The sequence below is a fragment of the Lactuca serriola genome, chromosome 8 (genome assembly GCF_051521515.1).
Source record: "Lactuca serriola cultivar US96UC23 chromosome 8, Lser_US96UC23_V15, whole genome shotgun sequence".
Taxonomy (NCBI): domain Eukaryota; kingdom Viridiplantae; phylum Streptophyta; class Magnoliopsida; order Asterales; family Asteraceae; genus Lactuca; species Lactuca serriola.
Window position 1 is genome coordinate 298,802,628 of NC_136415.1, and position 72,089 is coordinate 298,874,716.

At 34.9% G+C, this 72,089-nt stretch overlaps 1 protein-coding gene across 4 annotated transcripts; it reads right to left on the reverse strand.

Moving 5' to 3' along the window:
- Window positions 1-14,867: 14,867 nt before the first annotated feature.
- On the reverse strand, window positions 14,868-20,014 carry LOC145070600 (ubiquitin-like-specific protease 1D). Of its 4 annotated transcripts, none has more exons than XM_079017548.1 (18): window positions 19,559-20,014; window positions 19,209-19,260; window positions 19,011-19,099; window positions 18,665-18,897; window positions 18,339-18,387; window positions 17,935-17,996; window positions 17,754-17,802; window positions 17,243-17,298; window positions 16,846-16,900; window positions 16,621-16,664; window positions 16,510-16,542; window positions 16,319-16,414; window positions 16,148-16,232; window positions 15,960-16,057; window positions 15,767-15,889; window positions 15,552-15,666; window positions 15,283-15,390; window positions 14,868-15,140 (listed from the first exon to the last, which is right to left on the reverse strand). In XM_079017548.1, exons 1-18 carry the CDS (start codon window positions 19,904-19,906, stop codon window positions 15,021-15,023), a joined length of 1,815 nt encoding a protein of 604 aa, XP_078873674.1. In that variant the 5' UTR covers window positions 19,907-20,014; the 3' UTR covers window positions 14,868-15,020. The 4 variants fall into 4 exon arrangements, with proteins under 4 accessions (XP_078873674.1, XP_078873672.1, XP_078873676.1 ...); XM_079017546.1 differs by having other exon boundaries at window positions 18,665-18,900; XM_079017550.1 differs by having other exon boundaries at window positions 19,011-19,118; window positions 19,559-19,640.
- Window positions 20,015-72,089: the final 52,075 nt, after the last annotated feature.

Below are 72,089 nucleotides of genomic sequence, written 5' to 3' on the forward strand. Positions count from 1 at the left end.
ATTTTTGTGAGTGTTCTTGTATTAATCATTTTTTTTCTTGTAGATTTGAAAAAATTTGTGGAAAATTTTGAAGATGCAAAAAAGTGATAAATTAAAGAAAATATGGAAATCTTGATATGAAGAAATGATAACATTGTGAATGTTTGAAGCTTTTTTTATTTTTTATATATTATTTTGTATCTAACAAAATACTTGTATCATTATGTTTATAGATTGATTAATAAAAATAAGATCTTTTATGATTTACTTACGAATATTACAGTATAAAAAAATTGCAGTTGTTTTATAAAAAATTGCAGGGTTTTTATTTTTAAATTGCAGTTTTTTAAAAAAAAATTGGAGTTTTTTTTTTTTTAAATTGCAGTTTTTTTGAAAAAAAAAATTTGTTTTTTTATAAAAAAATTTGCAGGTTTTTTTTTTGAAAACTTTGTAGTTTTTTTTAAAGCAGTTTTTTTTTTGAAAAAATTTGCAGTTTTTTTAAAAAATTAGATTTTTTCATTTTTTTTAAAAAAAATTGTTTTTGAAAAAAAAAATTTAAAAACTCCATTTAAAAAAATATTAAAATCCAAAATTTGATTTATTATGTTAATTTTGTCCAATAACACAAAAAAATAAACATTAAATGAGATCGATAAGATTACGATCATGCCCTTAATGAGTTAATTTTGATCGTTAAGAATGGCTTGACACGATTAGGTCGGTCCCCAGAATGGCTTGACACGGGTAGGTCGACACCCCAGAATGGTCGTACCGGGTAGGTCGGGCTCCCCAGAATTGTCCGACAATATGTATGCTTTGTGATTGTATAGTATGTGGTGTGATGGGGGAACTCACTAAGCTTCGTGCTTACGGTTTTCAGTTTTGGTTGCAGGTACTTCGTGTCTAAAGGAAAGGAGTCGGCTTAATCGTCGCGCATCACAATATGTTTTTACGCACATGAGATCTTTGGGGACTACACTCTGATATGGTTTTATGATAATATGTTTTTATTACTGACACTTTGGTTGACACGAGATATTATTATGAATGTTTTTATACTGATGGTTTTTTGTAATAACTTATTTAAAAATGAAAATTTTGGCATGGAATTTTGGGATGTTACAAAATCTGTTCCAGTGTGAGAGGTACAGGTTTGAATTGTCGTTAATTTTTTCATTCTTTTTAGGTTACTAAGAAATTATAATCATTCGGGTTTTTATAGTTATTGGTAGTTTATGAATGTGGTGTGGTGGATGTGAGTGAGCGGTGGGGTGGGATGGATGTGGTAGGTGTGATGTTTCTATCTATTTTGGAAACCAAAAGAGGATTATCTTGGAAATTTCTACAGAAGGAAACTAATAAATGAGCTGTAATTTCTTATAGGTGGTTCAAATGTTGAGACTCGAATTCGTACAACAGTCATTTACAAATCTTATACTTATTTTCTCTAAAAATTCTACTAGAACCCTTACTACCTCCAATTTTTTCACCACCCCTGCTCTTATTTTCTTAAAGATAACAGAATATTAACAAATTTTGGAATGACATTATAGTTATTTTGTTGTTTGATTTTATAGGATCAAAATCTTTTGGGTCAAAGCAATTACTTCTTTGTTATTATGTTAAGCTCTTCACACTTTAAAATTTTATATACAAATATCGTTCCATCTATAAAGTATAGTTATATCCCTTAATATTCTATTATTGTGAACAAGAAAAAAATTGAAAATAAAAACTCAACATCTTGTTAGAAAACGTATCTTTACCAAAATCATTTAAAAATAGCTTACTAACAAATTTATCAGGGCCGTGATTATCACGGCCATATAAGTTTCCTCGTGTATATATATATATATATATATATATATATATATATATATATATATATATATATATATATATATATATATAACCAAAGTTAATGTTCTTATAAATATAATATTTAAAATATAGCAATACATTAATCACCCATTTGACTTGCTACTTTAGTTAAATATTTTAATTTTATTATAAACCCAAATTGATCTCATGATTCAGAACTGCCATCCCTGAATAACGTGTCACGATGTCAATGTTTTATTTATTGATGCCTTATTTTTTACCATTTCAATTTGAATACAACTTAATGATTTAATTGATCACTTCACCTCCTAATCACACATTTTACTTTTATTGATGCCCTATTTCTTACCATTTCAATTTGTTTTTCAATTATAAAGTAAACAAATGAACAAAATTATGTTGTTACTTCTTGAGTTTACTTGTATCTTGAGTAGGAATGATAGTTTTCCATGTTTGATTAAATTTTAGAATTTATGAATTGTTTGTAGTTTTCAATTTTCATTATGTTTCAATCATGTACATAACCCAAAGGCCAACTTCTATTAGTTATTGGAAAAAGAAAAGATGAAGTTTATAGAAATATGAAAGAATTTTTCTTACAGTGAAGATAACAAAAGAAGAACCTAAGGTAACAAATGACTTACATTTATTATTGATGCAATTACTTGTTGTGTTTGTTTGATTTAAATTTAATTATAAGGTATGTATGTATTTTGTTGCAGGATGTGGCTTTTGTGATTGACGGATGGGCTCTTGAAATTGCACTCAATTATTATCGGAAAACATTCACATAGTTGGAAATATTATCACACACAACTATATGATGTTGGATTACACCATCCCAGAAGGCATAGGTACAACTAGCTACACTTTGTTTATTTTGTGATTGCAAATTACTGACCAAATATGTATGTCTAAAGTATCTTTACGTCTTTAACTATTAGCCATTTATGATTCAAAGCCAAAACGCAGGTAATTTTCAAGTTGACTAAAAAAATTTCATTTCTTAAAAAAGAATTAAAAAAGTTACTAAAAATCGTTCCTTTTTAATTGATTAATTATTGTTCTTGAATCACGTGTAATTCCTTTACAGTAACCTAGATAGTTAGTTACATTACATGTCTGATTGATGAAAATCACATGTAATTTACATATGAATTATATTGATTCACATATAAATCACATATGATTCACATATAAATCACATGTGATTTATTTATAAATCACATGTGATTCACGTATAAATAACATGTAATTCATATATGAATCACATGTAATTCACAAGCGAATCACATATGAAATATGAATGACATGTGATTCACATATAAATAACATGTAATTTACATATGAATCACATGTAATTTACATATGAATCACATGTAATTCACAAGTGAATCAAATATGAATTACATGTGATTCACATATAAATCACATGTGATTCACGTATAAATAACATGTAATTCACATATGAATCACATGTAATTCACAAGCAAAACACATATGAAATATGAATGACATGTGATTCACATATAAATCACATGTAATTTACATATGAATCACATGTAATTCACAAGTGAATCAAATATGAATTACATGTGATTCACATATAAATCACAAGTAATTTTGTTTGAGTGTTCTTCGTTTTTATTTTCTTATGAATTTCACATTTGGATTTTAAAAGATACAATCACATGTGAATATTACATTATATAATCGAATGTGAATCTTACATAATATATACATATGCATTTTTGTGAGTGTTCTTGTATTAATCATTTTTTTTTCTTGTAAATTTGAAAGAATTTATGGAAAATTTTGAAGGTGCAAAAAGTGATAAATTGAAGAAAATATGGAAATCTTGATATGAAGAAATGATAACATTGTGAATGTTTGAAGCTTTTTTTATTTTTTATATATTATTTTGTATCTAACAAAATACTTGTATCATTATGTTTATAGATTGATTAATAAAAATAAGATCTTTTATGATTTACTTATGAATATTACAGTATAAAAAAATTACAGGGGTTTTTTTTTTTAAATTGCAGTTTTTTTTTTGAAAAAAAAAATCAGTTTTTTAAAAAAAAATTGGAGTTTTTTTTTTTTTTTTAAATTGCAGTTTTTTTGAAAAAAAAAATAGTTTTTTTATAAAAAAATTTGCAGGTTTTTTTTTTTGAAAACTTTGTAGTTTTTTTTAAAGCAGTTTTTTTTTTGAAAAATTTTGCAGTTCTTTTAAAAAATTAGATTTTTTAAATTTTTTTACAAAAAAATTTGTTTCTGAAAAAAAAAATTTAAAAACTCCATTTAAAAAAATATTAAAATCCAAATTTTGATTTATTATGTTAATTTTGTCCAATAACACAAAAAAATAAACATTAAATGAGATCGGTAAGATTACGATCATGCCTTTAATGAGTTAATTTTGATCGGTAAGAATGGCTTGACACGAGTAGGTCGGCACCCCAGAATGGCTTGACACGGGTAGGTCGACACCCCAGAATGGTCGTACCGGGTTGGTCGGGCTCCCCAGAATTGTCCGACAATATGTATGCTTTGTGATTGTATAGTATGTGGTGTGATGGGGGGAACTCACTAAGCTTCGTGCTTACGGTTTTCAGTTTTGGTTGCAGGTACTTCGTGTCTAAAGGAAAGGAGTCGGCTTAATCGCCGCGCATCACACTATGTTTTTACGCACATGAGATCTTTGGGGACTACACTCTGATATGGTTTTATGATAATATGTTTTTATTACTGACACTTTGGTTGACATGAGATATTATTATGAATGTTTTTATACTGATGGTTTTTTGTAATAACTTATTTAAAAATGAAAATTTTGGCATGGAATTTTGGGATGTTACAAAATCTGTTCCAGTGTGAGAGGTACAGGTTTGAATTGTCGTTAATTTTTTCATTCTTTTTAGGTTACTAAGAAATTATAATCATTCAGGTTTTTATAGTTATTGGTAGTTTATGAATGTGGTGTGGTGGATGTAAGTGAGGGGTGGGGTGGGATGGATGTGGTAGGTGTGATGTTTCTATCTCTTTTGGAAACCAAAAGAGGATTATCTTGGAAATTTCTACAGAAGGAAACTAATAAATGAGCTGTTATTTCTTATAGGTGGTTCAAATGTTGAGACTCGAATTCGTACAACAGTCATTTACAAATCTTATACTTATTTTCTCTAAAAATTCTACTAGAACCCTTACTACCTCCAATTTTTTCACCACCCCTGCTCTTATTTTCTTAAAGACAACAGAATATTAACAAATTTTGGAATGACATTATAGTTATTTTGTTGTTTGATTTTATAGGATCAAAATCTTTTGGGTCAAAGCAATTACTTCTTTGTTATTATGTTAAGCTCTTCACACTTTAAAATTTTATATACAAATATCGTTCCATCTATAAAGTATAGTTATATCCCTTAATATTCTATTATTGTTAACAAGAAAAAAATTGAAAATAAAAACTCAACATCTTGTTAGAAAACGTATCTTTACCAAAATCATTTAAAAATAGCTTACTAACAAATTTATTAGGGTCGTGATTATCACGGCCATATAAGTTTCCTAGTATATATATATATATATATATATATATATATATATATATATATATATATATATATATATATATATATATATATGACCAAAGTTAATGTTCTTATAAATATAATATTTAAAATATAGCAATACATTAATCACCCATTTGATTTGCTACTTTGGTTAAATATTTTAATTTTATTATAAACCCAAATTGGTCTCATGATTCAGAACTGCCATCCCTGAATAACGTGTCACGATGTCAATGTTTTATTTATTGATGCCTTATTTTTTACCATTTCAATTTGAATACAACTTAATGATTTAATTGATCACTTCACCTCCTAATCACACATTTTACTTTTATTGATGCCCTATTTCTTACCATTTCAATTTGTTTTTCAATTATAAAGTAAACAAATGAACAAAATTATGTTGTTACTTCTTGAGTTTACTTGTATCTTGAGTAGGAATGATAGTTTTCCATGTTTGATTAAATTTTAGAATTTATGAATTGTTTGTAGTTTTCAATTTTCATTATGTTTCGATCATGCACATAACCCAAAGGCCAACTTCTATTAGTTAATGGAAAAAGAAAAGATGAAGTTTATAGAAATATGAAAGAATTTTTCTTACAGTGAAGATAACAAAAGAAAAACCTAAGGTAACAAATGACTTACATTTATTATTGATGCAATTACTTGTTGTGTTTGTTTGATTTAAATTTAATTATAAGGTATGTATGTATTTTGTTGCAGGATGTGGCTTTTGTGATTGACGGATGGGCTCTTGAAATTGCACTCAGTTATTATCGGAAAACATTCACATAGTTGGAAATATTATCACACACAACTATATGATGTTGGATTACACCATCCCAGAAGGCATAGGTACAACTAGCTACACTTTGTTTATTTTGTGATTGCAAATTACTGACCAAATATGTATGTCTAAAGTATCTTTACGTCTTTAACTATTAGCTATTTATGATTCAAAGCCAAAACGCAGGTAATTTTCAAGTTGACTAAAAAAATTTCATTTCTTAAAAAAGAATTAAAAAAGTTACTAAAAATCGTTCCTTTTTAATTGATTAATTATTGTTCTTGAATCACGTGTAATTCCTTTACAGTAACCTAGATAGTTAGTTACATTACATGTCTGATTGATGAAAATCACATGTAATTTACATATGAATTATATTGATTCACATATAAATCACATATGATTCACATATAAATCACATGTGATTCGAATATAAATCACATGTGATTTATTTATAAATCACATGTGATTTATTTATAAATCACATGTGATTTATTTATAAATCACATGTGATTCACGTATAAATAACATGTAATTTACATATGAATCACATGTAATTCACAAGCGAATCACATATGAAATATGAATGACATGTGATTCACATATAAATAACATGTAATTTACATATGAATCACATGTAATTTACATATGAATCACATGTAATTCACAAGTGAATCAAATATGAATTACATGTGATTCACATATAAATCACATGTGATTCACGCATAAATAACATGTAATTCACAAGCAAAACACATATGAAATATGAATGACATGTGATTCACATATAAATCACATGTAATTTACATATGAATCACATGTAATTCACAAGTGAATCAAATATGAATTACATGTGATTCACATATAAATCACAAGTAATTTTGTTTGAGTGTTCTTCGTTTTTATTTTCTTATGAATTTCACATTTGAATTTTAAAAGATACAATCACATGTGAATATTACATTATATAATCGAATGTGAATCTTACATGATATATACATATTCATTTTTGTGAGTGTTCTTGTATTAATCATTTTTTTTCTTGTAGATTTGAAAAAATTTGTGGAAAATTTTGAAGATGCAAAAAAGTGATAAATTAAAGAAAATATGGAAATCTTGATATGAAGATTTGATAACATTGTGAATGTTTGAAGCTTTTTTTATTTTTTATATATTATTTTGTATCTAACAAAATGCTTGTATCATTATGTTTATAGATTGATTAATAAAAATAAGATCTTTTATGATTTACTTACGAATATTACAGTATAAAAAAATTGCAGTTGTTTTATAAAAAATTGCAGGGTTTTTTTTTTTAAATTGCAGTTTTTTTTTGAAAAAAAAAATCAGTTTTTTAAAAAAAAAATTGGAGTTTTTTTTTTTTTTTAAATTGCAGTTTTTTTGAAAAAAAAATTAGTTTTTTTATAAAAAAATTTGCAGGTTTTTTTTTTTTGAAAACTTTGTAGTTTTTTTTAAAGCAGTTTTTTTTTTGAAAAATTTTGCAGTTTTTTTAAAAAATTAGATTTTTTCATTTTTTTAAAAAAAAATTTGTTTCTGAAAAAAAAATTTAAAAACTCCATTTAAAAAAATATTAAAATCCAAAATTTGATTTATTATGTTAATTTTGTCCAATAACACAAAAAAATAAACATTAAATGAGATCGGTAAGATTACGATCATGCCCTTAATGAGTTAATTTTGATCGGTAAGAATGACTTGACACGAGTAGGTCGGCACCCCAGAATGGCTTGACACGGGTAGGTCGACACCCCAGAATGGTCGTACCGGGTTGGTCGGGCTCCCCAGAATTGTCCGACAATATGTATGCTTTGTGATTGTATAGTATGTGGTGTGATGGGGGAACTCACTAAGCTTCGTGCTTACGGTTTTCAGTTTTGGTTGCAGGTACTTCGTGTCTAAAGGAAAGGAGTCGGCTTAATCGCCGCGCATCACACTATGTTTTTACGCATATGAGATCTTTGGGGACTACACTCTGATATGGTTTTATGATAATATGTTTTTGTTACTGACACTTTGGTTGACACGAGATATTATTATGAATGTTTTTATACTGATGGTTTTTTGTAATAACTTATTTAAAAATGAAAATTTTGGCATGGAATTTTGGGATGTTACAAAATCTGTTCCAGTGTAAGAGGTACAGGTTTGAATTGTCGTTAATTTTTTCATTCTTTTTAGGTTACTAAGAAATTATAATCATTCGGGTTTTTATAGTTATTGGTAGTTTATGAATGTGGTGTGGTGGATGTGAGTGAGGGGTGGGGTGGGATGGATGTGGTAGGTGTGATGTTTCTATCTCTTTTGGAAACCAAAAGAGGATTATCTTGGAAATTTCTACAGAAGGAAACTAATAAATGAGCTGTTATTTCTTATAAGTGGTTCAAATGTTGAGACTCGAATTCGTACAACAGTCATTTACAAATCTTATACTTATTTTCTCTAAAAATTCTACTAGAACCCTTACTACCTCCAATTTTTTCACCACCCCTGCTCTTATTTTCTTAAAGATAAAAGAATATTAACAAATTTTGCAATGACATTATAGTTATTTTGTTGTTTGATTTTATAGGATCAAAATCTTTTGGGTCAAAGCAATTACTTCTTTGTTATTATGTTAAGCTCTTCACACTTTAAAACTTTATATACAAATATCGTTCCATCTATAAAGTATAGTTATATCCCTTAATATTCTATTATTGTGAACAAGAAAAAAATTGAAAATAAAAACTCAACATCTTGTTAGAAAACGTATCTTTACCAAAATCATTTAAAAATAGCTTACTAACAAATTTATCAGGGCCGTGATTATCACGGCCATATAAGTGTCCTCGTATATATATATATATATATATATATATATATATATATATATATATATATATATATATATATATATATATATATATATATATATATATATATATATATGACCAAAGTTAATGTTCTTATAAATATAATATTTAAAATATAGCAATACATTAATCACCCATTTGACTTGCTACTTTGGTTAAATATTTTAATTTTATTATAAACCCAAATTGATCTCATGATTCAGAACTGCTATCCCTGAATAACGTGTCACGATGTCAATGTTTTATTTATTGATGCCTTATTTTTTACCATTTCAATTTGAATACAACTTAATGATTTAATTGATCACTTCACCTCCTAATCACACATTTTACTTTTATTGATGCCCTATTTCTTACCATTTCAATTTGTTTTTCAATTATAAAGTAAACAAATGAACAAAATTATGTTGTTACTTCTTGAGTTTACTTGTATCTTGAGTAGGAATGATAGTTTTCCATGTTTGATTAAATTTTAGAATTTATGAATTGTTTGTAGTTTTCAATTTTCATTATGTTTCGATCATGTACATAACCCAAAGGCCAACTTCTATTAGTTAATGGAAAAACAAAAGATGAAGTTTATAGAAATATGAAAGAATTTTTCTTACAGTGAAGATAACAAAAGAAGAACCTAAGGTAACAAATGACTTACATTTATTATTGATGCAATTACTTGTTGTGTTTGTTTGATTTAAATTTAATTATAAGGTATGTATGTATTTTGTTGCAGGATGTGGCTTTTGTGATTGACGGATGGGCTCTTGAAATTGCACTCAATTATTATCGGAAAACATTCACATAGTTGGAAATATTATCACACACAACTATATGATGTTGGATTACACCATCCCAGAAGGCATAGGTACAACTAGCTACACTTTATTTATTTTGTGATTGCAAATTACTGACCAAATATGTATGTCTAAAGTATCTTTACGTCTTTAACTATTAGCCATTTATGATTCAAAGCCAAAACGCAGGTAATTTTCAAGTTGACTAAAAAAATTTCATTTCTTAAAAAAGAATTAAAAAAGTTACTAAAAATCGTTCCTTTTTAATTGATTAATTATTGTTCTTGAATCACGTGTAATTCCTTTACAGTAACCTAGATAGTTAGTTACATTACATGTCTGATTGATGAAAATCACATGTAATTTACATATGAGTTATATTGATTCACATATAAATTACATATGATTCACATATAAATCACATGTGATTTATTTATAAATCACATGTGATTCACGTATAAATAACATGTAATTCATATATGAATCACATACAAGCGAATCACATATGAAATATGAATGACATGTGATTCACATATAAATAACATGTAATTAAATATGAATCACATGTAATTTACATATGAATCACATGTAATTCACAAGTGAATCAAATATGAATTACATGTGATTCACATATAAATCACATGTGATTCACATATAAATCATATGTAATTTTGTTTGAGTGTTCTTCGTTTTTATTTTCTTATGAATTTCACATTTGAATTTTAAAAGATACAATCACATGTGAATATTACATTATATAATCGAATGTGAATCTTACATGATATATACATATGCATTTTTGTGAGTGTTCTTGTATTAATAATTTTTTTTTCTTGTAGATTTGAAAGAATTTGTGGAAAATTTTGAAGGTGCAAAAAGTGATAAATTGAAGAAAATATGGAAATCTTGATATGAAGAAATGATAACATTGTGAATCTTTGAAGCTTTTTTTTATTTTTTATATATTATTTTGTATCTTACAAAATACTTGTATCATTATGTTTATAGATTGATTAATAAAAATAAGATCTTTTATGATTTACTTACGAATATTACAGTATAAAAAAATTGCAGTTGTTTTTATAAAAAATTGCAGGGGTTTTTTTTTTAATTGCGGTTTCTTTTTAAATTGCAGTTTTTTTGAAAAAAAAATGCGGTTTTTTATAAAAAAAAATGCAGTTTTTTTTTTAATTTTGTACTTTTTTTTAAATGCAGTTTTTTTAAAGCAGTTTTTCTTTTCTTTTTTGAATTTTGCAGTTTTTTTAAAAAATTAGATTTTTTTCATTTTTTTTTAAAAAAAATTGTTTTCTGAAAAAAAAATTAAAAAAACTCCATTTAAAAAATATTAAAATCCGAAATTTGATTTATTATGTTAATTTTGTCCAATAACACAAAAAAATAAACATTAAATGAGATCGGTAAGATTTTCATCATGTCCTTAATGAGTTAATTTTGATCTAACGTTCCACATTTAGTTCTCAGGTTCTCAGGAAACTATAAGTTCTCAACTGATCTCAACCTTTTATATATATATATATATATATATATATATATATATATATATATATATATATATATATATATATATATATATATATGACCAAAGTTAATGTTCTTATAAATATAATATTTAAAATATAGCAATACATTAATCACCCATTTGACTTGCTACTTTGTTTAAATATTTTAATTTTAATTTTATTATAAACCCAAATTGATCTCATAATTCATAACTGCCATCCCTGAATAACGTGTCACAATATCAATGTTTTATTTATTCAAGAATTATTCAAGTCGTCCTAAATGGGAAAAGTACATATGTAATACCGTTCTATAATTTTTTACAAATATGTACTTTTAATTAATCAATCATTGGACAAACTGAATGTAAAAAGAACATATCTTCATAGATTCCCCCAACTTAAAAACACTTTCGAAGTTGATATTTAAAGGTTTATGTTATAAGTTTACTAGGTTACAACCCGTGGGAACCACGGGTAAAATATTTATAAAACATTTAAATTATTTATAAGATTATTTTTTTTAAAACTTCATTGGTTTACTCTCACTTAACTTACACCAGTTGATTCGATTTTTTCATCTCATTCCTAGTTTATTGCTAAATAACTTAGACCCAATCTGAAACTAAGATTTGGTTAAACCTTAAACAAAAATCAGGATTGATGGTGTTTGGTGTTGGAACTTTATTTTTGTTTAAGATTTTTCAGAATATGCTTTGTTTCAGATTTTTTTATTATTAGATTATACATTGTTTCAGATATTTAGTATCGGAAAATAATGTTGTTTTTTCATTTCCATATTATGTCTTGTTTCAGATTATCATATATTTTAGATCATGCCTTGTTATCAAAATTTTCAAATTATTAGATTGTTATTAGAACATCTAATGGTGGTGAAGTTATGGCGGTAATAATATCAAATTGAATGTAAACGTTATCACTTGTTTATAACATAATGTTTTTTAAAATAAATCAAAGTAGAATGCTATTATTTGTAAAAAAATCATCACCATAATGTTTTTTAAAATAAATCAAAGACAGTAATATCAATTGAGAGTAAAATGTCATCTCTAAAATGTTGTTTAAAATAAATCAATGTATTACAAATCATGTTTTTTGTATTATCTCCTATTAGTTACAAATTTGTATAAATGGTCAGTCAAAACTCTAAACTACAAGATTATAATGATATTAACAGAAATGGTCCATGCAAGTGGTATATAGTAATTATAGAAATGGTCCTTACAAACTGTAATTTTACCAAAATAGTCATTGTACTCATCCTATTCAAATCAATTTAGCATGCTATTATTTATCAAAAAAGGAATGTACAAATCATGTTTTTGGTATGACCATTCTAACCATTTGTAAAAGTAGAATACCTTTTTCACCATTTAGGAAAGTACATTACCATTTTGACCATAACTTGAATATTTCTTGAAAGTATAGTGCTATTCATTAAAGACCATCTTTAAATAGGAATCATTTTTTAACATAACCTATTTTGGCATTTTATTTATTTTAATACTTGTTTGAAAACATATAAGTAAGATTCTATAATTGACATGGAAGGAGGAAAATGCCCTTTTACCCCTAGATAAAAGGATGAAGATGCCCATTTACCAGATTTCCCTTGTTCAAAATTATAATTGGATGCCAATATGAGTTCAAACATCCATACCATCTTTGAAAATTATTGATTCACCCTTGTGTATAAAATGAACATGATCAGGGCTTCACAACTTTGTAAAGAATTGTATAATGGAAAGAACTATAGAAAATTAGAAATGGCATACTATTTTTATCTTTTTTATGCAATATCATTGTACTTAGCTATATAGTATTACCTTTAATAAAAGGACCAACAATACCTTTTATCAAATTTCCATTGTTCATTTATATAGTAGTATGCGATTATGGGATCAAAATTCCATACCATCTTTTAACAACAACAACCCCACATGTGATCTCAACCTCAGCCGTGTATCAACCAACAACAAGGGCAAAACCGTCCAAAAGGAAAATAGACAAAAAAACCAATTTCGAATGTTTGTTTATATAGGTGCATAATCTTTTGAATGGATCGAGATGACTGCATGATGACACTCGAGAAGCATGCTAACATCAATCTAATTGTTATATTTAAAGGTTGGTAACTGATTAGACTTTACATTCACATATATTAAACCATACAATGAAGTGGAAGACATACAGATGGAGTAACATAACCAGAAGAAAAAGGCAGGGAATATGGTTTGATTCAAGTTATCGCTATAATAATTTTAAATAATCAATATATATATATATATATATATATATATATATATATTAATTTTAAATAATCATACAGATAAAGCAATTCACTTTTATTTTTTTTCAAATACAACTTTTTACGTTCAATCTTTTTCTTAATAAACATTATAAATTGAAAAATCTATCGAATCATAAAAGTGCAAAGTTATTTTTCTTACTCACTTTACTCTGTTATGGTACTTCTTATCTAATCGGGTATATTGCAGTTTTAGTATTTTGCATATGCTTTATATTTTAAATTAGTTTCATTACAGTTATTGCTATATCCTAACCAATTTTATTTTTACTTCCATGCAGGATAAGTCACACGATGCTAACATTATTATGTGAGAGTATTAGAAAAAGAATCGTAGGAACATGAAGTCGATGGAAAAAAAAAAGACGGAAGATCACGAACCAAGTATGCAAGTAAGCAGACAATGACATACACACATACACATATAGAATGAGATAGGAATAGAAGATTAATGAAGAAGCAAGTACACATATTTTCTGAATGAAAACAATTGAAAGGTTGAAATATTTTCATTTTCTACAAAGGATTATGAGATAAACAAATGTGTAAATGAAATATCACACATATATAGCTAGCTATACAATTGGATCGAAATCTACAGAGGATCTGTGAGATAAACAGTTCAAGTCATGATATCATAGGATTTTATTTAACAAATTTCTATAATGAATTACGAATTTTAAACATTTTAAATGTATTGATGATATTGTTGGTTTTGAATTGCTTTTAAAACTTACTATATTCCAACTTTTCTAAATGTAAATTAAAATTAAAATTAAAAAAGTCAAATGAATTTGTGAAAATTGATTTAAGATAGTAGGATATGCAATTAAGGAATAAGAAATTTAAAATAACCAAGGGTATTGAAGTAATTTAACAATGAATTGAAAATGAATTGTGAGAGTGACATGTCATCAAAAGGTTTCTTTTATTAAGATAAGAGAGGAGATATTCAAAAAGTTACTTAAAAAAAAAAAAAAAAAAAAAAAAAAAAAAAAAACAATCACTTAAAAAATTGAATAGACATTTGGTAACCAGACAACTTGTCGATCAAAAAATTATCACATAAACATAAACGCCAAATAGCCCTCTAAATAAAGCTTTTAACTTAAATACCTTCATCTTACTTACAATTAACCTTCAACAACCCTTTTAAAACTATGTATTAATTAATCAAAAATATAATAACCTCCAAAAACCAATGATCCTATCATCACTTCACTTCCCAATTCCCATTACTATTTATAGTATAGTAGTAGTAGTAGTGTCGTAACATATAAAACACCAAAAATTCACCTTTTTTAAGGCCTTCAAAAATCTATACAGAAGACGAGATGGTTTCCTTTTGTTTTGCAATTTTGAATTGTTGTACAAGTAGATTACTTATTCTTCTTCTTAAATTGGAAGCTTCTTGAGGCATGAACCATTGTTTCCCAAACTACATAAAAAAAAAATAATAACAAGCGATTCAAAAACAATAACATATAGGGTTTCCCTTTTATGTCCTAACCTTCTACAAATTCCCTTCATTTTTTTTTTCCATTTTGTCAAAATATCTTTTTATAAAAAAGCGAATTTACCATGGATAAATCTTTCTCCTTAAATCTCTCGGGAGCTTCTTTAATGAAACGTTCCATGTAATAAAGAACAAACAGCCCACAATCATACTCGTTTCTCTGCTGTGGAACCTAAATTGTAGATTTAAATTTAGAATATATTATTAAATTTCTAAAAATAATTAATTAACTTCATGGATCTTCTAGTAGTAATTCGCAAAAAGGTAAACTTCTATCTTGAATTACTCTTTTTTTTCTTTTATAAATAAAAACAATTAATAAAAAATGTTCACCGAAATTCTTCTGTCATCCATTCTACTATCAAGATTTTCCCAAATTTCATCTGTGATTTGAAGATTTAATTTCTCTTCTGAATTTTTTAGATATCTCCACTCTTCTTTCACAAACCTACAAAAACATTATACATACATACATACATACATATATATATATATATATATATATATATATATATATATATATATATATATATATATATATATAATACCTTTTAATGTTATTGAAAATTGATTTGCAATCATGAAGTCCAAGTGAATCCAAATGAAGCACAATTGGGCCTAATTCATTTTTCTTGGTTGGAAAACATATAATACACAAACTCCAATGAACCCTTCACAATAAATAAAAAAGTTAAATATTCATATAAAAAGTTATTATTTTTAATAAAAAAAAAAGCTTACTTGTCATGTATTGGAAGAAGTATATAAGGTTTATTAAATATGTTGACACCTTTCCACCATTTTCTGAACTTAAGAAATGAATCTTCCTTATAACTCAGCTGCAACCAAACACCACTAATTTAATAATACTTTACACATTAAAACAAATAATATAATTTATAGAAATATTTAAAAAAGTAGATAGATACCTTTTGGAGTTTGTTATAGAAATACGTATTAAAGAAATGAAAATTGTCCATCATGTTTTCTGATGATGTCATCTCCTGAAGATATCTACCCAAAAAAAAAGGCAGACATAATTTTGAAGGGTAAATCTGTAATTTGTAAAATACTTTTCTTTTAATTGTTAAAGATGATACCTTATATAAAAGTTCATAATAGTTGATGAAAGGTATGCTTGAGGAGCAAGACATGTCATATCTCTATAAATAACTTCAACGGAATTATGGTCATCCCTGAAAGCTCACAATCCAAGGGTAAAATGGTAAATAAATGGAAATATGTAAAGTGATAAATATGTAATTTTGATAGAGGAGATTGTGTAGTTTACCTTGAAGGGTAGTAGACTATAACATCTTGCATACTGAAAACAAAAAAAAAATTACATCAAATGTCTCAGATTATAAAATATATAAATAAATAAATAAATGGAAAAAATTACCAGTCATCTAATATTTCTACAACAGGCTCCTCATAAGCTGAATGCTAATAAAGGTGAAATGAAAAGAAATATATAAATATTATATAATGTTAGTTTTATATATAAAAGGATTAAAAACTTATAAGTGGTTTAATAATTCAGCAGGTTGGTTATCTATCAACCGTGTGTGCATAAACAGGGGTAAAAAGGTCATTTGATCATGAAAAGAGAATGGGAATGACTTACATGTTTAGGTCTTGATTTTCTTGAAGGTGGGCTGTGAGTGTGAGGAGCATGTGACCTATCAAAGAAAGATAAATCTTTAGAATAAATTACATTTTTGGTCCCTGGGTATAGTTGATTCTTTCAATTTTGGTCTTTAAAAGTTTTATCTTGAAATTTTGGTCCTTATTGAGGTTTTTGTAACATCTATGGTCAATGTTCCAAGTAAAATGCCTGTTTTTCGGACCAAAATTGCAAAAATCAGATATACTCAGGGACCAAAAAAGTCATTTTACTTGGAATAGGGATAAAAAGAATTTCAAATAAGGACCAAAATTGCAAAAATCAGAGGGTATAAATAACCTAATACAAGTTTTTGGAAAAAATATTTTTTTTTTTAAAATAAATGGAAAAAATATACCAGTCATCATCATTTTCTGAAAGAGGCTCCTCATCAACCAGACAATAAGCCGATACCTAATACACATTTGATAGAGTATAGAATTCAGCAATCTAAAAGTATATGAAATTGCAAAGTTTTTTTTTTTTTGTCATGTATGCTATCTTTAAAACCTTTCCATTTTGTTTACAATTAGAAGTAGAGTAAGAGTAATAGTAGCAGAAACTGAGGGCATTTATGTCTTTTTCACAGACAAGAAACTGTGGTTGAATCCATGTCCCACCTTTTTTTGGATGGGATAAAAGAAACTGCAAATTTAACAAATGGGGTGCTAAAATCTCCTCTAATTTTACTTCATTCATCGGACATATAATGATTCAGCATGTTACTACTCCCCTAGGTTATCAATTGTGTCCACATAAGCAGGGATAGAAACGTCATTTGATCCAAACAATAAGAACTACAATCAAAGCAACATATGGTGGAATTATGAAGCAATATGAAGTAAAATAAGCAATGGAAATGACTTTACATGTTTAGGCTTCAATTTTTTTGGAGGCAGGTTTTGAGGAGCATGTGCCCTATCAAAGAGAGAGAGAGAGAGAGAGAGAGAGAGAGAGAGAGAGAGAGAGAAATCAATGTTAAGAACAATTATAAAGAAGGCTTAAACATATATAAATATAAATAAATAAATGGAAGAATGAAAAGTATACCAGTCATCCATTTTTTCTTCAAGAGGCTCCTCCTCATCTACCAGATGATAAACTGATGATACCTAACAGAGACATAACAACATCATAAACAATTGACCAAAATGAAAAGTATAAGCAAAAAAAAGCACACATCCAAATCCTATACAAAGCTACAAACAACAGAGCCTAAAAGCTCCTTCATTGTTACTTAGAATCCCTTCAAAGACTCACCATGTTTCTCCCCTAACTGTTATCAACTGTGTTCTCGCATAAATAAACAGGGGTAAAAAAGTCATTTAATTTAATCTCATGACCATGTCTTGTCATCCATGGAGAGTCTACAGATTTGTGAACAAAATACAGGGGAATAATGGGGGGAAAAAGTATGAAGAAGTAATGAGAGAAAGACAGTGGAAATGACTTACATGTGTAAGTTTCACTTTTCTTGAAGGTTGGTTAATAGGAGCATGTGCCCTAAATAAAAGAAAGAGAAATCTTAGTATACATAAACAAGTAAACCGAATACAAGTTTTATTACATGAATGTAAATTGGCGCATTGCAAAATAGTTGGTCATTTTGTTAAGACGTTAAAAAGTGATCAATTTGTCAAATCGGATCACCATTTTTGGTCTTTTTGTGGTTATCCTTTAGATGATAATTCAAGAATTGCTGCAAGATTTTTAGCAGGATTCTATAAGAAATTATTGGTAATAAGAGTATAAGACTCAGATGAAGGTAAACATTTCATACTTGAGGGAAGAGCTTGACATATTTCTGGAAGAAGAAGAGGTAGCAGAATGACTAACTTTTTTATCAGCATTTGAGCTTCTCTGTTTCTCACTATCTATTTTGAAAGTAGTTGAGCATCTAAATTGTTTTGATCTTGAAGATAATTGCTGATAATTTTGCTTCATCTTTTTTCCTTGAAAGGGTTTAAAGAAAGACAATTCACATTGAAATGCATTCACAGTTCTTGATGACTTCTGCTAAACAAACAAATATATGTGAATACTCATTTTCTTTCTCAAGTATGAGATAAATAACCAGAGGGGAAACTTAAAACAACTAAAAATCAGGTAATGGTGGAGGATCATACATCTTCATCTAGCTTTTGAGAAAATAGTTTTGTAAAGTTTGGTGAAGCTGAAGATTTCTGATCACTTTTCTTTTTCCCACATGATACACCTACAAGAGAAAGCTCTGTCTGAGAGCATGCACATATGAATTGATATAAATTATAATATATATAAAGTTTAACTTTAATACAACTTGCTTGAAGCTATCAATATCTCACCATCATCGCTTTCATCAGAAAGTTGTAAAGTCTCCTTATATCTGGTATTACCCTGATCAAAAGAATATGATAACAAAGCATTGGTCAGATATCAAGCACCAGGTAAATACATCATCAAAGCAGTCATGTCATGTAATGATTTACTGCTTAAGATATCTCGATGATCTTCAACCTAGACATGAAACTTTACTCGTTTTCCAGAGCCTCAATCATGTATCCATATTACAAATTCCTGATGCTTTTCCCTAATTCCATTATTAGATTACAGGCCCTGATATAACTAGCCGATTCATGTGATCAAATTTAAGTACATTGCACATAAAATCTGTAAAGGGGATGCAGGTGAACACCTTGCACAAACGGTTTCTCTTTCTTCGTTCGACTTCCGCTTCGCATCTCCGTAGCGTTGCCTTGAGTTTCTCTCCCTTATCCGACAACTTAGGACCTAGCATCAAAATGTTACTCTTTGTCCTCACTCTCAAGTTTTCCAGTTCGCCATCCGTTTTCATTCGGTACTCCGGGTCTTCCTCTTCCATTTCAGGTTGTTGCAGGTCTCCACCGCGGCCCTTCGATTTCTCGGCAGGGGTGATGACGATGTCCGGTGGACGATCGTCGACAGAGTCATCTAAGAGCAATCCCCAGTTAATGTTCAAGGGCTTCTTACTATTGCTAGTGTTGAAATGATTCATTTCTGCCATATCATCAATCAATGCATTTGAAATCGGAGGTGAATTTGAATTCTGGAGGGTAGTTTGCAGAGAGTTGCAGAGACGGGGGATTGACTGAAGACCGAGTATGCAAGGTGATACTTCTAGGGTTAAAAGTTAAAACTGGTAACCAGCTATTTGTAATTTCTCGAAATGGTCACTAATTTTAGAGTAAATTACCGTTTTGGTCCATGTGGATTAGTCATATTTATACTTTTGGTCCAACCGTTAAAAACGTGACAAACTCATTCCTAAATTACATTGAACATCTCTAGTCCATATAAAAAGACCATTTTATCCTTTTTATTTTTTTTGTTTTTTCTATTTTTACTCATGTATATTAACTAATAGCATGCTTCTAAAAAGCGTGTTATGGCACGCACGAGATGTGGTGTAGCCGTTACGAAAATGTCTAAGGCGAGTTTGTTAAGTGTGACGTCCAAATAACGTGTCAAGGCGAGCCTTATCGAGTTATGACGCGAGTTCTTTTCAAGAGGCAAGATTTTTTTTATCGAGACTAAAGTAATTGAGTTTTTGTTAACTTTTTATATTAAATATTAATATAACACTTATAAAAACTTGATATATTTGATAAAAATTGATAATTATATGATTTGTATCTTTTGATGTATATAAAATAGTCACCCCTTGAAAAAAGAAATGGTTCGCCTGTGTTATAACTTAACTTTAACCTTACCGTCAAGTCACGCCTCATGCTATTTAGAACCTTGACTAATAACATAAAATAAAAAGGACAACAATAACACATGTATAATTCAGCAAATAAATTAAAATATGTTATTTTATATCTATCTTGATTTTGATCATTATGACATGATAAAATGTTATAAGTGATTATATATATATATATATATATATATATATATATATATATATATATATATTAAATTTCTCCTAAGTTAGCTACAGTTAATTTGATGGTTTTTTTGGCAAAAATCGTCATTGGTTTATTCCAAATTGACAATTCGGTCTATTTACTTTCCATTCTGTTATATTTTTGGCATTGGCTATTACCCTTCCAATTGTGTGTATGTCGGTCATCTTCCATGTTAGTCCCTGGTTTCTTCCCAACTAAATACGTGCCCACATGTTCGTTTCCTCTGGTATGGATTTTCCCATTTTGGACACGTTGTGCTCCTCCCATCGACTCACCGCCTCATCTTCTAATCAAACGTTGTCTATTTATCTTCCAATATTCCACCTCCTCCCTTCTTACTCCGATTTTCATCTGATCGTTTTTCTATCTACTCCGTTTTCCCAATGCTTTCCCTCCGGATTGCTCCAATATAGGGTGATCGAAAATTAGTGATGCCGACTTCCGATAAAAAAACAGACGAAACCGGTGTGGAGCACCAATTTCGTAAGCTGAAGCCACACGTATCCCCGTTCAGTATCTCAATCCCCCACCGCCATTATTCCATTTCCACTTGTTGTTCCCACCGCTTTTTTTCTCTTTCTATTTGTTCTGATCCCGGTTCAAACCTGCGATGTTCACACAGGTGGAGAAGAACCAGGTACCCGCTCCACTTCCGTCCTGATTGCTGGGTGCGACTACTCTACTCGATTAACTTCTTTCCCTTCCAATTATTACTCTATTTTTTCAAGCCATCGATCGATTGAATCGTTGAATTGAAGTTCTTCCTCATCTGTTTGTATGTTTAACTATATGTGTGTAATCTCCATCGGAAGTACTAGCATTACCCACCCACGTGTTCAATTCCAAGTAGCTTCAGCTGTAACGATTAAGGTATCATCCCGTGACCATGGTCAATCAATTCAAATTTTCAATTAAAGAATTTGATCTCCAATCAATAATCCTAGAGTTGTCTCTGTGTTGCCCTAATTTTCCCTGATTAGGGATTTTCAGTTCTATATTGCTTTCCTTACGATTAGGAAAAAAAAGCCATTGGTTTGATATAGTGGTTCACAAGGATTCACGGTAAGTTAACCTAATCAAACCTTCTAGAATTATACACATGAGAAGGTTGAACCTTGGTGCGATCTTTCATGGCTTTTCATAAAGTTGTTTTTCACTTAACGTTTATGTTTGAGATAATAGTTACTTCTTATGTTGTTTTCTGATTCTGATGACCCATTAATTTTGATTTTGGTAAATAAACATGACATTATTATGGGCTTATAGTTCAAGAAATTTCCAATTACTTCTCTGGAAGTTTATAATTTAACAATTGTGGCATGTTCGATGAAAGAATTCTCTTAATAATGTTTCAGAACTTCAGTTGATGTAGAATGAAAATTAAATTTTTTGATTTGAATTGATAGGGCTTCAAGTCCAACTGTGAACCCCAAAGTTCAGGTCAACAGGTATTTCCTTATTCGATATGTAAGCCCTCAATGTGTTTCTATGTAAAGTTTTCAGCTTCCTATCAATATGATGATATCTTGAAATATAGTGATAGCAAGATTGCAGGTTAAAACACGAGTAATGGGAAGTAGGGTGATTGGATAAACCTGCAAAGGAGGCGAAACACTCACCAAAAGAGACTCCAACTTCCCAGGTGAGTTTATTGATATTTTTCCATTTTAGGTGTACATACATGTTGTTGTACTTATTACATTCATTATATAAATTATACACATCTGTTATTGAACTGAGCGATATATTAATATATATTCAAGAGCAACTACCGAGAAATCAAAGCGAAATAAGTACAAAAATTGAAGTGGGTCGCTTTTGTTTGCTTCCGATCGTTGATGGTTTAACATGGAAACCTCCCGGTAAGAACCCTAAATTTGCAACAAGTGGTAGATTTCGTGATCAGACACCTCATTGACAAGGTACTTCTGCTTCGACTCAAATATATGTTGATGTCGTTTGGTTTCAGAGTTCTTACAGGTTAATTACTTTGTTGTAGGTTTATAAAAAAATTGATCTAAAATATGATATCATCTTCACGAAATCGGTCATAGCCTAACCATAATTTGTTCCTCTATCTGAATAAATTCTAAACGGGGTCTTACATGCAAGTATCACAAAGACAACTAGCATACCACACATCATATAATTACTAGCATACCGCCTAGCATAAAGCTAACTATCATACCACATAACATAAAATGGGTCGGCCTTTGTGACATCCCCAAAATCACGGCCAGAAAATACCGATTTTGTTTATGCTTTATGAAAATCAGAGTACTTCATTTTATATAAAAAAAATTGCGGAATTTGTTCCCAGAAAAACACGGTAAATACGTTATTAAAACATTTTTGAGGAAACGTATTTATTTCATTTTATAACGTTTGGGATGTCATCGTTAATACCGAAACATAAGCATAAACAGAACTTACAATGATTTACACTAGTGATCTACATCTCTTTAAATCTCTCAGTGTAATGTCACTTCACTTCGTCACCTGTGATATACATAAACTGAGTGGGTTAGGTTGGGAAACCTGGTGAGTACATAGGGTTTTCAACCCACAATAATATAATTGTTATGTTCAATCATCAAACAATTAACCCAATTACCCATCCCCGTTATCTTCTTTACTCTTAAGGATTTAACCTAAGAGTCGTCTATCCTGCATTCGTTTATTCCGAATTCCCTTACTTCCAGGGTTATAGGACTGGCACTAAATCCATAGCTGCCAATGTTCGTTCATAAAGCACTAATTCCATAGCTGCTATAGTCTATTCATCGGGTACTAAATCCATAGCTACCAGTCTCTATCTAATAGGTACTAAGTCCATAGCTACCAATGTTCAACAGGTACTAAGTCCATAGCTACCAATTCCTACAGGTACTAAATCCTTAGCTACCAGCGTCTAACTAATAGGTACTAAGTCCATAGCTACCAATTCCCAACAGGTACTAAATTCATAGCTACCAACGTCTAACAGGTACTAAGTCCATAGCTACCGGTGTTTGTCCCATAGGCACTAAGTCTATAGCTGCCAATGTATACTCACATCATCTTCTATCTCTCATCATTCATCTACCCATCTCATACCCAACATATTCGTATATATAAAATACGTATACAGTTTAAATTCTTTAAAACATGTATAAAACGTTCATCCAGCATAGACAACAAGTATTCAGATAATATGCACACATAGCACGTAGTTTATATAAAATACTTCATATCTATGTGTAAGATGAAAGGGACTATGCACTCACTTGAAAGGTGGTGACTCAGCACTCGGACAGCGCTTCGATACTCTCAAAACAATTTCCTTCGATAAAACCTAGTATCAATACCACTAGGGTTTAGTCTAACGATAACCGCGACAAACTAATAGTCTGACTATTATTATTATTATTATATAAGCGTTAAATAACACTCAATATAACTTATAATAATAGCCCAAATACTCATTATAAGTTCTTAATAATGTTACTATATTAAAACATAAGCTATACTAAAGATAGGATAGGTACAACTCACTTACAACGGGTTTTTCGCAAAACCGGGCTTCGCTGGAGCAGCGTTCCTGAGCCGAAAGGCCCTTTTTCTCGGGACTCCGGGAGCCTCGGGGCTTCCTTCGGGTGCTAGGGGGTTTACCTAGGCTTTTAGGGGGGTTAGGGAGGTTAGAGAGAGAGTATAGAGAGAGAAAGAATGTTGGAGAGGTGTGAAGAGAAGTGAATGCCCGACACCTCTATTTATAGGGGTGCTGACTGGTCTACTCGCCGAGTAGGGGGGACCTACTCGCCGAGTTGGTCCATGTGGTGGCCTTCTGGTGGTGCCACGTGTCTAATTCTGGTGGTGCCACGTCACCCCCTATCGCGTATCAGCCTTCGAACTTAGAAAAATCATAACTTTCGCATACGAGCTCCGTTTTTGACGTTCTTTATATCCACGCGTAGGTAAAATCAAGATCTACAACTTTCATTTAGACTCCGTCGGCTAATTCTCGACCGATCTCAAATTTAACAGTAGGAGGCGTTTAGACTGTTAAATGACCGCGAAGAATTCGTAACTCCTTCATACGAACTCCGTTTTCGTCCATCTTTTTACCGTTGAGTTCCTATTAATGAGATCTTCAACTCTCATTTAGGTCGCGTAAGCCAAAAACCGCTCGAACTAAAATTCGAGTTTCGGGCCGTGCACTGCTAAGCCGAATCTTAGAAAAATCATAACTTCCTCATACGAAGTCAGATTTGGGCGTTCTTTTTATCGACGCTCTTAGTTTAACATATTCTACAACTTTTGTTTAGATTGCTAAGGCTAAATCTCGCTCTATCGTAATTTCACTATTTACGCTTCCTGGTGCCGTGCCGGTTTTGCCGTAAAACTTCGATGGGCCATAACTTCTTCGTTATAACTCGGATTGCGGCGTTCTTTATATGTACGGAAACCTTGTGACATAATCTACAACTTGGTTAAGATTATTTATTCTAAATAATCTTTTGTCGAAAAGTCGTTTTCGACCCCTATTGCCTCTAAATTGACTAGCCCGGATCTACGGGTGTTACAGCCTTGGTGCCTTAGACCCATTGGTATGGTGAGAAGACTCACCTCACACTGCTGAAGTCCCATAGACACAGTCCCAACTACTGGATGACAGATTCCCGAACTGTCAATATAAAAACATCACCCAATTAATAATTGAGTTCCAACACAAAAATCATAAGTCCAAGCTCGGGGTAAAAGACTGCTTTACCCCTATCTTAGCTTGATTCAACTCAAGGCCCAAAAGTTAAACTATGAATCAAAACCCAATATATGGCCCAATTTCCAAATTGGGCCCAAACCTTTACATGGTATTATTCTAAGGCCCAATTATTTAGTCTAGTCCAAACATTTGGCATTTCAAGTGGCCCAACATCTCATAATCATAAAGGCCCAATTATGGCCCATCTATGGCCCAATTTTCCAAATTGGGGCCAAACCCTCATATATGGGCCTTACCCTAAAGCTCATCTAAATATTCTAGTCTGTATGATTATTCATGGATGGACCACCAATAACCCAATCATTAAGGCCCAATAGAAAGGCCCAAAAATAAACCCAAGTAAAATTGGGGTTTCACATAAAATGACGATTAGGGTTAAGTGTTTCTCACTTAACCCATTAAGGACTTAATCCATTAAGTCCATCACTCTTCTAGATAAATTATATGGTGTGATTGGGCTTAATACACAATTCCATTCCAATGGCCCAAAAGTGGGTCCGATAAGTCCAAGCCCATAAACCCAATATTAGGGTATTTCCATAAAATGTCGCTTAGGGTTAAGTATTCTTACTTAACCCATTAAGGACTTAATCCATTAAGTCCAATATTGTATTTAGGTTAAATTGCCAATGTTTGTTAATTAATATTTTGGGTTTATTAAATAATTCTGATGCGGTCCTGATAAGTCCCAAATTAGGGTTTCATGGCATTAGGGTTTTCTTAACCCTAATTAGAGTTTCCAACCCATCTTAGCCAAATAGGCCCAAAAGTTAGGTCCTTTGACCATTAGGGTTCATTAGGCCCATTAGGGCTTCATTAGGCCCAGTATGGTTTCAAGCACCCCAAACGAATTAAACACAACAATGCAAAGCATACCACCACCCGACACGGTGGCTGGTGGCGGCAGGAAGTGGTGGTTAGGGTTTATTCTCATTATTCTTATCTGTCACACCCCCTGACCAGACGATGGAAACGTCCGGAGGCGGGTGACTTCATTTTGCAGTATCATAACAATTGATTATAAATGAAACAGAGCAATCCTGTCACAACTAGAAATTTTTGGTGCCTTGTAACTACAACACTTATGTCAATTATGAATCATAAACATGAAAGCATGCATGATGCTTACTCTATGACAACAAAATTTCAATCAGACACTTCATACAAGCACTACAAATAGTCAACAAGTAATTGGAAACCCTAGAAGTCCTTGTTTAAGTCCATCTTGGACTAAGACTTCCTTATTGGGCCCAATGGACCAATAAGCTTCCAATTGGAATATCATGGGCTTAGACCTCTTAAATGGGCTCTAATTGGACCCACTTTCATTTATTTTAATATTCTGGGCCATATTGGGCCTAGAATGAAACAAAATATTTAAATGAACCTTATTGGGCCATAACTAACCTAATTTAGCCCTAATAGGTCATAAAAATCATATTTATATTTATTTGGGCCAAAAATCACTCAACATAACCATGAAATTGGGCTTAAACATTTAAGGCCCAAATATTCTTTCTTCCCTCTCCATTCTTGGCCAAAGCCCAATCCATGGGGAAGAGTTGACTTAGGCCTTGCCACCTCATTTTTACATGGAGGTTATCCATGCAAATAACCCAAGTATCCATGCACTATCTCATCAATCTTCTCTCTCCCTCTCCTTCTTTTTTTTCCTTCGGCCGAGAGCAAGAGAATGAACACACACACCTCACAAAACTCTCTCTAAATCACTCAAGAATCATCCACTCTTCTTCATCCAAAATCTCAAAAATTTGGCTTGAAGTCTAAGGATCTTCATCAAGTGATTCATCATCTATGGTAAGTTAATGGCTAACTTATGATCTAACTCCCTTCATTTCATCGAAATCTCTTCTAAATCCATTCAATCTTGTGATCTTGCACCTTAGAAGCTCTTTAAATTCGAGATCTTCCAAGAAAGGTTGCTAGGGTCGAAAATAACAACAAACTGTTCTCTTTTCTTCTTCAAAACCGATCCACAACTCAAGGTGAGTTTCATACCCCCTTCTTTTTGGTTTTTATGATTTTTATGGGGGGAGAATACAAGTAAATGTGTAGATCTATGTGTAAATGTATGCTATGTGTGATTTGATGCATGTATGTGTGTGATATCTTGTGTTTGTGATGAATATGTTATCCAAAAAGTGTGTAAAAACCGAGATCTAAAACATGAGGAAGGAAATAAACATAACTTAAACTATTTTACACTAATCAAGTCAAGAAAAATAGTTTATATGGTTAGGATGAACATATTTAAACATAAAACCTATTTTTGGACATAAAATGTCAAAAATACAAAACTTAGGGGCCAAACTGACAAATTATAAATTCTGGAGGGTCAACAGGGTCCAAACAGTTTCTATAATAATTTTTCTGAACATCAACATTGTTGAGGGGCTTAAAACGTAAATTTTGAATTTAATGGGCTAAATTTGGGCTTTTCAGCCCAATAAGCTTCAAAATGCGAAATTTCTAAATTTGAGGGGCTGAAAATGAAACTTTCTATAAAACTGGGGATTTTAAGTGTAATAAAACAATTCCAATGGTCAAAAATGCTTTTCAAATTCAAAAAGGATAAAAAATGTAAAAATTTTCTATTTTGGGCCAAAACTGTCAAAGTTGCGAAATTGAGGGTTTTAACCGAGAAAACATCATTCTGGAAGGACTAAAGCTATTTACAAAATAAATTTGGGCTAAAAATGTATTTTCAACAAGTTTATGATACAAAAGTGTCAAAATGATGTTTCAAGGACTAAAATGGAATTCTTTTATATAAAGGACTAAAAGTGCTATTTTTATAAAAGAAAGGTTGTGAAAAGGTAAAAATCTTACTTTTAAACAAATTAATTCATTAAGACAAAATACAAGATCCACGACTACCGACGAAACGTAAAAACAAATACACTCTCAACAACCAATATCGTTACAAAACGAATAGATTCGGTTTCGAATCAATAACAAAACAAAAATCAATACACCATAGTATTTCAATAAACACGTGATAACTACGAGGAGTCAACATTCAATCTTTGGGCTTGATAGTTTCAAATCGTGCTTGTTGGGCCTTGCTAGCCCAATAACATGATCTTTGGGCCCGAAGAGAACGCGCTTACATGTTAATGGGCCTTCTATGACCCAATTACATGTAAAAGGACTTTCAATAGCTCTATTGTGCTATTGGGCCCTAATGGTCCATTAGTACTGCTAGCGAGGTCGAGAAGTCAAATGCGAGTTGGGCCAAGTGCCTTTCGCATTCCCGATAGCCTTGAATAACTTATGCAAAATAAAAGGGGGCTTCGCACCCTCCTTTCTCCTCGGTTGTTGGGCTTATGAGAATTCAAGTAATCAGATTCGTGGCGTTAATCAAGAGAAGTCAGGGTGGTTGGATTGTGTGAGTAGTACGGACGATGCCTTAGGGATCGTTCGTAACTTGTAGTTATAAACTAGTCATTTTCATTAATGTGTGATTGTAACCACTCACAAACCCTAGTTAATCCAATGTCACCTGGGTAATCAAAAACATTCGTCGTATCGGTATAACAGTAAAAAAGTCATGTAATTTGCGTATTGGGAAAACATCGGGTTTTCCCGGAAAGTTCAACATTTTCACCTGTGTGATGTATACAAAGTTCAAAAATTAATGTTTTCAAAATCAACAAGCATATTTACGGATCTTCACGTTTTTTTAAACAAATACTCTTTTCAGAAAATATCGGATTTTCTGGGTGTTTCAACTTCACGAAAATCATTTTTCCATAACATTACTTATGAACTCACCAACATTTCATATGTTGACGTTTTTCAAAATAACTTGTATTCTCAAGTAACAGATAGGCCGAAGAATAAGTACTAAGTCATGTCATGGTGTTTTGCTTAAACTATCTATTAGACAGTCTATGTTATGGAATTGTAACGTTTAAAACAATATACTGAATGTAAATAATATCAGTTGTAATATTCAAATGCATGGTGATGATTTGTGTTATGATTCATGTATATTCATTGTGATGGTATTCAATTTGAGTCACAAGAGCCCTCGAACGTTTCCGTCGTTCGGTTCGGGGGTGTGACAAATCCAAACATCATACATTGAGATATCAGAGTTACATTGTTTACATATTGTATTTGTTCTTCGAGTTACACAAAAGAGACATAAGCAGAAAAATTCCAAACTACAGGTAAGTAGTCCAGCATCCGCGTCCCTTGTTACATGCTTAGTAGATCCCTGAGAATACAAGTCTTTTTGAAAAGCGTCAACTAAAAAGTTGGTGAGTTCATAAGCATTTTCGTATAAATAGTTTTACACTTGTTTAGAATCATTCTCATCGCACTTTCAGAAAATCCGATATTTTCTATGAAATCGTTTGAAGTCTTGCTTTAAAAATCATGGATATATATGTGCATGTCATTACTTTTGTTCATCCTTATAAGGAGTGATTTTGAAAAGTAGTGTAGTTTGTAAAGGCGAGCTGTGTTCGAGAACAGTTCTTTTGTATAGTAATAGTCAATCGTTTCTAGTAAATCCCCTATTTTCAAAAAGAGAACATAGTTGAACATCTTGTTTTTCTTATCGAGTAAAATTGAGTGTACGTTCTAGTTTATCGTTATCAAAATCGTATAAAATCGTTTTCTCCAAAAAAATCCCATATTTTCTACTATAAAATATTCGTAAGTTCTGTTTCCAACTGTGTATACTTGCATATGTGTGTGTTAGTTTATCGTTTTCAAAATCATGTAAAAACGTTTTCCATAAAGTCCTACGTTTTCTGATTTGTAAAATAGCAGTATTAAGACTTTATACTTGTTAAGCGAAAGAAATCGACATGGCGATTGTGGACGTCCTACGCGATGAAAAAGGACAGTCAAGGCAACAATTGCGGACCATCACTACCATGTATAGGACAGTCGACACAACATGCCAAAATTTATTTATGAGGTTTTCATTACATAAATTTCTAGATAACATAACATATTCTAGTGAGTCTTTATAACCATATTAATATGACGGAAACATGTTTTGGCGTTTCTCCGGCACCCTTAATTTGGATAAAGACATTTGTCACCCTAGACTGGCCGGTCTAGCTGTAGCAAACAACGAAGGTGCGGGGTGTCAAGCCCATATAGATTTATACACAAATTCTCGCTCTCCCTCCAGGAGACTCTGGCTATAACTCCTTACAGGATTTTAGACGTACACTAATATTTTTATATTTAGGTACTTTTGAGATTTTTCTGACTAGAATATATTAACAACCTTTTGAGCAATCGTTGGAGATCCATTATTTATTAGAAAAATAATGAAATTCGTACTAATTGAATAGAAATATCATTCTCGTTCCATATAGTTTATGTGCTTGTTAACTGGGTGCTCGTGTTCGTTCCGTTTCGTTTATTGAAAAATAAGCCATTTTGGACATTTATCAAAATGACCCAACATTTCGAAATTGGCAAATAGGGTCTTTCCTTTCTATAAATGGTCGGCTCGAACTCATATTAGTCAAAAGGAAAAGTGCCAAGTTATAAGTTGTGTAAATTCGTGACTGCAGGTTATGACATGCATTTTCTGTTTCATGACATATTACCTATGTTCCTGAAGGTTTTACAACAACAGTTTATGACATGCAAATACTTTTGTCATGAAAACTTTGTTTTCATATATTCCTCTTGATAAATTATTTATTTTAAATATTTATAAATAATCTCAACTAGTTTGTTAATCTGGTAAAAAGTCATGAGTATGACTCAACATTCCAAGATAACCTTTATATTTATGTTTGATGTGTATGCATGCCTTTTTACATGTGCTTGAAGTAATTCCTTATAGTTTTTGTTATCTAAAATTCATGACTTATACTAGATATATACTAGTTCTTGTTTCCAAACATGATTTGTGAAATATAATCCAAACTCTTGAGACTTAACCAAAATCTCGAGTTTTTGGACTATTTTTAAGGGATTTCATACTTAAGCACATGTAAAAAGGCATGCATACACATTAAACAATTTGATTTTGATTTAAGCAAGACTTTGAATTGTATTCTCCCCCCAAAAACAATAAGACTTTGAGAAAAAGTTTGGGGGTATGAAGCTCACCTTGAGTTAGTTTGTGAGTTGTTTGGAAGGATGGAGTGAAGATCTCAAGCTTAGACCTTTGGCTGAGATGAGTAACTTCCTGGGAGGAATGTTGTCCTAAAGGTGATCACCACATATTATTATGAATAAAATAATATGGATTCATTTGAAAATTACATAACATGTTAGATGAGTGGAGAAACTTACTTAAAACTCTAGAGAGAAGTTGAGAAATCTTGCTTCAGCAAGATCCTTGATTTTTGCTCTTGGGAGGAGTATGTGAGAGAATAGGAGAAAAGTGAGAGGAATGTGAAGCCCCATTTTCTTTTTACTGATGTTACTTTAAGAGTATAAGAAAAGGAAGGAACTCTAGTACATGGGGATCTGATGGTTCATGCATGGTTGTCTGGTGGTTAAAACATTAGATACTGTGATTTGCATGGGAAATGGAAGATTACATCAAATCACAAGGTCAAACCTCCTTGTCCTTATCTTGATTTAGGATAAGATCTTCATAAATCCTAAACTTTTATTTTATGTAAATATGATTTAAATAATCAATTTTGGCATAAAATAGAGGTTTTAGGGGTCTAAGTTACGAAAAACACGCGTTTGATGGGATTCCCGACGTCAAAATACCCCAAAATGGAGAAAAAGTCCGAAATAGTCCAAAATTTGGAGTCAAAAGGTGAAATCTGGAGCCACAGCATGAATTTCGAAGTTGTTGGGTGAGTTCCGAAGCTATATCTCAAATTCCAGAGGGGAGGGTTAGGGCTGCGAGGGTCCGAAGTGGAAACCAAGAAATTCTGGAGGCGTTGGGCGGGGTCCGGAGTGTTCTTCTCGGATCTGAGGTCAGGAGCGAAGCTATCCGGTTTAGCTTGGAAGTCCAAACCGCCCCACATCTTCCAGAGTCAGAATATAGTTCCGAAGCAGGAGGAAAGTTCGGACTAAGGAGGATCCGAAGCGAGATTGTCTGGAGCATGCTGAAATTCGAAGTGAGAACCTTCTTGGTTCCTTAGTAAGTATCCGGACCAAGAGGGTTCTTTTGAGTTTTCTCTTTCGGTTTTGAGTTGTTTTTGCCTGAGGAAGGTACTTAGAGAGATTTGAGATACGTGGAGAGATTTGGGAGAGATTTCACATTCTTGGAGAGATTTAGGATAGATTCGATATACTTGGAGAGATTTGATATACTTGGAGAGATTTAGGAGAGATTTCACATACTTTAAGAGATTTGGGAGAGATTTCACATACTTGGAGAGATTTCACATTCTTGGAGAGATTTAGGAGAGATTCGATATACTTGGAGAGATTTGGGAGAGATTTCACATACTTGGAGAGATTTTGGAGAGATTTCACATACTTGGAGAGATTTAGGAGATATTCGATATACTTGGGGAGATTTCATATACTTGGAGATATTTGGGAGAGATTTCACATACTTGGAGAGATTTGGGAGAGATTTCACATACTTGGAGAGATTTGGGAGAGATTTCTCAAATTTGGAGAGATTTGGGAGAGATTCGATATACCTGGGGAGATTTCACATACTTGGAGAGATTTAGGAGAGATTTGCATTCTAACTCTACATGGATCATTAGGAACTCATATTGTACACTTAGATGTGTTAGCATAAGTCTCATAATAGTCCTCACTTACTTAAGGACGGAATTTCCTAGCCAAAACGCTAGTTGTGACATAATCATCAGTTGCAAAGTTACAATGCAAAATACCAAATTCACACACTCACACACGCACTAAAATACACAAACACACATAACCACCTAGTGGCAGCAAACGGCGGTAGAGAGCGGCAGCCACCACCTTACGGTGGTAGCGGTGGGTTCTTCCTTTGGATCTCCGGCCAAGAAGCACACTTGAAGCCCTAAACCATCGCAACACACGAACACCAACACCCTAGCACGTACACAGCCATCACCACATGGCGGCTGGTGTTGGCAGAACAGCAAAAGATGGTGGTAGCCACCATGGTTGGCGGCCATGGTGGTTCTCTTCCACTTCCGTCAATAGAAAAAGGCATACACACCAATAGTAGCAGCGACACTCGATTCCTTATGCCAAAAATGGACGCCACCACCCACCTGGTGGCGTGTAGCGATCGGAGGACGATAGAACCGCAAGCAACAACATCGCTAACCGCCGGCGGCGCTCTTCAGCGATAGAAAAGAACCTGACAGCAGCAAACGTGACCAGTCCTCCCACCATCAAATCGTCGGTCTTCTTCTTCTTCAGCCACCACAAAAGTGGCGACAGCTGATGGCAGCGGATGCAACAGTGGGATTGTGGTGTGTCTTCAATCTTTGGCGGCGGTGGTCGTTCATCGGTCTCAACGTTTCCCTCTCGACCATTCATGACGTCCGACAGCGAAGTTGGACACGAGGTGGTCTTCTGGTGGCTTGGGACTTCGACCGATCGGAAAGATGAAAGGATGTTGGGGTGGTAACGACGGTTAGATGAGAGAGAAAAAGATGGCGTCTGGTTGTAGAGGTAAGGGTTAGGGTTAGTGTGAGAATGGGAGGTGACGAGTTTAAAGTCCCATGTTTATTCAAATTTTGTACATTTACCAAGTTCAGTCCCTCCCCACAACATTTGTTTTCAATTTAACTCCAAAAGTTACCCTTTAGCCCTCCCTTCCATAATTCCTTTCATAAACAATCCTAATAATTACCAAGCAGCCCTCAACATTTCAATATCTTTTCAATTTAAGTCCCAATCTTACCAAACAACCCCTGACTTCTAAAAGTCTTCACAAAATAAATCCTAAAAATACACTTTAGCCCTCGAATAATCCAATTTATAACATTCGACTCCCCAAAACCCACAATCCACTTAATAATATCAATTTAGGGCGACTATTCGTTAATCAATTATTAATTTATTTATTTAATAAATAAACAGAATGTTACAGCCCGCAGATTCGGGCTAGTCAATTTAGAGACAATAAACATCAAAAATGAGTTTTTGATGGAAGATTATTGAGAAGGATTAATCTTAACCAAGTTGCATTATATGTTACAAGGGTTCCGTACATATAAAGAACGCCGAAATCCGAGTTATAACGAAGAAGTTATAGCCCGTTGAAGTTTCGCGACAAAACCGACACGACGTTGTGAGACGTAAATAGCGAATTTACGATAGAGGACTTTTTGCCTTAGTAATCTAAACAAAATTCATCAAATATGTTAAACCGAGAGCGTCCATAAAAAGAACGCCCAAATATGTCTTCGTATGAGGAAGTTATGAATTTTCTAAGATTTGGCATAGCAGTGCACGACCCGAAACTCGAATTTTAGTTCGAGTGGTTTTTGGCCTACGCAACCTAATTATGAGTTGAAGATCTCATTTATAGGAACTCAACGATAAAAAGACAGCCGAAAACGGAGTCCGTATGAAGGAGTTACGAAAATTTCACGGTAATTTAACAGTATAATCTCCTCTTACTGTTAAATTTAAGATTGACCGAGAATTAGCCAACGGAATCAAAATGAAAGTTGTAGATCTTATTTTTACCTACGCGTGGATATAAAGAACGTCAAAACGGAGCTCGTATGCGAAAGTTATGAATTTTTGAAAAATCGACTGATTTACCCCCTGTGTGCGATGCCACGTGTCAGCACCAGGCTGTGACTTGTTGCCCAAGCCAGTTCACGACATGAATTGAACCCAATTCAGCCTATAAATAAAGATGAAGGGTTGCCGATTTATTCACACCTTTCAAGCCATCTCTCTCTCTCTCTCTCTCTCTCTAGAACCTCTATCTAGCCTCTAAACCCCCCCTAAAGCCTAGGTAAACCCCCTAGCACCCAAAGGAAGCCCTGAGGCTCCCGAAGGCTCCGAGAAAAGAGCTTTTTGGTCCGGAAATGCTGCTCCAGCGAAGCCCGATTTTTAATAAAAACCCACTGTAAGTGAGATACGCGTACCATACTTTAAATATAGCTTATATTTAAATATAATATCATTATTATGAACCTATAAATAAGACTTATTAGTGATTTAAAGTCGTTATACTGATTGATCTACTTACGGGGATGATGTCTAGGTTGTGATTTAGTGAGGTGTTTAAAGTGGGATTTCCAAACATTATACTTCCTATGCCAAACAGACCCTACCTCCGATATGATCCTACCAGCTGGTTTTTCCTTACTTGATAGATCATGAAGTAGACTTTGAGTTAATGATGAATCTAGCCTAATAATTAGTCGCAATGAATATTAGACTAAAATCTAATGGTAATGATACTAGGTTTCGTCGAAAGAAAATAAATTAATAGAGGCGAAGCGCTGTCTGAGGTCAGAATCACCACCATAACAAGTGAGTGCATAGTTACTTTCATCTTACACATAGATACAAAGTATTTTATATAAATTACGTGATATGTGTACATATAACCTGTATACTTGCTATCTATGCTGGATGAACGATTTTATACATGTTTTAAATAATTTAAATTGTATATGTATTTTATATTTACGAATATGTTGGGTAAAACATGGGTAGATGAATGATGAGAGATGATAGATGATATGAGTGAACAATGGCAGCTATAGACTTAGTGCCTAATAAATACATCGCCAACTATGGACTTAGTGCCTATTGGATAAACGTTGGTAGCTATGGACTTAGTACCTGTTAGATAAACGTTGGTAGCTATGGAATTAGTACCTGTTAGATAAACGTTGGTAGCTATGGACTTAGTGTTGGATTAGTGTCTAAGTCCATAACTATTTTGGTATGTACTTGACCTGATGGCGCATGGTCCTTTTTGGTTGCCTTCACCGAAGCAACTTGATAGGATGAATTATGGAGAGAGAGGATTAATTATGATTTATTAATATATTATGAGAATAATATATTAAAGGAGAAATCATATCGTTTAATTAATATTAGTCAATAATTAATTAAGAATTAATTTTTTGTGGCTAAAAGATATTAATTAAACTTAAGGGACTAGAACTGTCAATTGTGTGATAGTTGAATATTGGGCTAATGGACTCCATAGAGGATGGAGTGGACGAATTATATGGGGAAACCCATTAGAAATCGTCCAAGGCCTCTAAGGAGGGAGTCCATGGGTTGCTTAGGGCCTAAGCAGTCAAATTAGGGTTTCCTTGCTAGATAACCCTAATAGCCTCACTATTTAAGGATCCCTAGGGCACCAAAAACGTGGCTAACTGATTCCTTAGGGGTTCAACATGTTTTTGGGTGCCTCCGCTCTTCTCATTCTTCATCTTGTTGCTCTTGGTTTTTATAAGCCATTAGAGCAGTGACACTTGTGACTCTAAGCTTTCTAAAGCCATTACAATGAGGATTTAAGATTGTTATTGCTACATAACAATCAAGGTAACATCTAAACCCCATTCTTATGTTAATATTGATTATCACATGCTAGATCTGGGGTTTAAAGTCTTGGATGAATTGCATGTACAATAGAGAAACCTAGATCCAAGCATTAGGGTTTGCATGAGCACATAGGATATTCTTATGGCTAAATCCCATCACTTAGTACCTGTTAGATAAACGTTGGTAGCTATGGACTTAGCACCTATTAGATAAACACCGGTAGCTATGGATTTAGTACCCGATGAATGAACTTTAGCAACTATGGAATTAGTGCTTTACGAACGAGCATCGACAGCTATGGACTTAGTGCGTGTTGTATAAACCCTGGAAGCAATGGACTTCGGATTGAAAGAATGTAGTATAAATGATTCTTAGGGTAGACCCTTAAGAATAAAGAAGATATTGGGGATGGGTAATTGGGTTAATTGTTTGATGATTAAACATAATAATTATATTATTATGGGTTGAAAACCCTATGTACTCACCAGGTTTCCCAAGCTGACCACTCAGTTTATTTGTATCACAGGTGTGGAAACGAAGCTACATTACACTGAGAGACTAAGGAGATGTAGATCACTAGTGTAAATGAATGTAAGGTCTGTTTATGCTTATGTTTCTGTATTGACGATGACATCCCAATGTTTTAAAAATGAATAAAATTCATTTCTTCAGAAATACTTTGATAATATATTTATCATGTTTTTCTGGGAACAAATTCCGCAACTCTTGTCTTTAAAAAAGTTACTCTGATTTTCAAAATAAAGCATAAATAAATCGGTCTTTTCTGGTCGTGAAAATGAGGATGTCACAGTTTCTTTGTGACATTTTGCCAAACACCTGGTGGCTGCTATTTGTTTCACCAGGTGAGACACAAATTTCTTAAACATCAATATGATATGAACAAGGAATGATACTATGACAGATGATATGCAAGTGTTATAGCCCAAATCCTGTTACCAGTTAAATCAAATGAATAATATTTTTCTCAAACTAAACAAATATATAAAATTTCGAAAAAAAATAGATGAAGATGAAGATGCCAAGAGAATGTGTTATAAATCAACAAACGAAATCAAAAATACACCATTAATGATGAAACGAGATGACCTTGAATTTCATAATAGTAGAGAAGTGAATCGCTCATCAGGAATACACAATCATCTCTGCGCAAACCGTCAACGTGCAAATTAGCTAAAGCTGAGATTCAATTAGGTATTTATCTTTCTCCATAGGATCAATGATGATCCATATGATTTGCGAGCGATTGTAGGTGGTGCAATTTATAGCACAACGACAAAGGATTCTCCCGTGTCTAGAAACAGAATTGAACGAATGAAATCAACCACACCTGGATCTGGATTTGAAGTTGTTGACGTGCCGTTTGAATCGCCGAAGCCGGTGGTGCTCGTCGATTCTTAGGAAGTTGGGATACGATTGTTTCACATGTTGATGTGTGGAGCTAGTGCAAGACAACGCAAATTACCCAACAACCACTGGTGAAACAAGATAAGATGCAAAATTACTACTTACCCTGAACGAATAAAAATAAGACGCCCATGCTTTAATGAATTTGATTGGCTCAAATTTGTTCTCAATTTCAAAAATGTTCTCATTTGAACATATATATATATATATATATATATATATATATATACACACACACACACACCCCTTTTAATCAACGTTAATTCACAATAATACAATTTCATATTTACAAAGTTTATCTTCATTGTTCAAATGAAAAATGGTACATGTCACACCCCCAAAACCGGTGAACGGCGGAAACGTTCTAGGGTGGAGGACGTCATGTACAGTATCACAACAATGTAAAGTAGTAAACAAGCAACAACATCATCCATTGCATTAATAGTATAATTTCATACAAGTGTGTTCTGTCAAGTTATATAAACACCAAAAATTATATACATCAAAATAAAAGAGGAGTCTTGAATAAGCTCCTTCTTCTCAAAATCCGGCACCTGTACCTGTCTACTGGTGACCTGAGAATACAAGTTATTTTGAAAGCGAGTATCAGCTTTAACGCTGGTGAGATCATAAGCATATTAGTGTCTGAGTTTGTATGAAATCATTTGTAAGATGTTTTGTAATGTATAAGTTCTGTTAAGTTTTGTATTGTTTGTATTTGTTTGAACTCTCCTAGAAAACCCTATGTTTTCTACTAAAAGTAGCCTTCTACCAAGGCATCTAGTATCTGTGTGTGTCTCATGTAAGAGTGTGTATTTTCCCAACTCAGACTATCATTAACCAAAAATATATGTGACAACCGTCAATTTTCAGTCAAGTCAAAGTCAACGAAAGTCAACAAGTCAAACCGGTCCACTCATCTTGCCGTAAGTGCTAGAGCTTATGATAAGCAACTCCTAAACAACTCTCTATTCTAACGAGAGATCCTAAATCAAAAAGTGCGTGCATCTAGATCTCCTTAACCTAAAACGGTGGTACGTAGAAAGCCAAACCAATACAACAATGGTACATACTCATCGGGAGTATGCAAGATCCCTAATCAAGGCTTAACGGGGTTTACGGACCTTGCAGTGCGTAGCTGGACACTCAAAAAGGTCACCAATGAAACCTCTCCCACATATCCCTAAGTATGTGAAACCTCTCCCACATGTCTCTAAGTATGTGAAACCTCTCCCACATATCTCTAAGTATGTGAAACCTCTCCCACATATCTCTAAGCATGTGAAACCTCTCCCACATGTCTCTAAGTATGTGAAACCTCTCCCACATATCTCTAAGTATGTGAAACCTCTCCCACATATCTCTAAGTATGTCAAATCTCTCCCAAATCTCTCTAAGTATGTCAAATCTCTCCCAAATCTCTCTAAGTATGTGAAATCTCTCTCACATATCTCTTTGTATGTGAAATCTCTCCAAGTATGTCAAATCTCTCCCAAATCTCTCTAAGTATGTGAAATCTATCTCACATATCTCTTTGTATGCGAAATCTCTCCAAGTATGCCAAATCTCTCCCAAATCTCTCCAAGTATGTCAAATCTCTCCCAAATCTCTCTAAGTATGTGAAATCTCTCTCACGTATCTCTTCGTATGCGAAATCTCTCCAAGTATGCCAAATCTCTCCCAAATCTCTCCAAGTATGTCAAATCTCTCCCAAATCTCTCTAAGTATGTGAAATCTCTCTCACGTATCTCTTCGTATGCGAAATCTCTCCAAGTACGTCGAATCTCTCCCAAATCTCTCTGAGAACGAGGAATCTCTCTCAAATCTCTCTCGAAATCTCTCCCAACTTTCTATAATCACTCGGGGCATCCCGACCCTCGAATTTGGCGAAAATAGCCCAAGAACGGAAGTCTACGCGAAAAACGGACTTAAGGAAACGAACCCTCTGAACCGAAAGTACTATTCATGAACCGAACCGAAAGCACTATTCATGAGGGTCCGAACCGAAAGTACTGTTCATGAGCTGAACCGAAAGTACTGTTCATCCGAACCGAACCATGCAAGGAGGAAAGGTCCGAACCGAACCATGCAAGGAAGAAGGGTCCGAACCGAAAGTACTGTTCATTACTGTTCACAACAGTACCTTCGGTTCTAGCCTGCCTCGGACCGAACCTCTACCTTCCGCTTCTCGCCTTCGCTTCGGACTGCATCGCTTCGGACCGAGCTTGTTCGCCTTTCGCCTCCCCGCCTCAGCCACCCGCGTCCGAACCTTCGCCCAGAGAACCGAGCCTCGGCCGAGATCCGAAGGGTCTCGCTGGGCAGCTCGGATTTCGCCTATTTTTACATATTTTTGCATTTTAAACCCATTTCTGATTATTTTAACATGGGATTTTCACCCAAAACTTTATTTTTAATTATAAGACCCCTAAATTAATGATTTAATCACATTTTAAGGGTAAAATCTTATTTAAAAAGGAGTTGGTAAAGTACAAAAAGAAGAAGTGTTGACCTTACCTTAGTTATGACGCAAGCAACCCCCTCACCCACTCCATGACAACCCACACTCCTCCCCACCATACCTTGTACTTTTTACCTCCCTCACAAGCCACCTCCATGCTTTGAGGGCTGGATAATCATCCTCTCTCCTCATTTTTCTTTCATTTGTTCTCATTTCACAAGAAGATCAAACTCCTTTCTCTCTCACTTTCTCTCTCTAGAAATCCAAGATTCAAGGGCTGATCTTGAGAGTTTCCTCCACCTTTGGTAAGCATAATCCATTTCCTTTATGATTACCTCTATTATTTCCACTCAAATCATGGATATCTTACACAAACTCCATTATATTTGTGTTAGAGCTTCGAATCTTCAAACGGTTCTTCTAGTGTTCTTGGGTTGAACACTTCTCTTCTTCATCACTTATCTACTGAAATCACACAAGGTGAGTTCATACCCCTACATTTTCATGTTTTCTCAAGTTTTTAGGGGGGGAATACAAGTCAAAATATCAAGAACACATCTAAACTTTTCTAACAGCTTTCATCAGAAAAGTTTCACTCCATTCACGGAATGTTTTGGACATCTTAAATATTTTTGTTTTCAAAACTGTTTTAGGTGTATGTAGTTCCACTTCTTAGCTTTAAAATGACTACTTGCACATCTCCATACGATTTTTCTACAATTTATGGTGATTTTTACAAAACCGCCTATCATTTCAAACATCAATCCGGACCAGTCTGTGATTATGGACTTTTTCACCCAAGTTAGAGATCATTAAAAATTATAATAAAAATTATGAACAAACTAGACTCATTTTCCAAACTCTCAGAAGTTACAGAACCTGATTTGGACATTTTATGATTTTTCTACAATTTTTCCAATATCAGTTACAGAAAAGGTTATTAACAGAAAAACACAATAAATTTCATTTCACCTTGTAACATGTCGAGCAAGGTATACATCGTTAGTTGATTATGTGTAGTTGCAATATATGACAAATTTTGTATTCCTACATAGACATACATCAGAAAACACATGGATTTACATCTTCACAAGTATGACAAATATATATGTATATATATATATATATATATATATATATATATATATATATATATATATATATATACATACGATACTACGAGGCTATATCCATTAAAATATAAATATTGATAAATTATGACAAGTAAGGCCTATGCTCATTTCCCACGAAATCAATCGATAAACTATAATAGGTATAGTTTAGGGTCATTCATATAACAAACACAATATTAAAGGTCTTACACTTACATAAGAGTTATTGCCGCTATGGACGATTAAGATAATCTATAATAAGTATAGTTAAGCCATTATACCCCCACAAACGAACTCGTTAGTTATAATTGGTATAGTTACGGTAAATACATATTACAAACAATGTAATAAACTATAATAGGTATAGTTTATGTTTCATCTACACTAGGAACTTAATTACAAGAAAGGAATTCACCATCACTTTCGATAAGCTATTCATATGCATAGTTCAGGTTCACTAATCTCTATTATTCCCCGGTGAACTATGATATGTATAGGTTATATTCACATTAACACATTGTATAGGTTACACTCACCATCACATCACTTTCGATAAGCTATTCATATGCATAGTTCAGGTTCACTAATCTCTATTATTCCCCGGTGAACTATGATATGTATAGGTTATATTCACATTAACACATCATATAGGTTATATTCACATCACTTTCGATAAGCTATTCATATGCATAGTTCAGGTTCACTAATCTCTATTATTCCCTGGTGAACTATGATATGTATAGGTTATATTCACATTAACACATTGTATAGGTTACACTCACCATCACATCACTTTCGATAAGCTATTCATATGCATAGTTCAGGTTCACTAATCTCTATTACTCCCCGGTGAACTATGATATGTATATGTTATATTCACATTCACCATCACATCACTTTCGATAAGCTATTCATATGCATAGTTCAGGTTCACTAATCTCTATTACTCCCCGGTGAACTATGATATGTATAGGTTATATTCACATTAAAGGTTCACATTGTTAGACTTCAACTATAATCGTTGAGCGTATATGCTTGAGTCATACAAGGATTTAGTCTGGATTGGCTTAGAATTGGTGGTGCCCGCCTCATCTCCTGTTCCTCGTTTGGTTGTGGACCTAGGGCGGACCCATTATATTCGACGTTTTATCTAACCTAAATCTTATATAACTTATATACGCTGGACAATCATAGGGGAAATCTACGGGTCAATCTAGGATACATTAACACATCATATAGGTTATATTCACCATCACTTCTGATAAGCTATCATATGCATAGTTCAGGTTCACTAATCTCTATTACTCCCCGGTGAGCTATGGTATGTATAGGTTATATTCACATTAAAGGTTCGCATTGTTAGACTTCAACTATAATCATTGAGCGTATATGCTTGAGTCATACAAGAATTTAGTCTGGATTGACTTAGAATTGGTGGTGCCCGCCTCATCTCCTGTTCCTCGTTTGGTTGTGGACCTAGGGCGGACCCATTACATTCGACGTTTTATCTAACTTAAATCTTCTATAACTTATATATGCTGGATGATTATAGAGGAAATCTACGGGTCAATCTAGGGTTCATCAACACATCATATAGGAATATTTTGTTTACACCTAACTAAGAAAATATTGGATTTTCTGGATTCATATCCTATCGCTTTTAAAAAGGAAAACGGTTTCTACTCCAAACAGAACTCTTATGAACTCACCAACTTAATTGTTGACACTTTTCAGAACTACTTGTATTCTCAGGAAATCAGTGAAACAGGAAAACTTCAGCGCTTTGAGGATGGGACGTTAAACCGTCAACAATTTATTTTTGTCATCATAATGTAATTGATTTTGAAACATGTAAACATATACTTTGGTGTAACTTTTTCAATTATATTTATGATGGTTGTATCTACTTTGAGCACTATTATACATATTGTTGTGATACTGTACATGAAGTCCTCCACCCCTGGACGTTTCCGCCATCCTTGGTTTGGGGGTGTGACAGATTGGTATCAGAGCATTGTTTATAGTGAACTCAGTATATCGAACCACATAAGATATACAAACTATAAATACATTGGGACCGAAAGTCTCTGATTTAAAAGTTTTCAAAACAACTATACTTTTAGAAACAAATAATTCTTCGGTAAAAGTAAGAGCATGTGCACACACACACTAGGGTCAGTATCACGATGGGATGGGACAAAAGTAGTAATTGTTGAACAATACGAGTAGGCTTGGGGATGTATAGTCAGGACTGGGAATGACATAGCCTGATCAACTATGTCTCACCCAGAAATGATTACCATATGCCCAGGAATGGTCGTAGGAGTTGCAACAAGTCTAAAAACTTACCAACACTACCACAATGAAATACCATAGGGGTATTTGGAATTATTATAATTACTTATTTGAGAACTAAATAGATTTTATCAATAGGTCAATAACTGCCTAGAGGATACAATAAAACTATATGTATCCAGGACGTCATAGGCTTAGAATCTGTGAATCTTTGCTTTACTTCCTGTTCTCGTTGGATTGGGGATTTAGAGTTAGGATCGCTTATTCGAAGGTCTATCCTGTCCCAAATACATGTGACTAGTATACCCTAAATAATATATTGAAGTACCTGATAAAGATCATCTTATAATTATCTAATTAGTACGTCTACTTAGTTATTTCTTATATCCCCATTTCTCGCAAAGATATTATGGCTGAATTCCTTCTCCACGACGACCCGTACTACCCTAACCACGGTAATACTGAATGGCTCGGAGAGGAGCCATAGAGTGAGTACCAAATCCCTTTGGATGATCACCAAGCTGAAGGCTTTGCTGATGGCCCTGACCCCAACCCTGAGGTGGAGAACCTACCCTGATAGCCCTTGTTCCAAATCCTAACCCTCGTCCGGTTATTCAAGGCCCAACGCCTCCTTAGGTAGAGTGCTTGGAAACCTGGAAAGAAGACCACGACCGACCTAGGTTGTTAAGTGGAGACATTCGAATCCTTCAGAATCCGGAGACTACACTATTCAAGGGAACCATAGCAATGCCCAAAATCTTCCTTACGTTAATGAGATGTAGACCTATTTTCCTCGAACCCTATATTATAAACAATTTACATATGGTAACTCCAAGAAATTCTTAATATATACCAAGTGATTTTAGAAGGAGAGACCACCCCGGAACTGCCCGCAAATATTAGTACGTGTTTCTAACATCGACGACTAAATTCCAAATTTCTTTATTTAATTAAGTCTAGCATCAATTAAAGCATGCATAGTAGTAATGCCAAGGATTAAACTGAGAGCATAAACAACAAGAAATTCCAAAGCCGTCATGAGACCATTCTATGAATTTCCTTCGACTCCGTAATGGGACTGCATCATAGGGATGTAGGTCAAACTTCCGAGAACATGCTTCCACTCTATAGGTGAGCGGTCGAAATACATCTAGGTTCAATGTTAGCACTGACTAGGAACTCTAATTCATTAAGAAGGATTACTAAGTTATTTGTTATGATTTCCTCACTTATACATTCCCCAATTATATATAACGAATACCTGGTAGATAATAGAATGTGAGAATTCTGACTTAGTTTCTTTTCCTCGTTGGGATGTGAAACTGAAGTAGAATCACACATTTTACCATCCGCCCAGTATTGGTTATATCATAATGTGTATAAGCTAAGTTTTCATGTATAATAACTCATCTCTTAGTCAGAATCAAAATAATGTAGAGCCGACCTTAGTCATTTTCAAACTCCTTGCCTGATTTCAAATTTCGGGACGAAATTCCCTCTAACGGGGGGATGATGTGACAACCGTCAATTTTCAGTCAAGTCAAAGTCAACGAAAGTCAACAAGTCAAACCGGTCCACTCATCTTGCCGTAAGTGCTAGAGCTTATGATAAGCAACTCCTAAACAACTCTCTATTCTAACGAGAGATCCTAAATCAAAAAGTGCGTGCATCTAGATCTCCTTAACCTAAAACGGTGGTACGTAGAAAGCCAAACCAATACAACAATGGTACATACTCATCGGGAGTATGCAAGATCCCTAATCAAGGCTTAACGGGGTTTACGGACCTTGCAGTGCGTAGCTGGACACTCAAAAAGGTCACCAATGAAACCTCTCCCACATATCCCTAAGTATGTGAAACCTCTCCCACATGTCTCTAAGTATGTGAAACCTCTCCCACATATCTCTAAGTATGTGAAACCTCTCCCACATATCTCTAAGCATGTGAAACCTCTCCCACATGTCTCTAAGTATGTGAAACCTCTCCCACATATCTCTAAGTATGTGAAACCTCTCCCACATATCTCTAAGTATGTCAAATCTCTCCCAAATCTCTCTAAGTATGTCAAATCTCTCCCAAATCTCTCTAAGTATGTGAAATCTCTCTCACATATCTCTTTGTATGTGAAATCTCTCCAAGTATGTCAAATCTCTCCCAAATCTCTCTAAGTATGTGAAATCTATCTCACATATCTCTTTGTATGCGAAATCTCTCCAAGTATGCCAAATCTCTCCCAAATCTCTCCAAGTATGTCAAATCTCTCCCAAATCTCTCTAAGTATGTGAAATCTCTCTCACGTATCTCTTCGTATGCGAAATCTCTCCAAGTATGCCAAATCTCTCCCAAATCTCTCCAAGTATGTCAAATCTCTCCCAAATCTCTCTAAGTATGTGAAATCTCTCTCACGTATCTCTTCGTATGCGAAATCTCTCCAAGTACGTCGAATCTCTCCCAAATCTCTCTGAGAACGAGGAATCTCTCTCAAATCTCTCTCGAAATCTCTCCCAACTTTCTATAATCACTCGGGGCATCCCGACCCTCGAATTTGGCGAAAATAGCCCAAGAACGGAAGTCTACGCGAAAAACGGACTTAAGGAAACGAACCCTCTGAACCGAAAGTACTATTCATGAACCGAACCGAAAGCACTATTCATGAGGGTCCGAACCGAAAGTACTGTTCATGAGCTGAACCGAAAGTACTGTTCATCCGAACCGAACCATGCAAGGAGGAAAGGTCCGAACCGAACCATGCAAGGAAGAAGGGTCCGAACCGAAAGTACTGTTCATTACTGTTCACAACAGTACCTTCGGTTCTAGCCTGCCTCGGACCGAACCTCTACCTTCCGCTTCTCGCCTTCGCTTCGGACTGCATCGCTTCGGACCGAGCTTGTTCGCCTTTCGCCTCCCCGCCTCAGCCACCCGCGTCCGAACCTTTGCCCAGAGAACCGAGCCTCGGCCGAGATCCGAAGGGTCTCGCTGGGCAGCTCGGATTTCGCCTATTTTTACATATTTTTGCATTTTAAACCCATTTCTGATTATTTTAACATGGGATTTTCACCCAAAACTTTATTTTTAATTATAAGACCCCTAAATTAATGATTTAATCACATTTTAAGGGTAAAATCTTATTTAAAAAGGAGTTGGTAAAGTACAAAAAGAAGAAGTGTTGACCTTACCTTAGTTATGACGCAAGCAACCCCCTCACCCACTCCATGACAACCCACACTCCTCCCCACCATACCTTGTACTTTTTACCTCCCTCACAAGCCACCTCCATGCTTTGAGGGCTGGATAATCATCCTCTCTCCTCATTTTTCTTTCATTTGTTCTCATTTCACAAGAAGATCAAACTCCTTTCTCTCTCACTTTCTCTCTCTAGAAATCCAAGATTCAAGGGCTGATCTTGAGAGTTTCCTCCACCTTTGGTAAGCATAATCCATTTCCTTTATGATTACCTCTATTATTTCCACTCAAATCATGGATATCTTACACAAACTCCATTATATTTGTGTTAGAGCTTCGAATCTTCAAACGGTTCTTCTAGTGTTCTTGGGTTGAACACTTCTCTTCTTCATCACTTATCTACTGAAATCACACAAGGTGAGTTCATACCCCTACATTTTCATGTTTTCTCAAGTTTTTAGGGGGGGAATACAAGTCAAAACATCAAGAACACATCTAAACTTTTCTAACAACTTTCATCAGAAAAGTTTCACTCCATTCACGGAATGTTTTGGACATCTTAAATATTTTTGTTTTCAAAACTGTTTTAGGTGTATGTAGTTCCACTTCTTAGCTTTAAAATGACTACTTGCACATCTCCATACGATTTTTCTACAATTTATGGTGATTTTTACAAAACCGCCTATCATTTCAAACATCAATCCGGACCAGTCTGTGATTATGGACTTTTTCACCCAAGTTAGAGATCATTAAAAATTATAATAAAAATTATGAACAAACTAGACTCATTTTCCAAACTCTCAGAAGTTACAGAACCCGATTTGGACATTTTATGATTTTTCTACAATTTTTCCAATATCAGTTACAGAAAAGGTTATTAACAGAAAAACACAATAAATTTCATTTCACCTTGTAACATGTCGAGCAAGGTATACATCGTTAGTTGATTATGTGTAGTTGCAATATATGACAAATTTTGTATTCCTACATAGACATACATCAGAAAACACATGGATTTACATCTTCACAAGTATGACAAATATATATGTATATATATATATATATACATACGATACTACGAGGCTATATCCATTAAAATATAAATATTGATAAATTATGACAAGTAAGGCCTATGCTCATTTCCCACGAAATCAATCGATAAACTATAATAGGTATAGTTTAGGGTCATTCATATAACAAACACAATATTAAAGGTCTTACACTTACATAAGAGTTATTGCCGCTATGGACGATTAAGATAATCTATAATAAGTATAGTTAAGCCATTATACCCCCACAAACGAACTCGTTAGTTATAATTGGTATAGTTACGGTAAATACATATTACAAACAATGTAATAAACTATAATAGGTATAGTTTATGTTTCATCTACACTAGGAACTTAATTACAAGAAAGGAATTCACCATCACTTTCGATAAGCTATTCATATGCATAGTTCAGGTTCACTAATCTCTATTATTCCCCGGTGAACTATGATATGTATAGGTTATATTCACATTAACACATTGTATAGGTTACACTCACCATCACATCACTTTCGATAAGCTATTCATATGCATAGTTCAGGTTCACTAATCTCTATTATTCCCCGGTGAACTATGATATGTATAGGTTATATTCACATTAACACATCATATAGGTTATATTCACATCACTTTCGATAAGCTATTCATATGCATAGTTCAGGTTCACTAATCTCTATTATTCCCCGGTGAACTATGATATGTATAGGTTATATTCACATTAACACATTGTATAGGTTACACTCACCATCACATCACTTTCGATAAGCTATTCATATGCATAGTTCAGGTTCACTAATCTCTATTACTCCCCGGTGAACTATGATATGTATAGGTTATATTCACATTCACCATCACATCACTTTCGATAAGCTATTCATATGCATAGTTCAGGTTCACTAATCTCTATTACTCCCCGGTGAACTATGATATGTATAGGTTATATTCACATTAAAGGTTCACATTGTTAGACTTCAACTATAATCGTTGAGCGTATATGCTTGAGTCATACAAGGATTTAGTCTGGATTGGCTTAGAATTGGTGGTGCCTGCCTCATCTCCTGTTCCTCGTTTGGTTGTGGACCTAGGGCGGACCCATTATATTCGACGTTTTATCTAACCTAAATCTTATATAACTTATATACGCTGGACAATCATAGGGGAAATCTACGGGTCAATCTAGGATACATTAACACATCATATAGGTTATATTCACCATCACTTCTGATAAGCTATCATATGCATAGTTCAGGTTCACTAATCTCTATTACTCCCCGGTGAGCTATGGTATGTATAGGTTATATTCACATTAAAGGTTCGCATTGTTAGACTTCAACTATAATCATTGAGCGTATATACTTGAGTCATACAAGAATTTAGTCTGGATTGGCTTAGAATTGGTGGTGCCCGCCTCATCTCCTGTTCCTCGTTTGGTTGTGGACCTAGGGCGGACCCATTACATTCGACGTTTTATCTAACTTAAATCTTCTATAACTTATATACGCTGGATGATTATAGAGGAAATCTACGGGTCAATCTAGGGTTCATCAACACATCATATAGGAATATTTTGTTTACACCTAACTAAGAAAATATTGGATTTTCTGGATTCATATCCTATCGCTTTTAAAAAGGAAAACGGTTTCTACTCCAAACAAAACTCTTATGAACTCACCAACTTAATTGTTGACACTTTTCAAAACTACTTGTATTCTCAGGAAATCAGTGAAACAGGAAAACTTCAACGCTTTGAGGATGGGACGTTAAACCGTCAACAATTTATTTTTGTCATCATAATGTAATTGATTTTGAAACATGTAAACATATACTTTGGTGTAACTTTTTCAATTATATTTATGATGGTTGTATCTACTTTGAGCACTATTATACATATTGTTGTGATACTGTACATGAAGTCCTCCACCCCTGGACGTTTCCGCCATCCTTGGTTTGGGGGTGTGACAATATAGTTTTTACATCACCGTGCATCGTGTGCATGATCACGAAGTGAATACAATGGGGAAATATTATAGTACTGTAGTGTTGTATTAAGTAACTATTGTTGTACTAAGTACCTTAAGCAATTGTAATTATTAAGGTAACATGTGATCGGCATGTATCTTGCTACCGACTCAATAGTAAAACGACAATGTAAGATGCCGTAAAAATGACGTTTGGCACCCGTAGACTTGCAAGTCCCACTGTAGCGAGCAACAAGGTGTAGGATAGTCAATCCAGTATAGATCTATACACAAACTCATACGCTCCCCAATTAAGGAGATTCTGATACAAAAACAGTCATGGCAGGTAGTGCCATGCCCTGTTTAATGGCTCACATAACTATGTTAATGTATATGTAATGTATATATGTGCTAGCTATATTGTGCGTTCTTTCTCTGTCTAGCCTGTATGTTTGTTTCTCGTCATAGTGTCTATTGTTTGTTTCTCCTTACTCTGTTTCATGTTTGATTCACATTATAGTATGTATTGACTCATGTATGAACTGACCCATTGTATGTTTCATTGTTGTAGTAATAGTATCTTCCTAAACTACCCCTATGGTAGCTTACTAGTTAAGTATGAACATGTTTGTATGCCCTTGCTACCCAAGGGCATGAAATTGAATGAAAGAAATAACCTTTTATATCTATATACATATACATAATATATAACTAGGATTCAAACGACCTTCGGACAACTAACCTTGATACCCTAAGACCACATCAAACAAGAACAGGAAGCAGGGTAGACTAGCAGTCCTAAGTCCTTTCAATCCTACTTATATAACTATATTTATACAGATACACAGCATATAAGTTTAAAAGAGTTTAAGTAAAAGTATTTGACAATTAAAGGAGTTTGTAAGACAATTTGAGGTAAAACAGTTTGATAAATAGTTTGGAAAGTAAGAAAACCATTTGCTTGGTAGTCATTAATCACACGTGATTGATATAATAACTATAATTGTTCAACTTGTATCCCCCCTATAAAAGCATTAAAAACATTTCAAAGGTTAATTTAGGGGTATGAACTCACCTGTAGTGAGTGGTCCTGATGAAAATGTTGGATCAGTTGTTAAGTATCAAGTGGTGACTTTAGTACACACACGAATCCTATTTAGCATATATTGGCACATATATGAATATAATTAGTGTTATGAACAACTAATTAACGAATTGGGACCACCTTAGGGACTAGTAAACACTTATATTGAAGTGTTACAACCATATATGATTGTATAAAGGGTTATAAGGCTCTACAAGAAGGTGTATGGCCAAAATACACACTATATGTGTGTGTGTGGCCGGGTGTGCTGCCAGCACGTGTGTGCGGCCATGTGTGCGGCCAGGTGTGCTGCCAGAAGGCGTGTGCTACTAGAGAACATGGTGTTCTTGTTGAAAGATGTTACCTTTCCGGATGATACTTGAGAGGATTTTCGAGTTCTAGCTTTGTAGAAGTGTAAGAAATGATCAAAATGACCAAGGATAGTATATATAGGAGGGTGTGTGCGGCTGGAGGGGTGTGTGGTTGGCCTGTGTGCGGCTGGCTGGCCGCACACTCTAGTGTGCGGCCGCACACACCTGTTTTGGTGTGTTTGGCCCAATTTTTCGATGCTACAACCAAACTAACCCATCCTCCAACACGTATTTCAATTATACTAAGCTTTAAGCACTCTTTTAGACCCAAAACTTCATCATAAAATAGCAAAACGAAGCTAACTTTGATATAAATGAAGTATGTAAGCTAGAAATTTCGGGTTGTCACAGTACATTTTATTAAGGAACAACATTTAGGGGTACTAACTAACCTTTAGAAACGCTTCCCTATACAAGGCTCCAATTCACCATAATATTTAGTAGGAATTTTTCTTATTAAGTGATACAAATTGTTGTGTGACAAATTCAAATGACTCAAAAATGTCAAATTGTGCCATGCTCAGAGGGATCATCCATGTCAACTTGTCTCCAGATAAATCAAGAGATTCTAAATTCATCATGTTTCCAATGTTGTCTGGAATACCCCCACTCAGATGATGATTATTAGCAAGTGCAATTGGTTCGACAATATTTCTCCAACAAATCGATTGCTTGAAAGGTTCATGTTAAAAACCATATACCCAGTTCCTTTATATTAAAGATCAACACCTTCCATGAAATCCTCAACATTCTCATCATTGTCCGACAAACTCACTTGCAGAGTATAGAATGTCACTTTAATTAACCATGCTAATAAACTCTCTTACACAAAGTTGGATGGTTCCCTTTAAGTTGGTTTGTGCAACATCCAAAATTTGTAGATTTGAAGCTTTGCACACCGACCAAGGAATTCTTGAGGTGATGTTATTTTTGTGTAACCTCAAAACTACCATATATATATATATATATATATATATATATATATATATATATATATATATATATATATATATATATATATATAAGTTCTTCCGAAACCCATTGTGGGTATATTTTGAAAGGATCATATGAACCAACAGAAAAGATATGGTTTAGCAATAGGATCAAGTGAATAACATGCACCAACTCTTTTTTGACTTTCATAGTTAACCAAGGCGTTTCTTTTCCTCAAAATTGAAGTCGATTTTACAAGTTCTTCATCTATGATGTCGAAATCAACCTATTGTGTTTCTTGTGTTTGGAATGTTAAAGGATTTATATTATTTTGTTTCGAGGAGTGATGTATTTTTTATTTTTGGGATTTGAGTATTAATTTTACTTTTAATTTTGTTTGAATACTAAGATTGATGTTTGGATTTTGCATTGATTTAGGGTTCTTTTTATCTGGACATGAAAACGATGAAGAAATGGAGAAGATAAGGGTAAAATAGACATTCTAATATATTTAATCGTTGGGTTGTTAAAGTTGACGAGCCGGGACAAAAAATGTTATGAAATAGTGAAATAAGGACCAAAATTGCAACCCAATTTCTATAAGAACTAAAACATAAAAAAAAACCAGCTAAAGGCAAGTACCAAAAATATAATTTACTCTTCTTTTATTTTTTTTGGTTTGGAATAATTGGTTTTTAATTTTGATCAAGATTGTAGAACTCGTTACTCGGTACCTCTTCGACCGACTACCGAGTAGTGAATACTCGGGAGTACTCGGATTCGGTAATTCATGTAGAAATATTTTTAGGGAAATTATATATGTCAAAATCATAAGTTGATTGAAATATATAATAAAATTAGATACATGTGAATACAAAAAAAGCTAAAAAACACATAATGGTCACACTTCATGAATAATTACTGAAAATTTAAGATATATATGTAGTAATAATCACATGTGTGTGTTAAACAATAAATCATTAAGTATATTATACATATTAATCACCGAGTTGACTGCGTTTTACAACACTACTCAGTTCAGTAAGGGCTGATCAGGGAGTACTTGAGATTCTATAACTCGCCTCGGTAAGTGGCCGAGTAGCAAGTACTCGAAGGAGTAATCGGCCAACTCGGCGAGTTTTACAACACTGATTTTGATAAAAAAAATCAGCTAAATACAAGGACCAAAAATGCAGTTAACTCTTCCTTTTTTGACTACTTGAAAATATGTTGGTAAAATACCATGATATAGAAAGCAAATTTATTATCTCTCTTAATTTTGATAAAACACCTTATTTTTTTTGTCATTTAAGTCACTGAACTTATAAAACACTAGATTTAATAACAGAGATGACCAATTTAAGGGTTAACATCTCGGTTGTCACGCCGCAAAGCAAAGGTTGTGATTAACTGATTGCTTTCCAATTGTTGATTTATACAAAAAATAAACTCAAATAGCGAAGAAAAAAAAGGGACTTTAACAATTAACATGGCACACTAAACCAGATTGTAGTTTTTGAAACATTAAATGTGATTCATTATCTCTTAAAAAATTTCTACACCTTCTCACTTCAAGCTCAACTTTTTAACACTTTTTGATGTACATATTCACAGTCAACTTTATACCGATAAATTTACAAGTTTTATCCACAGAACGTAGTCATACACGATAATAAAGCAATGGTTTTGCAAAATACAATAATAATCTTCACGTGCAAAATATATTGAACATGCATATTGTATACATACTAGAAGGTCATATTATTATTTTTTTCATTTAAACATCTTAAACATCATATCATGACCAAATAACATGCGCCTAGATCTTATAAGTCTACACTATATGAATCATAACATGTCTTTAAAGGTTTGCTGACCTTTCTTGTTGGTTTGTTGGCCAAGGTCCCACCTTATTTCATATTTTTTGGTGGGACAAAAAGTTAAATTTGCATTTCATTAAGTCCCTATCTAATTAATATATTACAAACATAAAATCCAAACAGTAGTTACAAAAAAGCACAGTAGTGGTATCAGAAAGCAAAATAACGATTTATAAGTGCTTGCATTCCATGCTGCTTCTATTCCTATCTTGATCTTGTTAACTCTTACCACGACTGCAACATAGTATATTTTGAAGCTTTGCACAAAGACTTTGGAATTCTTTCGGTGAAGTTATTTTTGTGTAACCTCAAAACTACTAAAATCCTAATATTCTGTCCGACCCATTCAACTTATTTTCACTCATATCTAAGATACCTAAATTCCCCAATTCACCAGTAAAGCTGTTGTCATTCCCAAATTAATGAATTAGAAGCTACGAAACTCGGAATGGCTTCCAATTAAGCTTTTCAGATTCTTTGGGCATTTAGCCGGTTAATGAATTTGTGGAAATATGAAGATATTCCAGATCTGTCCTTCTGCATAATGACCTTGAAATCGACTCATTGAAAAAGTTAATCCCCAGAAATAATAAAGGAAACAATTCAAACTTATTATGAGTTGCCCCATTAGGAAGGCGAAAGGTTAGCAAAATGGGCTTCTGAAACTACTCCTTCTAAAGAATTCTCAGAGTTTGGCAAGTTGCCGAATTGAAACCGGAATAATCCCATTTAACAAAGTTGAACCCAACGAAACTGATTGTAATGAAACAAGTCTTCCTAGAGATGCTCGATAACTGATTGTAACTTAGATCCAAATATATTAAAGTTGCTAGATTTCCAAAGGATTCTAGAATTGAACCATTCAAATTATTAAATGAAAGGTAAAGTTTGAAAAGATTCTCTAGGAATGTGGGAATGGGGCCGGTTAACTGGTTATTAGAAAGATCAAGATCTAGAAGGTTAGGCATAATAGGAACCGATGAATTCAACATGTTTTCTGAGAGGTCAAGAACACTTAGAAAACTCCTGTTTGTGAAAACAGATGGAGATGTGCCTTCAATTGAATTTCCGCTGAGATCCAGGTGTTGGATGTTAAAAAGTGTGCTGAAATTAAGACGATGAGAAGATAAAATGCGTGTTGCTTAGCAAGTTGCCAAAAACTAAGATTAAATCCAGAAAGATCGAGAAATGTTAGGGACCGAATTGGAAAGTGTGTGTTTGTATGTGTGTGTGTCGAATACATCTCTCTCTAATTGATGCACTAAAAATGGCCTAAATAAACTACATAAATAATGCAAAGACAAAGGCTAGTCATGAAACATTATATAAATAACCTAACTTAAAACCATTAAAGGGGCGGGCGACAAAAAAAAAAAACAAAAACAAAAAAAACAAAAGCAAAGAACAAAGAAATCATCATAACCCAAGAGATGATAAATATAAAAGAGCTCTTTATTAAGCCAACATATATGTAATTAGGGCTAAATGCATTAAATAACAACTTATTTTCATTTATGTGTATTATAGCATCCACCACAGCATTGTATTTTGTATTTTTTTTCTTATTTAAGGCATTGTAGAACAAAAAATGTAACTAGTTATAGAAGTGTACTTTCAAAATTTATTCTTCGTAAGACCATTATTATACTTTGAAAAATATATACGGTTTAAAGAATGTGATGTGATGATCAATTATTTTATTCATTTCACTGTGACACTGTTCATTCAAGAGCATAACGTGTTGCTTGGTTTATAGGATGAATTAGACAGCAATGCATTATAAAACAAGACTAACTTGCATCATTTTTGTCCCTTTGTTTAGGACTTTAGGTGCACTTTTGGAATGAGGTTCAAAATAAAATCATTTAACAATTCCAGTCCTTATTAGAGGGTCAAATGACACGTTGGTCCCTGAGTGTCAACTTTAATAGAAAATCTAGAGTAAATTACACGAATGGTCCCTGTGGTTTGGTGTAATTTGTGTGTTTGGTCTCTAACTTATTTTTTTAACATGGAATGTCCTTACTATTTGTTTTTGTTACATACTTGGTTCCTAATGTTTGTTTTTGTTACCTGTTTGGTCTATGTCTTACCTAAAAATACTATTATTTAAATAGAAAAAAATGGTTGGATAGGTAAGATAATGTAAGGGTGTGGACTTGGGAGTCAATATAAATAATTTTATCAAGAAGTTGTACAAAACAGAGCTTTTATGACGGAAATAATTACATGTCATAAACTTCCGTCATAAAACTTTCAGAAATACAAGGGATAAGCTGTATGTCATAAAGCAGTAAAACGCGTATCATAAAGCAGTAAAACGCATGTCATAAAGCTGCAGTCACAACTTTACACAAGGAAAACATTATGTGCATTATTTAATAATGGGAGTCAAAACTCGCATAAATTCTGCTAAAGTTCTTGTGAAATTTGTTTTGTTTCTTCACTATACCTACCTAGTGTACATTGTAAGTCCTATAGTTATAACCAGAGTCTCCTAGAGGGGGAACAGGATAATTGTGTATAGATCTATATGGGCTTGACACCCCACTCATGTGTTGTTCGCTACAGCTAGACATACCAGTCTAAGATGACAAATATCTAGACCGTATCTGATGCCTGAAGAACATCAGGGTAGGCGTACTCGTCATATCAGTATGTTTGTAACGACTCACATAGAGTAGGGTCCTAATAACATTGGAATTTACAAAGAATATACACTTTGCTAGTTTTATAAAATACAGAACTATGTTTCATATATTTTGTAAACTGATATCACAACTTCGGTCTTAGGGTTTTAAGACTACAACATCTTTTATATACATAAAATATAGGATTTTCTGGGAACACCCTCTTTTCAGTAACAACAAAGGAAAACGAAGGAACACGCATGCAATTATACACGACTTTGGGACGAGACCCACAAATTACTTTTTATAGAAAATATTGGATTTCTGGAGTTTTACAACTTACTATGAACAAAGATAATACGAAGTTTTTCTACAACTATACTTATGAATTCACCAACATTCTATGTTGATGCTTTTCAAAATGAATTGTATTCTCAGGAACTCAGTGAACAGGTACTCGAGTCTCGGATCTGGGCATGTTACTATTTTTGGAGACATGATACTTTTTGGTGATTTTTTGTAATCAAAGAACAAATACACTTTATAAACATCGAATGTTGGTATATTGTAATGTATGATGTTTGGTTGCTATGTATCATTTATATTCAACTGCTATGATATTACTCAATGATGTCAACCGCCCCCAGACGTTTCCGTCGTCCTGGTTCGGGGGTGTGACAGATTGGTATCAGAGAATTGTTTATAGTGAACTGGTATATCTAACCGTACAAGATATACAACTATAAACACAATGGGACTAAAACACTCTGAATAAAAGTATGCCTTAAAAATACAAGTATTTTATAAAAAAATTTATGTACCTATAAACACATTATTGGTAGGGTCTTAATAGGTAAAACAAATAAGAGTCCTTAAAGGAGTTGGACATCGAGACTAGACTTGGACAGTTATGTAATCATATCTAGAGTAAATATAGCTGATCAACTATATTTATCCGAGATATGACCGGTGAACGAAAAATCTAAGACTTACCAACTTAAAACTACAAGGGTCTGAGAACAGAAACAAAAAGAAATAAAAATACTATAGGAGTATTTTGACATTCCATCTATTTTCTTGTACTTATATATTCTCGTACAGACGACATGGCAGACTTTCACCTCCCTGGAGACCCTTACTTCCCCAATCAGGGGAATGGGGGTTGGATCGAGGAAGACCCAGAGGAAGACCTCGAGGAAGCCATGTAGGATCCCGAGGAGCCGATAGAGTTTGGAGAAGAGGATGTCGATGAAAAAATCGAGGAAGATGACGATGAGGAGGTTGAGGAGGATGATGAATCGGACGCAGAGTCTGAACTTATCAACCCTCCCTACATGGAAAGGGCACCACCACATAGAATGGGCTACAATGGCCCTACACCTACTTGGGCTGACGATATTGAGAGGTGGGGCCGACGCCAGGGTCAGCAGCCGCCATTTGGGATGAACCGAGGTTTCTACAACCTCCATCATGGAGGACCAGCGGATCGCACACTTCCTGTTGTTGTCAGGCGTATTAGGGACATCGGCGACCAGGCTCAAGTGACCACCGACCAGGTGATGCAAATGCAGGCGACTATGCAGGTTACGGATGCTCGCACACGAGACCTGGAGCGAGACTTCTATCCAATGAAGTGACTCATGGAAGACCTTGCCACTGTGCAAGCGGAGGTCAGGGAATACCAGGTGAGGCACGCTGCTCTGGAGGAGCGTGTGCGGATTGCCGAACGCCAGTTAGTCGAGTTGTAGGGAGCGTCTACCTCTTTACAGGTTCCGCTAGAGGACGCTCGTCATAAGTAGGACCTATCCTACCCACCACCCGTTGTAGTTTGATTTCCTTATGTATGTAGGATTGAACCTACGATTAAGTGACTACACCACTCATAGGGTCGTTATGTTATCACTTTCTTTATCTCGCAAAGGACTGTAGACCTTTCAAAGGTCAATTTTCATGCATGAATGTATTAAGAAAGTTATCATTATTGAAACAGTTACGTGTTTTATTTATGATGTTGTTATCTGTTATGTGTTCCCTCTTTATTTATCTTTGATATAATATAAGTCAATTATAAGTACATTCGAAACACCGTAATTGTTAGAAAAAAAAGAAATTCATAAACTCATCATGGTACCTGTCTCATAGCAGGAAATGGCGAGAGGTTATGTTCGCAAGAACACTACAACACCACCACCACCGCCACCCCCTCCAGAGACGAACTCTGCTACTTTTCAAGCTGCAGTCTCAGCAGCAGTCATGGCAGCTCTAACACACCTTAACCAGGGCAAGAACGGGGGAGGCAATGACGAAGGGACCAGAAGTTCCAATAATGGAGATCTTCAAGGACAACCAAAAGCTAGCACTTATAAAGAGTTCACGAATGCAAACTGAAGACTTTCAATGGGAGTGGGGGTGTAATAGCTCTCACTCGATGGTTCGAGAAAATTGAATTGGTTTTCGAAATCTACGGCTGTTCCGAGGAGAATAAAGTGAAATTCGGTACCTGTACGTTTGCTGACAGGGCTTTATCGTGGTGGAACGGCCACATCAAAGCCCTTACTCTCCCGGTTGCCAACTCCGTGTCATGGGAAGATCTTAAGTCGATGATGCTGGAAGAATATTTTCCCTGGGGTGAAGCTCAAAAACTTTAGTAGGAATTGTGGAACCTGACCGTCAAAACTCTGATATCGAGGAATACATCACTAGATTTAGTGAGCTGGAACTTCTGTGCCCTGGGATGATAACATCAGAGGGCAAAAAGGTCGAACGCTTTATTTGGGGGTTAACACCTCCAATCCAGGGGAACGTGATAGCTGCGAGCCCCTCGACCTTCGACAGTGCCAAGTGTCTGGCACAAAAATTGTACGACTATGGGGATTGAAAAAGCACAAAAACTTCTGGTGCTGAAACAAAGAAAGAGGGCAACAACAAGAACAATAAGGGAAACAAAAGAAAAGGACTTATAATCAAGAATCATCCAAGAAACAAACCGTAGCAGTTCATGCTGCTACCAATCAAACCACACCAACCCCAGCCGCACCGACGCCGACCACACCAACACCTACAAGACCTTATGCTAGAACTCTACCCTACTCAAGAGGTAAGCATCCAAACTGGTCAAGAACTCTACCCTACTCAAGAGGTAAGCATCCAAACTAAGTTTTATATTATATAGCTTCAATTGTATGCTAGCTAGGGATAATGCTTTGGAAAAAGAAAATGCATGTATAATTATAGAAAACATAGATCCAAAGCATTTAGAGTTACATGTGCACCATATGAGTGTTATAGTGCTCAAAACCCAATAGTGGTATCAGAGTCTAGTATTGTTTTCTATTATATTTGATGCTTACTAGTTTTTCAACGCTGAAAAAGTCAAAATTTTGGCCTTTTACTGGTGAACTCGCCGAGTCCATGAACAGACTCGACGAGTCCACTCAGTAACAAAGAAACTTGGCGAGTTAGTTCATGCATTCGACAAGTTGAAGGCTCTGTTTGCAGAATTTTGAGTTTCTTGGCCTGGTTTGGATTGGGAACACTACCACAAACTGTTTTGGATCATTGGAATTTTTTTTTTTGATATGGTAGTGCTTGTACTCATCCAACCACAAGATAATTGTCAATGTTTTAAAATAACTGTTGTTTTATATGATAAACAAAATTGCTTTCAAATTGTTGACTTGAAATTATCTTGATTATGACTTTAGTTAGATCATAAATTATGTGATAATTTTAGTTATTAGAAAGATGATCTAAATGAATTTTAATGACCTCCATAACTTGTCCTCAAGTTATGGAAAATGAAAGGTCTCATACATTAAAATCCTATTAAACTCATAAGTTATGAATGTGAAGAGTTTTGAAAAGTTTCAAAACTTGCCCTCAAGTTTTGGAATTTGTAAAGTCTCATCAATGAAACTTTAATTCCAAACCCTAGAGTTTTAAACGTTAAAATTCAACCCTTATACTTTATAATATTATAAGTTTAATAATATATATATATATATATATATATATATATATATATATATAATATATATATATATATATATGTATGTATGTATAAGACTAGTCAGTCTTACCATTAGTAGACATCATTCACAAAGCCGGTCTATAAGGGGGGTATAAGGTTACTACCTATAAAATGGCGGTTTAATGAGTGTCCACTCTCACCCACCGCTTCCTTGACTGGTGGAGGGTCGTTAGCCGAACGAGTAGGATAGGACACTAATTCTCCTTCATTAAAAGTATAATGATAAATATAAAGTAACTATACTTTTATTAAATTCCCAATCTTAGTTACTTTAGGAAAAATGTGAAAATGGTGCTAATCCATGAAATTACACGTTGCACCTTGTTAAGTCGTTAGTGGAGCGTGTGTGGTTAACCGTCACACTAATCTGGGACTGACAATGTGTGGAAATGTAGCACCTGGTTCCTGGTATGTATTTCCTTTATGAATTTGTGCATTTTTGGCCTTGGACTCGGCGAGTTGAAGGACCAACTCGCCGAGTAGAAGCGGGACGAGACACGGGGTTTAAGTGATGAACTCGGCGAGTCGGGTCCTAGACTCGATGAGTAGCCTCCGTCTAGACAAAAACCCTAATATGAGGGTTTGAAACCTATTTAAACAACCTTATGCAGCCTCCATCACCCCTTTATGCTTCCAGAAACCCCTCATAGCAAACCCTAGCCGTTTTGAGAAGATCTAAGGCTTTTGAGTGATTCTTGTGAGTTTTGGCCTCAAGGAAAGAAGGAAGAGCATAGAAGGATCAAGAGGAGACTGAAGGATTCGAGTTTGGTTCATCATTTGCAGTCTTTAGAAGGTATAAAGTCTATACCTTTCTTGATCTTTTGATAGATCCCATTTTGTGGAGTTTTAGGGCTTTTCTAAGCCATTTTGGTCACCAACCATGATTGCAAGCATGGTTTGAGGTTGATGTTTCAGATCTAGGTCCTTAGAGGGGCTACAAGGCAGAAAGGAGTGGCTTTTGCACTTAAAGAAGGCCCCATGCATTGTGAGAGCTTGTTTTAGGACCTTTTGAGCTTAAAGTCCCATGCAAGAACGTAAAGGTTGTAACTTTACGTGCTAGATCGATTGTAGAAGCATAGATCTATCTTTTGATCAAGGGTTGTACATCAGAAATCAAAGATTTAGTGAGTGGTTGCGACTAACTTGATGAGTCCATTCTTGGACTCGACGAGTCCAATGTTCTGTCCCGTATCAGTTGAGGGTCTTAAGGACCAGTTGAGTGTGGAAAGGTTTTAGGGAGTCCCGGGGAGTGACCCAACATTCTGGACTAAACAAATTGTTCTAGAAATTCATGGAACTCGGCGAGTGCATGAACGGACTCGGCGAGTCCAAGACAATCTTCTTAAGGATGAAGATGAACTCGGCGAGTTGTTCATCAACTCGGCGAGTCGAGGACAGAACTTGTTCATCAGATGAAGGTGGACTCGACGAGTTGTTCATCAACTCGGCGAGTCAGATGAGTTTTCATGTGTCATTCATATGAAAGAAGAACTCGTCAAGTTGGCGGCCCAAATTGACGAGTAGAAGCGGGTATAAGGACAGTTGGAAGGATAAGGACTCGGCGAGTTGGCAAGCCAACTCGGCGAGTCAGGTCAACTGGAAGTTGACTTTGACTTTGACTTGACTTGATCAGGGGTAAAATGGTCATTTTACCCAAAGAGTAGATATCAGACTCTGATGGTGTGTTTTGTAGGATTTATAGCCAGAGGATTTCTGGAGCAGCAGTAGCAGATAGAGAGTACCCGCACAGATCAGAAGCTACTACGAGGTGAGTTACCTTCCAATAGGGGTGGGTCTAAGGCCATAATGCCGGCCCACCAGTAAGGGGTATTCATAAGATAATGGTCTTTGTGATAATTATCTTGGTTTGGTTATTTCTTGGTTATGAGATTATTTGGATGATATGTTATGTGTATAGTAGGGATTAGTTTCCCTAATAGAGGTCCGTAGGACCCAAGGGTAGGTCAGACCCGGATATGCCTGACTGTATGTTTATATCTGTTGATTGTATGCTAGTGATAGGGGGTGAAATAGTCCCCAGTTACCGGTTGAAAGATACCAATGATGGTTACCGGTTGAAAGATACCGATGAAGGTTACCGGTTGAAAGATACCGATGAAGGTTACCAGTTGGAAGATACCGATGAAGGTTACCGGTTGAAAGATACCGATGATATTATATGGTATGTGGTATGATGGGGGAACTCACTAAGCTTCGTGCTTACAGTTTTGGTTTTGGTTTCAGGTACCTCTTCGTCGAAGGGGAAAGAGTCGGCGGTGTAGCAGCGCATCACACACACACACATAGTTTCCACATTGAACTTCTGGGATTGTACTCTGATTTTTATCACCTTTGATGTCATGATTTGAGACATAACATTATGATCTTGTGAGATGTTGTTTTATTGACAATGTTTGGTAAAATGTTTTAATTCAAAAATGAAATTTTTGGGCTTGAATTTTGGGATGTTACTGGAAAAGGGTAGCTTGGTGTTAATCATAGATCAATGGAGCATGTGTGGTTAACCGACACATTGATTAGGTGATTTGTAACATTGGGTGTACCGAGTTAATTTGCATGGTTATTCACACCTTGTTTGTGATACTCGGCATCACAGTCACAAACTTGAAGGGCACAATCGAGATTTAAACATGCCATTGAAAAGTTCAATGAATCTCAAAGATCTAGGATTTTCAAATCCAATTAAAATTTAATAATCTATTTCGTTTTTCATGGTGCAAATTGGTAAATTGTCATTTACCTACCTTTAAATATTTACAATTGGATTACGACATTCCTCTTCGCAATTGTAGAATATTGTGTTGGGTCGTAGCCTTAGTATTTCATTTGGGTGTAATATTAAGGATTCTCATCTAATTTAAACTTTGTTCTTCTTTTTCAAATGTCTATCCCAAGCAATGCTTCAACACCAATTCCTTCAGGCTCTTTCTTCCTCATGAACCTATATGGGAGGGTCATTTTTCGATGGCTCGAACTTCAATGACTGGATTCGTAACATCAGAATGGCTATTCGCTATGAGGGCAAAGAATATGTCTTGGACAAAGAGCTTAAGGAGATTGGTGTAACCACTGCTACTCTTGAACAAATCATTGAACACACTACTCATGAGAGGGATGCAACAAAGGTGTCGTGTCTTATGATCGCTACCATGACTGCTGAGCTGCAGAAGTCCTATGAGGACTACTATCCTTTTGAAATGTATCAAGATTTGATGGAAATATACCATCAAAGTGCTCGACAGGAGAGGTATGAGATCATTGCCTCCATGATCACAACCAAAATGAAGGGTGGTGAACCCATCACGGCCCACTTGTAGAAGATGCAGAGATATGTTGACTGCTTGCTTAAATTAAATGTCAATTTTGATGAAGAGTTGGCCATAGATATTATTCTACACTCTTTACCTTCTTGTTATGATCAGTTTCGTATGACCTATCATATGAACAAGGAGGAGGTCACTCTTAGCAAGCTTCAAGGCATTCTAAGGACTGCAGAGAGCAACCAGAAAGGCAAATCGATTGTGTCTACTCCTACTACTACTACTACTTCTGCTCCTGTTCTGGCAATCGGACATGGGAAGGGAATGAAGAGGAAGGCTCCCTCCAAGAGCCGGAAGGGAAAGTCTCTTGATGGATCCTCTTCTAGTGGGACCAAAGCTGATTCTGCTAATCCCTCTTTGAATCCGAAGGATGCTGACTGCTTCCATTGTCATGAAAAAGGGCACTGGAAACGAAGCTGCCCCAAGTACTTATAGGTCATAAAGGACGGGAAGATCAAACCCTCCTTTGCATGTATTTACACTATTCAATCTAATAACTCATAACATGCTAATTCTTGGGTCATTGATACAGGTTGTGGATATCATATTTGTTCTGATTTGCAGGGACTAAGAAGAAGTAGGGATGTGGAGCACGGGAAGATAAACTTAATCTTGGGAAATAGGAAAATGTTGTCTGTGACCAAGATTTGAGTTTATTCTCTGCTGCTTAGTAATGGTTTAAACTTAGATTTGAATAATTGTTGTTACTCGGTCGATATGGCGAGAAATATTATTTCCTTTCATAGTTTGTACAACCAAGGTTTTACCTTTTCTTTTAATAATGAAGTTGGTATTATTAATGCTTATTATAATGGTGTATTTTATTTTGAATCATTACCTTGCAATAGTGTATATGAAACTGTGAATGTTGTAGATAACGTAGGATAACAGAACATTGATTCGTCCAATTTTTTGGACAAGGCATGTTTGTGGCATTGTCTTCTTGGACATGTCAACAAGAAGCGCATAGCCCAACTCCAAAAGGATGGAGTCTTGGAGTCATTCGACTTGAAGTCGGATGACACTTGTTAATCTTGTTTACTTGGAAAGATGACCAAGTCACCCTTCACTGGTACTTTTGAAAGGGGTGAAGGTTTGTTGGATCTCATACACACTGATGTGTGTGGACCATTCAGAACAGCCACAAGGGATACTAACAGCTTCTATATGACTTTTACTGATGATTACAGTAGGTATGGCTATTTCTACTTAATCAAGCATAAGTTAGAAACTTTTGAAAAGTTCAAAGAGTTTAAGCAAGAAGTGGAGAATCAATTGGGCAGGAAGATAAAGATGCTATGATCCGATCGTGGACGAGAGTATCTTAGTATCGAGTTCCTTGACTATCTTAAGGAATGTGGAATTGTTTCACAATTGACGCCACCTAGGACACCACAGCTTAATGGTGTGGCTGAGAGGTGCAATAGAACCTTGCTAGACATGGTTCGTTCCATGATGAGTCGAGCTTCATTACCTATCTCATTCTGGGGGTATGCCTTGGAGACTGCCGCCCATATCCTTAATCTAGTCCCTACCAAAAAGGTTTCCGAAACACCTCACGAGATGTGGACAAGGAAGGTTCCCTCGTTAGACCACATCAAGGTTTCAGGTTGCGAGGCTTTCTTGAGACACGAGACTCACGACAAGCTCGAACCTCGTAGTGATCGATGTATTTTCATCTGCTACCCACAGAAGTCCTTTGGATATATCTTCTATAGACCAAGTGACAATGTTGTCTTCGTTGCGAGGAGAGGAGTCTTTCACGAGAGAGAAATCATATGCCAAGAGGACAGTGGAAGGCAAATTGACCTTGAAGAGCTTCAAGAGTTAAACGATGAAGGAACCTCAAACACTAGCAATAAACCTGAGGAGGAAACTTTGGTTGAGCCAATTGACAAGTCCGTACCTCTGAGGTGTTCCAGTAGAGTTAGAGTTCCACCTGAGTTTTATGGTTTCCATATTATTGTAGAAGGTGATACATTTATCAGTGATACCACACTGGTAAATCTGGATGAACCTAATAACTACAAGGAAGGCCTTGAGTCTGCAAAATGGAAAGAGGCTATGGACAACGAGATTCAGTCCATGTATGACAATCAAGTTTTGAACTTGGTTGACAATGTACTGGGCCGTAAGACAGTCGGGTGCAAATGGATCTTCAAGAAGAAGACCGACATGGATGGGAGAGTACACACATATAAGGCGCGACTGGTTGCGAAGGGCTTTACTCAAACTCCAGGAGTTGACTATGATGAGACCTTCTCACCAGTAGTGAAGATTAAATCTATAAGGGTTATGCTAGCCATAGCTGCATTTCATGACTATGCAATATGGCAAATGGATGTCAAAACCGCTTTCCTTAATGGAAAGTTGGCTGAAGATGTTTATATGAGTCAGCCAGAGGGTTTTGTCAATGCAAATTACCCTAATAGAGTGTGTAAGCTTGAGAAATCCATTTATGGATTGAAACAAGCATGTCGTAGATGGAATCTTTGTTTTGATGAGAAAGTCAAAGAGTTCGGATTTTCGAGAAGCGAGGATGAGTCATGTGTGTATGTCAAAGCTAGTGGGAGTATAGTGAGCTTTCTGGTATTGTATGTAAATGACATAATACTCATAGGAAATGACATCCCAACCTTGCAGGAGGTCAAGTCCTGGCATGGGAAGTGTTTCGCTATGAAGGACCTCAGAGAAGCTACCTATATCCTAGGGATAAGGATATTGAGAAACAGAAGTAAAAGAATAATAGGGCTTAGTCAGACCACCTACTTGGACAAGGTGTTGAAACATTTCTGCATGGAGGAGTCCATGAAAGGTGACTTACCTATCCAAGGCAATACAAAACTGAGTACGACTCAGAGTCCGAGTACAGAGGTTGAGATAGAAGAGATGAGCCATATACCATATGCTTCCGCAGTTGGTTCGATCATGTATGCTATGACTTGTACTCACCCTGATGTGGCCTTTGCTTTAAACATGGTCAGCAAATATCAAGGGAACCCTGGTAAAGCTCATTGGACAGAGGTTAAGAACATTCTTAAGTACTTGTGGAGGACTAAGGACTGGGTCCTTACCATCGGTGGGAGTGATTACTTGAGAGTAACAGGGTATAGCGACGTGAGCTTTCAGACCGACATAGATAATTTCTGCTCTCAGTCGGGCTGGATATTTACCCTGAATGGAGGAGCAGTAACATTGAAAAGTTCCAAGCAAGAGACTGTAGCTGATTCAACGTGTGAATCAGAATACATATCATAACGCGAAGCAGCAAAGGAGGCGATATGGTTGAAAAACTTCATCGGAGACCTTGGAGTCATTCCATCCGTAAAGGAGCCTGTGGAGATTTTCTACGATAATGAAGGGGATGTTGCCTTAACCAAGGAATCGAGAGATCATGGTATATCCAGGCATATCGACAGAAAGTACCACCTCATAAGACATCAAATAGAAGGACACCTCGTGGTGAAAAGGATATCGTCAGAGGACAACCCAACAGATCCCATTACAAAGGGACTGACTAGGGTTAAGCACTTACAACATGCAAGGGGCATTGGACTAATTGACGATATTAGTTTTAGTGATTAGATAAACCAAAACTCGTAATAGCTAAATTGTAATTGAAATTTGATGATTGAATACTGTCTTGTGTCAATTATTTACTATTGTTTCACTTTGCATGTTTTGACTTCCAGAATTATAAGATTTATTCAAACTATCCACAGTCTATCATACGTTAGAAGTAAGTATGAAAGAAGACTGTCATGACTTGGCTTGTAGATTGTCTAAGGTGTTAGGCATAGCAACAGTTTGCTACACCATTCATGAATACTTCTGAAACGAGATTTGAGTATTGGATCAACCTGCGCTCACCTGAATCACTTCATGGAATTTATCACGAGTGATTGTGAGATGATAATATCATATAGTCTTCAAACCAAGATATATGAGTTATTAACTACGAGTTGGTTGTGCATTGATGGCATGAAAACGCATCAATAACTTGATGTTATAAAATGTGTCATTGGGCATGATTTGATGAGTAGTTAGTACAAGCATATAATGTCGAAGTTTATCTGTTCCTTTTATCCTAAGAGGATTAAAAGCGATATCTTGGGCCCCTCGATGATTCTATTTTGACGTATGTGTCGGGCCTGATCATAACTAAATTGACGTATGTGTCGGGCCTGATCATAACTAAATTGATGTGTTCAGGAAACAAATTGCTGGACAATAAGTATGACATTATTCCATGTATTTGTCTGGCTGATATCTTGAGAACAGACGAGTATATGATCCCTTGTCTAAAGGATGCGTCAGTGACTGGGTCAGAGTTGATAGCGGCTTTTGAAAGTTTACGATTGCTAAGTCGGATCCTAAAGTTACATTGGAAACTATAGTTATTAGACTTATCCAAGTGGGAGACTGTTGGATTTGGTGTCTAAGCCCATAACTATAACTGAGATGTACTTGAGATGATTGTAGCATGGTCCTTTTGGGTTGCCTTCATCAGTGCAATTTAATAGGATGGACTTTGGAGAATAAGGTTATATGTGATTTATTAATATATTATAAGTATAATATATTAATTGAGAAATCATATTATTTAATTAGTATTGGTCAAGAATTAGTTTGGAATTAATTTTGTGATCAAAAGAGACTAATTAAATATGCGGAGATTGATTGTGTAAATCAATCTGTCTTATAATGTGGGCTAATGATCCATAGTTATTTAGGATGGGCTAAACCATTGAGATAATCCATGGATATTTCATGGAGTTTAACCCATGGAGCATAAGTATATGAAAGGTCATTAGGGTTTACAAAGTGTAACCCTAGCATTTTCCACATTATAAATACTCACCCCTAGAGCTAAAATCGGCCACCACATACATTCTAAGAGAGTGAAGTTTATTTTATGCTAAATAACCTTTTCTCTAAAGCTCCCTCTTGCATTTGGTGTTTGTGAACCATTAGAGGCATCGCACTTGGGGTGCTCAAGCTTTCAAAGATCAAGAACTCTACCCTACTCAAGAGGTAAGGATCCAAACTAAGTTTTATATTAAATAGCTTCAATTGTATGCTAGCTAGGGAGAATGCTTTGGAAAAAGAAAATGCATGTATAATTAGAGAAAACATAGATCCAAATCATTTAGGGTTGCCTGTGCACCATAGGAGTGTTATAGTGCTCAAAACCCAACAGTGCCACTACCTCACATACGTAGATCTCGGCTAGCTTCTCAGCCGATATACTCTCCTGGATTGGGATGAAATGAGCACTCTTGATCAATTGATTCACAATGACCCATATCGAATCTACTCCACGTGCAGTCCTGGGAAGCTTCATGATGCAATCCATAGTGATATCTTCCCATTTCCACACAAGAATATCCAATGGTTTCATCTTGCCGTGAGGTCGCTGATGTTCGGCCTTGACTTTCCTGCAAGTCAAGCACCGCTCCACATACCATGTGATGTCCTGCTTCATGCAGGGCCACCAATAATCAGGGCGAAGATCCCGATACATCTTCGTCGTCATGAGATGGATGGAGAACCTCGAGTTGTGGCCCTCATCCATCAGAACCTATCATACACCGCCCCAATACGTAATCCATACCCTCCTATTCAGGGTCAACAACCCACGACTGTCACAATCAAAGGAGGCCATCTACCTGTGCCTCCCAAATCTGTTCCAGCAACGGAGTAATCACTGTCATCCTCAGACATATATCTCGAATCGGAGTCACCACTTCCTTGCGACTAAGAGCATCGGCCACTACATTGGCCTTTGCTGGGTGGTAAAGGATCTCACAGTCATAATCCTTCACCACATCTAACCATCAACGTTGCCTCATGTTCAGATTCGGCTGATCCATAAGGTACCTCAAGCTCTTGTGGTCCATATAAATGGTACAATGAACCCCATAGAGGTAGTGTTTCCAAATCTTGAGGGCGAAAACTATAGCCCCCAGCTCCAAATCGTGCATCGGATAGTATCATCGTGAGGCTTCAACTCCCTCGAAGCGTATGCTATCACGTGACCCCATTGCATCAGCACCACCCCCATGCACATGATCAAAGCGTCACAGTAAACCACAAAATCATCGACACCCTCCGGCAAAGTCAGAATCGGTGCCTTGCATAACTGCTGTCTGAGAGTCTCGAAGGCTGCCTGCTGCTCAGGCCCCCAGTGGAATTTCATCAACTTCTTGGTCAATCGGGTCAAATGAACAACAATCTTGGAGAAATCCTGGATGAATCTCCGATAATAACCCGCTAGACCAAGAAAACTCTGAATCTCAGATGGAGACCTCGGAACCTCCCACTGCATCACAGCCTCTATCTTGGCCGGATTGACCAGAATACCCTTATGGTTGACAAGGTGCCCCAAAAACTGCATCTCGCACAACCAGAACTCACACTTGGAGAACTTTGCGAAAAGTCTCTCCCTCCTCAGTGTCTCCAGCAACTTCCTCAGGTGTTCCTCATGCTGCTCCGGAGTCTTGGAGTAAACCAAGATATCATCAATGAAGACTATCACTGACCGGTCCAACATCGGTCTGCACACGTGGTTCATGAGGTCAATGAACTCGGTAGGAGCATTGGTGAGTCCAAACGACATCACCATGAACTCATAGTGACCATAGTGAGTCCGAAAAGCTGCCTTCAGCACGTCATCATCCCTGACTCGCATCTGGTGATAACCCGATCGCAGATCAGTCTTGGAGAACCAAGATGCACCCTGAAGCTGGTCAAATAAGTCATCAATCATCGGGAGGGGATAATGGTTCTTCATCGTTACCTTATTCAACTCCCGGTAATCTATGCACATCCGGTGTGACCCGTCCTTCTTCTTCACAAATAGGATTGGGGCTCCCCGTGGCAAACTGTTCAGCCGGATAAATCCCTTATCTAACAACTCCTGTAGCTGTGTAGACAACTCTTGCATCTCGGGAGGAGCCAACCAATATGGTGCCTTGGATATCGGAGCCGCACTAGGGACTAGGTCAATCCTAAACTCAACCTGCCTCTCAGGATGTATCCCAGGCAAATACTTTGGGAACACGTCCGGGTACTCTCGCACGATCGATACATCATCCACTGTCACCTTACCCTTATCCCGGGTATCCATAACATAGGCGACATAACCTGCACAACCCTGCTGATGGTAGCGCCTCGCTCTTGCTGTTGAACATAGAGTCCGTCCACCCTGCGGCCTCTCGCCCTGAATCACTAAACCTCCCCCACCTGGGGTCCGAACCTGCACAAGCTACTACTTGCAGTCGATCACTACCCCATTGGTTATCAACCAGTCCATACC

Bases quoted from the DNA above. Each gene is read 5' to 3' on its own strand.
- LOC145070600 (XM_079017546.1), bottom strand. From the start codon at position 19,906: ATGGCAGAAATGAATCATTTCAACACTAGCAATAGTAAGAAGCCCTTG. The intron at 16,058-16,147 runs GTATCTATCTAC...GTTTGGTTGCAG, and splicing joins TCTATAACAAACTCCAAAAG to CTGAGTTATAAGGAAGATTC. The intron at 15,667-15,766 runs GTATTATATATA...ATGTTTTTGTAG, and splicing joins ATTTTCAATAACATTAAAAG to GTTTGTGAAAGAAGAGTGGA.